Here is a 72,089-nt window from a genome sequence, read left to right as displayed (position 1 = left end):
ATCGGTGAAACCGGGGGAGGGTATGGCAAAATACAGAGCTGGGGAGTCAATAGGTTAATTATTTTTTTTAAAGTAGGAAAGGGAGATATTTGATAGGAGAGGACAGAACGCCTAGGAAGAAATGAAAGGGGAAGGAGCACCAGAGGGAGATAATATTCAGGTAAGGAGGTGAGAAAGGGAATTTGGAATGAATTAGTTAGGACATTACCAAAAGTTCGAGAAATTGATGTTCACTGAATCAGCTTGGAGGCTACCTCGATAGAATATGAGGTGTCACCTGACATAGAAGGACCCTTAGACGCCCTGAATGCTATTGAGGAAGAAAGTTTAAGTACAGGTGTACCACTAGTTATTCTGATCATTAGATTCCGTCGAAAAATTCTTTTAATACTTGAAATATGTCATCTCTAAAATAAGCCAATCTGCTTATTATGTTATTGATGTTTTCAGGATTTTGAACAATGAACATTGTAATGTTACATGGCAGAGCATATATGAAGATTAACTCTTAGTTCTCTATCTACCTAATGAAGGTACCTTATTTAGAGCCCGTGGGACGTGGAAATGTTGTAGTGAACAGTTAGCTTTGGGATGGACTGTCGACCACAGTATCTCTTTGGGGGCTTTGCTGTTGCTTGTACGGTGGATGGTGGGAACACTGATGCTTCATGCTAGAATAATTTGGGGAGTAGGATGGGGGCTGGTTCGTGCTGATTGCTGCTGCTTGTGCAAGGGACGCAGCGGGCCTTTGGGGTTCTTAAGTTATTTTCTGTCATTAATTTTTGGGGAGTTGCTTCTTTTTCAAGGATATCTCCAAAGAGTAATAATTTCAGGTTGTATATTGTGCACACTCTCTGATATTAACTGGAACGATCGAATAATGGCTATTGACCGTGTAGGCAGGACCTTTGCTATAGTCACCAAATTTCAGATTACATCGAGTAGAACATATCTCCTTCAAATAAGTACACAAATGAATTTAGATAATGGATATTTTTAACTTTTATTATATAGATGCCCCATGATGAGTCGCAGAGATATGAAAACTGAATAGTTTCATAGGACCAGCCAGTCTTCAAACCCCACCACCCCTCCAGTTTGCTCCTTCAACAAAATCCTACCTTTTCCTCAGGAGTATTCAGGACAACCTGACTGGCAGACCTTGACTCACAAGATTGCTGGGCCACCATCCAGGTATTTATTTGTAAGGAAAACATATAGCAATTTTGGTTCCATTGAATCCATTGCTTGGGGCATGAAGTTAGATCTGTCATGACAAACAGCTAAATGTCAGAACCAAGTTCTAAATCTCTCCGTCACAGGTATCTATGGTCCAGGAGAAGGCCATACATCACACGATACCAATACTGGAAACCTCTCCTGACATTTGGATGGAAATTAAGTCTGTGAAGTGGTTTGGAATGCTATATGAATCATTTTTATTGTTGTCCCATGCTGTCAAGCCTATTAGTGTGGAACGTTGATACCAGTTGTGCTCCGGAAATGGACCAATGACTTCTAGATACTTCCGGCCATGAAAAATTGGGTAATGCGTCTACGATCATGTGCGTAATAATGCTGTCCATCCACCCCCATTGTGGCCCGACTGCCCTTTCTCCGGGAACTGTCAGCCTGAAGGACATATCCTTAAACTGAACGTGCCTGAACTATATAGTACTGGTCGCTTCTGAGATGCGGAGCTCATTCTGAATTTGACAGACTCTCAAGTAATGAAGTGTTGACAGAAATTGGACCTAAAATTGCAGGACCTGCTGCGGCTGGTTTTTCAATGTATGGGCAGTCGCGTGATTGTAATCCCTGATACAAAGGGCCCGCTGAGTTCCTGTTACACAAGAAGGACACTGACTACATGATGCTTAGAAGGTCTGAACTTCAATGCATACGTCTGTTTTTCCGCTCCCATCGCAATGACATCATAGGGGTAAAACTGGACATTCAGAGTTCATGGTACACATATTCCCACTCTCTAGATTTTATCATTGCCCGAATCAGTATTAGGGAAAGGAGTTGTTCCTTCCTCTGTCCATATGCACCCCAGCCCCCTCCCCTTATGCAGCTGGATTAGCTAATTAAACCTTTCCTACGCCTGCCGGTTTGGACCAGAGAGGAGAAACCGTCATAAAACACCAAATACAAAATAATTTTGTGCCTCGAACCCCAGATAAGTGTTTCGGATCAGTTGTAATTAACTGTTTCTGTCGCCATTCAGATTGCCACCATGATGCATATGTACAGATGATAAATAGTCAGAATAATAATTAAAAGTACCATTGCTCCGCACTGAAATCTCTTTTCGAAGTTCATCCAGTGTGCTGATTATTTTCAAAAAGTTATCTTTAACTGAAAGAAAGGCAACACTTTAAATCTTAATGAAGACAGTCACTCCCTCACCGCGTGTTTACACCGAAACCGCACTGATACACACCATTATCGCATTTCAATGACATCTGGCAAGAACAGGAGAGCCCGTTGGGAAGAGTATGAACGGCTCTTGCTCGAAGCAGTCAACTCTCCATTTGCCACCCAAGTTAAGTTACTGTTGGATGGTAGAGGACTCGAATATCAACGAACGTCGTAAGCACTGGGGGAAATTGGTATTGCTACATTTCATCAAGGCAAGGCAAGTTTGAAAGTGAAATGATGAGAACTCTGGAAAATCCGATTCCGCACTTTGATTATGACATAGCATCTGGATACGTTAGAGTTCAGATGGATGACCAGAAGTGCTTTGCTCCCTGCTTACAGATAGTGACAGGAGCTGTGTACACTGCGGGCACAACACCGGAAGTGGTTGCAACATGTCAGTGCAGAAATACAAGGAAACAATTAAACGCTAATATATTTGTCTTGGTGGTACAATCTGTGCCCTTGGCCATCTTTCCAAACATCCTTTTCCCCGATTCTCACCTCAAATTATTTACCTCCCATCTTCCCTATTTTTCCAACCTGTTCCATAATTATCTCACACGTGTCCGTTGGTTTTCTTCCAGTAACCCATACTGTTCAGCAATGTCACGGAGACATTACTCCTCCATTCCCGCCCCTGATAAGTTGAATTTTAACTTTCCTGACAATTAGTTCTATTTGCTGTCTTTGAAAGCTCTACTTCAAACCGCACGAATCATACTTCAGTTTTCTCTCATCTCACTACAACAAACCCAAGAGCTCAGTTCAATTATAAGTAATTCTGCTTGTTTGTGTCCATATCATACTCCTTTCTGGGGACCATAATTATAAGAAGTCCAAAAGAGACCCCAGTTACAATACTTCTACCATAGGCCCAGATCAGTTGTGAAATCTATTCCCACTAAGTTTCCCCTCGGTCGTACTTCTGGTAAATCATGTAAGTGACATCGACTTCCAGCTTCACAGTGGGCATTGTGAGGTGAAATCCTACAACCGGAAAGGGGCATCACGCCACAGAGGATCATTGTTACATTATAAGTGATACTTGGGGGACACGCATTTACAACAAACCGACTGCCAAAACAAAGGCATAGATCTGAACAAATTATCAGTATTAGAGATGGGATGAGAAATGTTTTTCTTTCAGAAATAACTATGAGAGGTGGATGCAACGAACACATTTCACATACTTAACATATGTAACATAAATATGCAGTCCCCCTAGCGTATTCGAGTTACATATGTTAAATATATTAAACATATTCCCAAGCCGTTCCTCATCTTATCTTCTTATCTCCCTCAACCTGCTTGTGGCAGATAACATCTGTGTCTAAAACTAAATTATTGAGCGTGATCTCGACAAAGTTACCGAGAAAAAGTCATCTCATAAAGAAACTTCTTTTGCCTTCCCTCACGCTGTGATTAGGTGAACTACGATACAATCAGAATAGGACCAGCAGTTTAAAAATGGGACCTCCAGAAGATGCTGCCAATAGTTAATAGTTCGCCCTTAAACAGGTATCCTATTCCTGGAATCTCTGTACTATCAGTACTGCTCCAATCTTAAATGTGCATCCATCTCACTTTCCGTACTAGTGAACTTCAAATGGTATTAGTCTATTATTATCACATGCACCAAGATGCAGTGCAAAACCTGTCTTGCCCACTATTGATACAAATGAAACCATTACATATTTTGTTGAGGTGGAGCACGATAAACAATAATAGAATACTGAAGAGAGTTTAAAAGTACAAAGATTAGGGTACAATTTAAGGTGCTTGGAAGTAGATAAACAGGAGATGTCATGGGTAAGTTATTTTTTTACTCAGAGAGTGGAGAGTGTGTGGAATAGGCTTCTGGCGACAGTGCTGGAGGTGGATACGATAGGGTCATTTAAGAGACTCGTGAAAAGGTACATGGAGCTCAGAAAAATAATGAGCTATGGGTAACCCAGGGCAATTTCTTAAGTTAGGAGTTGTTCTACATACCTTTGTGGGCCGAACGGCCTGTATTGTGCTGTAGCTCTTCTATGTGTCTATGAAGGTAATTAACAAGGAAAATATTATAATAGATTAGATAAAGGGTTTATCGCATGCACGAGAAAACTACTCAATAATATTATCACTGGGGTGCAAGCATTCCCTGAGTCTGGTTGTACTTGCTTTCAGGATTTTAATTCTTCTACCTAATGGAATAAGGAGAAGAGAAAGTTGAGGGTAATGTTAGATCCACTTGCAAGCGAATCATTAATTTCGCTGATGACAAAACAGGTAGGTCTCATCAATTATGAAGACAAGACGGTGGACAGAGAGGAGGTTGGATGTAAGGTAAAATAATGAAAGCACGACGAATTGAGTCTAAACGTGGACACGACCAAAGAGCTAATTGTGGATTTTAGGAAAGTCAGGCTTATCATTCCTCACTGCACATAAGCGGCCAGTAGAAGAAGATGAATAGGAGCATCCAGTTCCAGGGCGCACACATAATGGACGATATCATCTGCACCCTCAACGCTACCTCGTTTCTCAAGAAAGCACAGCAAAGTTTCACTTACTGAGAAGATTAGCGCGCGTAAGGACCCCACCATTCTAAATGAATTGTCTGAAAAACACATGAAAAGCACCACGTTACGATAAACATGAGGGATTTCAATATGCAGGTAGGTTGTGAAAATCGAGTTGTTGCTGCTCCCCAGGAGAGGGAATTTGCGGAATGCCTACAAAATAGCTCTATCGAACAGCTTGTGGCTGTGCCCACCTGTGCAACAGCATTCGCGGATTGGAAGAGTCGTAATTCACAATACTTGATCTGGAAACTTTCAGTAAAGGAACCGTTAGAAAACAGAGATCATAATACGATAAAATTTACCCTGCAGTATGAGAAGGAGGAGCTGAGATGTGCTCTATCAATATTACAGTGAAATAACGTGAATTCCAGAGGCGTGAGAGTGGAGCCGGCCAAAGTTTATTTAAAGGGGACACTAGCAGTGAAGACTGTGGGACAGAAATGGCTGGATTTTCTAGCGGCAACGCGGAAGGTGCAAGGAAGATAAGTATTCTACATTGAGGATGAGGCAATCTAGGTTGACACGGGAAGTCCAAGACAACATAAAACATAAAGAGAAGGCATATAATACAGGAACTATCGTGGGAAGTTAGAGGATTATGAAACTATTAAAACCAACAAATGGCAACTAAAAGCCATAAAGAGAGTAAAGATAAAATATGAAGGTAAGATAGCTAATAATAATAATACCAACGAGGATGATTTTTTTTCAGATATGTAAAGAGCTAAAGAGAGACGAGAGTGGATATTGCTCCGCTGGTAAATGACATTAGAGATGTAGTAACGGGGTCAAAGAAATGGTGGATGAACTGAGTAATAATTTGCGGCAGCTTTCACTGTGGAAGTCACGAGCAAAATGTCAGCCACACGAGAGCGTCAGGGGACAGAAGTAAGTGATGCTGTCACTAAGGAAGCTGAAATATCTGAAGGTAAATACGTCACGTGGATCATATACACTATACCCCAGGGTAGCAAAAGACATTGTGGAGGCATTAGTAATGATCTTTCAAGCGCTACTAGATTCAGCAATTCGGTGTCTGAAAAATTGCAAATCTCACTACACACTTTAAAAGGGGAGGGGGGAAGTAGAAAGAAAGGCAATTACAAGCCTGGAAGTTCCTTCAGGTCCTTACAGCAGGAACTGGTAAAGGAGACACGCTCCCCCTGCCAATTCAATGTTCTCAATGGCGTGCGCCTAAAATAACCTCTGACAACAAAGTACAGCTCCTGGCCTTCATTCGTGTCTTAGGCACTAAACCCGACGGAATCGTTTCTACTGACAGGAGAAGGGTCAATAGCGGATTATTGGTGCCTTAAAGCCAGTGGCGTCGGGTAGATGGGGCTCATCAGCGTTTGTTGCTAGCTTATATAAGAAACGAGAACTCGGATCTCAAACCTCCGCTGCCTTGCAACCATACGCAATCATGGGGAAGACTTCGAGAGTAACCTGGAGAGAAAAATCCACCGCTGGAGATCCTACGCAGTCCTGCATTAAGTTCAATGCCGAATGGGAGCTCCTGCGACGCTTCTGGTATTAAACTGCATCGGTCACTGTCCTTCCTTTGTGTTCATCAGTTATGTGCAGAGAGGGAGTTTGCTATATGAGCAACAGCTTTCTCTCCATCTTGTACTGTCCAGGTTTGATATGATTGAATATCCGTGGAGAACTCTGACTGACGGAGGACTCGGAGAGTCCGACGTCTGAGGTTGGACATCTGTTAGAGACTATGATTCACAAAGATTCCTCGGGTACTTGGAGCCACATGATAAAATGCGCCAACGTTAGCGCAGTTTTCTAAAGGGGAAATCCTGTCGCCGAAGCCGAATATGTCGCCGAAATATCAGGCAGGTTGCACAAAGCAAAGCCAATAGATTGGCTATTTGAATCTTCACTTGGCCTTCGACAAATTACCACACATGAGCTGCTTATCAAAATCATAACTGTGCTATTATAGGAAAGGTATTGGCATGCATAGGAGATTGATGACTGGCAGGAGGCGAAGAATAAAGGGGTCCTTTCTGATTGGCTGCCGGAGCTGGCTATGTGCCATAGGGGTTGGTGTTGGGGCCACTTCTTATCACGTTAAAATGATTATCGACGATACTTAGGTGGAGGAGCAGGTAGTGTTGAGGAATCAGGTACCGACAGTAGGACTCTAGCGGACTGTGGGAACCGGCAAAGAAGTGGCAGATAGAATACGATGTAGGGAAGTGCATGGGAATGCACTTTGTCGGAAGGAACAAAGGCATGAACTATTTTCTCAATGGAGAGAAATTTCAAAATTCTGAGCTGCAGAGGGATTTGGAAGTCCTCATGTTGAGTCGGAGGTAAGGAAAACAATTGCAATGTTAACATTCATTTGAGAGGACTACAATTTTAAGATAAGGATATAATGTTGTAACTTTAAAAGGCATTGTTCAAACCGCAGTTGGAGTATTGTGAAGAGTTTATCTAAGAAAAGGTTTGCTGGAATTGGAGGCTGTCCAGAAGAGGTTAACAAGATCGATCCCAGGGATAACAGGTTTAACATATGCAGAGCGTTTTGATGGTTCTGGAACTGTGTGTCCTGGGTTTCACAAGAATGGCGGGGAGGTAGGGTGCAGTGCTGTGGGTATTCTTATTGAAACCTATTACATATTGAAAGGCCTAAATAGATTCGATGTGGAGAGGATATTTCCTGCAGAAGAGCTGTCTGGGACCAGAGGCCCAGCCTTATAATTGTGGAACGTCCATTTAGAAAAGACATGAGAATTTTTTTTTTTTTTTTTTTTTTTTGCCCGGGGGTGGAATATCTGTGAAATATGCTTGTGCGGGCAAGTCATTTGGTGTATTTAAGACGGAGGTTGACAGGTTCTTAATTAATCAGGAAGTCGTGGTTTACTAAGATAAGGCAGGATAATACGGTTGAGAGATATAATAAACCAGCAATGATAGAACGGTGGGGCAGATTCGATTGGTAGAATCGCTTAATTCTGCACCTATGTCATGTGGTCTAATGGTCTTACGGCACCTCATCGACTTGAAAAGAACTCAATTTGCAGATATCTCGTTTCTTTTTCATTTTAAAATACAGTAGGGTTCGGGTACTAACCCTAACCCTAAAATACAGTACTTTGTTACTTAACAAATTATTTGATGGCTGCGCATCAGTGATCTCTGTCTCGAGATACAGCAAAATGATAGTCTAACTTGCTGCCTGCATTGCGACGGTGCTGCTATGAGCTGCTTTCTCAGTGACTGCAAAAAGAGGAGGTTGGTATAGCTTAGCAGGCTGCAGCAGAATTTTCGTAACTTCTGAGGAATTCTGGTGCAACGCAATGTCTGGGACCACATGGTTTTGAGGAGTGTGGAAGCGGCTCACTGATTCGTTCGTCACGAAACAACCTTCTCCACTCTTATCCTGAAGCTCGATATCTTTCCAATGAAAGAAGTGGGAAAAATCCAGAAAATTCTTCTTTTCTTTTTAAATCTTTTTATTAGTTTTAAACAAACATAAATGAAGCATGAATACAAAATGTTTGAGAGTACATAATTAATAGTTTAAATAGACATTCAGATATGTAATAATAAAAATATATAACCTCTCAAACTCAGAACATTAATGAACAAAGAAGTAAAAAGACAAAAAAAAAAGAAAAACCCCAAAAATGGGAGAAAAAAACAAAAAAAAACACTAACCAACATGGGCCACTGAATAATATTAAGTACATATACAGTAGTGCCAATAACTCCGAACCTCCATCCAATTAATTACGGATAATATAAGTAAGGTTTAGGAAAAGACAATTCAACTCATGTGAAAATGTTGAATAAAAGGTCTCCAAGTTTCTTCAAATTTAACTGAAGAATCAAAAACCACACTTCTAATTTTTTTCTAAACTCAAACAAGAAATAGTTTCAGAAAACCACTGAAATATAGTTGGTGGATTAATTTCTTTCCAATTCAATAAAATAGATCTTCTAGCCATTAATGTAACAAATGCAATCATTCATTGAGATGAAGCGGATAAACGATTATTATCCGTCATTGGTAAACCGAAAATTGCAGTAAGAGGATGCGGTTGAAAATTAATATTTAAAACTCTTGAAATAATACTGAAAGTATCTTTCCAATAATTTTGTAAACAAGGACAAGACCAGAACATATGAGTCAATGAAGCAACATCAGATTGCCATCTATCGCAGGTTGAGTTAAGATGAGAATAAAATCGAGCCAGTTTATCCTCAGACATATGAGCTCTATATACAACCTTAAATTGTATTAGGGCATGTTTAGCACAAATAGAGGACGAATTTACCAATAATATTTTTTCCCATTGCTCAGAAGATATAGGACAATGCAACTCTTCTTGCCATTCCTTCTTTTTTTTCTGATACATCTAACTGTAAATTCATGATCATCTTATAAATGATGGCTACTAACCCCTTTTAATAAGGATTAAGGGCTAAAATTCTATCTGTAATGTCCAATGGACATTCTTTCGAAAAAGACTAACTCATTATACAAAAAATTTCTAACTTGCAAATATCTAAAGAAATGGGTTTTAGGTAAATTATATTTATTAGATAGCTGTTCAAAGGACATAATGTTATCATCCAGAAACAGATCACGAAAACATGTTATACCTTTTGTTTTCCATAAAAGAAAAGCTTGATCCATAGATGAAGGCCGAAAAAAATAATTAGATATTATACGACATGATAAAATAAATTTATTCAAATCAAAAAATTTACGAAACTGAAACCAAATTCGTAATGTATATCTGACTATAGGATTAGTTATCTGTTTATTCAATTTGAATAAAGAAAAAGGAAGTGAGGATCCTAAGATTGAAATCAGTGAAAAATCTTGCACAGATTTACATTCCAAATTTACCCATTGTGGGCAAGTAGCTATAGTCCATTCTTGTGTCCAGAATATTAAATACCGTATATTGACAGCCCAATAGTAAAATCTTAAGTTTGGTAAAGCCAAGCCGCCCTCCTTCTTCGGCTTCTGTAAATATTTTTTACCCAATCTAGGATTGTTGTTCTGCCACAAGTAAGAAGATATTTTATCGTCAATAGTATCAAAAAAAGCTTTAGGAATAAAAATTGGTAATGCTTGAAATAAATATAAGAATTTAGGTAGTATCATCATCTTAATAGCATTAACTCTACCAACCAATGACAAAGATAGTGGAGACCACCTAATAGCAAGTTGCTTAATTTGATCAATTAAAGCTAAAAAGTTAACCTTAAATAAATCTTCATGTTTTTTAGTAATTTTAATACCTAGGTATGTAAAATAATCTGTAACAATTTTACATGGTAAATGTTTATAAATTGGAACTTGCATATTTAATGGAAATAGTTCACTCTTGTTAAAATTCGATTTATAACCAGAAAAATTACTAAATTGAGCAAGCAAAGACGAAATAGCAGGATAGATCTTTCAGGGTGAGATATATATAATAACAAATCATCAGCATATAATGATACTTTATACGTCCTCTCCCCACGGGTAATACCCAGAATATTAGGTGATTCACGAATAGCTATAGCCAACGGTTCTAAAGCAATGTCAAATAGTAAAGGACTTAAAGGGCAACCTTGCCCTGTACCACGAAATAGCTGAAAAAAGGGGATCTTTGATTATTGGTAAAAACCGAAGCTAAAGGTGTCTGGTATATTAATTTAATCCATGATATAAATTTTGAACTAAAATTAAATTGTTGCATTGTAGTAAATAAATATGGCCATTCAACTCTATCAAATGCTTTTTCAGCATCTAAAGAAATAACGCATTCTGGTATTTTAGATGAAGAAGTATAAATAATATTAATTAATTTTCTAATGTTAACAGAAAATTCTTCAATGCTTCTCACCAGGGCTTTAAATGGACAACCCCGTTGATCCCAGAGGGACCAGCACCCAGTATGAGCCACGTTGTCCAGCGAAATTCGGTATTGAATGTCAGATTTAGAATACACTTTCTGAAAAAGTGGACGATGCACTTTACTTGGAGACAGAATGTTGAATGCGCACTTGAGCCACCAGATGGCGTCGGTTGGTTAGGTCTGAAACGGCACCGTCTATAAACACAAAATATATCAACAGCTTAAATAAATCCTCACATTTTAAGATTGCACTTGATGGTCACGTTTCAATGAAATCCTTTACACGTTGATCACGGGAACAACTTCCTTGTTGGTCATCTCGCACTCCAGGTTCAGATTCATCCATCTTACATTCAAATATTCCGGTAGCACTGTCCATGATTTCCTCCGTGAATATCAGGGTGTTTGATTAGCGATAACATTTCTCTATGCACGCCTCGCTGACCTAAGATCGTGGGGTTAAGTTCAACTCTAATAATGGGAAAGGCTTAGCTGCCCAGGGATGTTGTATGAGGAACATGGAGTACAGCAATGAAGGATCTAAAACTGTTTATGTAAAAACGTTGAGAGATAGAGGATAGGTTCAACATACGTCAGTATGATAATATGAATCTGTAGTCTGAAGGGAAAAGGAGCTGCTGGGCGGGGCGGCAGCCAAGGAACAGAAGTGTCTCTAAATGAAATAAATAAATGTAATTTTTCTCTGGCCTTTTAGTTACCGGAGCTCTCCTTTTATTATATAAATCTCTGTGAACCATGCTAACGTTTCCTGATTTCAAAATGGAGTAGAAAACTATAATGACGTAGCAGAGTAAAAAAAGAAACACTGGAAGCTTAGATCCAGCTTCCCGTCGATGTTGTACTGCCCTGTACATAGAACAGTCGAAAGTAATGTCAGCATTATTTATTATCCATCACTAAATTAATGTCTTTCATTTTGTTGATTCATGTTTACTGCGCACCCCTTCAATGGATTTAATCAGTTAGAGAAGATGTTCAAAGTTTAAAGTTTCGTAAAACTTACTCAATGTAATCGCAATACCAAGGGCCATGAGGGGCAGCAGAATGGAGAGCATCCGAAGAGTATAGATAACACAGTGGGGCAGTTTTCCGTCGGTAGACTCCGCTACTCCACCACCTCGACCTGCAATATGGGAAGGAACATCATCAATGAAAGCACAAGACAGAATGTTCTGGTGAAAACCATTCATAAACCTTCCGGGTTTAATCTGAGGGAAGAGACAAATCATTTCAGCGTTACTGTCAGTGCCAGAATATATTAATTATCCAACGCACACACATCTGTTCAACAGATGCATTATCTTCAAAGCTTTGTCATTATCCCATAGTTTCTACTTGACTGAAAACCCATCATTCCATGGATTAGGAAACACTGAGGACCATAAAGAAATATCATTATGGCGACAATTGCAAATGGACATATAACTAGTTCCTGGATAGGACGGCACAGTAGCACAGCTGTTAGCGCATCGCATTATGGTGCCAGTTGAGGTTCAATTCTCGACAAAGCCCGTAAGGATTTTCTACGTTTTCTCTGTGACCGCGTGGGTTGGTTTCTTCCCATATTGCAATGATCTACCGATAGGGTCAGTGAGTTTTAAGCAAGCTGTGTTAGCGCCGGAAGCGTGACAACATTGGCTGCCTAATACAATCCTCACTGATTTAACTGGACGCCATCAAAGTCTTTAGTTGTATATTTCGATGTAGAAGCGAGCCTGCAACTTTAAATAAAATCTCTTATTGTCAAAGATATGGAGAAACCATGGCATGTTGGCAGGGATTAATACGTCTGGATCTTTAACACCGATTCTGCAATTCTTGAAGGCTTTGTTATCTGGGCAAACACGAGAAATTGACACTTTGACACACCTTGACACTGCTGCCTGAGCATATTTCCAAGTAATTTTACACTTAAACAGCATAGCACAAGCTATTTTGAGGCTAAACTATAGGGCATATTTAAACCGGAGGTAGACAGGAAATTTATCAGTGAGTGCATCATAGGTTGTGGAAAAAAGACAGAAGAATAAGGTTCAGAAGCATATAAATCAGCCATGATCGAATGATGGATCAGACTGAATGTTTAAAGGGTATAGTTCTGCACCCATCTCTGCTCCGACGTCTCAAGGTCTTATAGTCTTATGCCAAGAATCATTGGATGTACGAAAGGTGTAGACTGTATTCTATGTGGGGTCTTTAAATATCCACAAGTGAAGTCTGATTCCGTGCGGAAAAACTTACGGTGACTCTACTCAGCTGTGTGTTGAAGGCAAATCCTATTGTCCTTAACAGTATTTGTAGAAATTGTGATTGTTCTTTTGTAAGCTAAGTCCAATTTTACACCGGGGATGCCATTTTCGTACTTCGTGGCATGAGTATTGCACCGAATACAATGAACTGAGAGCAGTTGAGGTAGTTTGAAAAAGGGCAGCCACAAGGTCTTCTCGATAATTAGTAATTGCAAGAACGCACATCTAAAAGATCTGCAAATCGAAGTCTCGGTTATTATATACAGTAATCAAATTTCACCCCAATATAATCAAATTAAAGGTTTAGCCCCTGTTCAATTGGAAACGCAGAAGGTTATACCGGGACCGGCGTACCCGGAAGGTCAAGTGCCATGTTGCTGCAACTTAACGCAGGAATACATAATTATTATTGGCAGTTAGTTCAATGCAGAGATAAATGATCCCTCACTCTAAATGAACCCTGCAACGAGACGAGCGTATTTTTCTCATCTCCGGAAGCTTATGGCATGCTTGTTGTCAGGTAGTTCCCCATGCCCAAACAATTCCTAACACCCGTTTCGCTGCCAGAAGAAAGCTGTGCACAGAGAATAGAGTTTGGAAACTGTGTTTTGGTCCACTGTCCACAACGAACAGAATTCAGTTGAATCTGGATGGGGCCAGTGAATCAAATAACACTATCTGTGCAGAATGATTTAAACTTCATCTGACCCGATGAAGCTCATGAGTGCCGAACATGTGTACCGTTCCGAAGGGCATATTCAAATACGTCCGCTTAGGACGACTGCACCTGAAATCTGCAGTCACAGCCACTGGTACTTCATCGAGCATAAATAGGAACACGTGAATGTTCTTCTAGGTATTATAAAGACATCGATGGCTGCACGTTGGTTATGATCAGGAAGTAAACATTACAGAAAACTTAAAATTTAGAAGCAATGTCCAAAACTGAAAACTAAGATATGGAGTGGTGCAGATGGTTGGGGTTTTCACCGTCTGCCACTACACTTTCTGTTGCATTACTTCATTTCACCATGAGAACTTAGATTCCAATTCAGATCTTTTGATCAAACTTCGGACTGGAATCTGGAAGTACAATCGGCCTCAGGACCTCGATCGTCGTAATCGAACCCAAGACTTGCCGATGACAACGAATGAGACTTTGGAAGAGGAACCGTACTCCAGTCCTCAAGCTCAGTACTCTCCGGTGATAGAACTCCAAACACTCGGCTTTGAACTCCAGACTCACCGTTTGCATGCATTGGCGGGTGGTTAGGGATAACGTAATCGTTACTTGTTGCCTTCTGACATTCGACCACGTTTACGTCGCTGAATATCGAACAGGAAGCAAGGCTTAGATTCCAGACACATCTGTAACTCTTCCACATCCCTGTTCCTGAACCGTATCTTTAGCGCCTAACTCCCCTCACTCTCACTGAGACCATCCCTACGGGACGATAGTTCTCGCCACCGCTTAAAGGGAGGGTCGCAAATATTAAAACAATCCATCACATTGTTTTGCCTCAGATTTCAGGTGTAAATCCAATCTATAGTTCTGACCATTTGGTATTTCGTACCGAAACCTTCTCTCGCCAACAAGGTCATATTTGCCTGTTGCTATTTGCATTAAATAAATTACCAATTGCAATTCCATGTATCAGTGTAAACTGTAGACCAAAAATTAGATACCGGCAGTTGATTTTTTACCTCGCTTGCATTCCACAGGGTTTCTTTTGTCTTAGCTCAATTTTTGAGAATTACGCTGATTTGTATTTTGATAAACAGCATTTAGTTCTATGTTGCTACCCCAAGGACTTGTCTTTCAATAAGGAAGGCGTTGAGCGTCTGCAATAAGTTGTGGCACACAATTCCTTTTATGGTATTTTCAGTATTCTGTGGCAAAACGCAGAAATCTACTGTATTGAATTCCGTGAAGTGTTATTGTTTCTGCTTACCGCTTATGAATTTCGGCGCCACTGCTCTGAACTGAAGCGCTTGATGGTTCAGCCACATGTTCTTGCCCTAAGTATGCTAACAGACTGAGAGTCTGTGTATAGCTCCCCATCAGTGTAGCTACTCTATCAGCAGGGACGCAGAAATAGAAAAGTGACCCCACAGGGGTGCAAGTCCTCAAAACGGGAAATACGAGCAGCTGATAGCCGGACAGTTATCATACATTTTCTTCTTACACGTTGTATACTTAGTTGCAGCATCTTCCTTTACTAAATAAGTATATTCAAATCTTTTTTAACTTTTCCAAAATTATGTCCAGGTCTCTTTGGTCATCCAAAAAGTTTTCATGGCATTTCACTGACTTTAATTCAACCGAATATGCACGTCATTGCATATTGTATATATATGTCATCTGTGTGTATCTGTTCCATTCTACTGCAGTTCACTTCTACAAAGTGTGTTCACCATTCATTTATGTATATACTCGATTTGGTTGTGTTGCAGTGGGACGACTGGAATGGACCCAAGTGCAGGACACAAACATGGAGGTAGCATTAACAGAAGTGCGTTTTTATTAATAGTTGCCAGAGAGCGACGATTAGATGCTTACATGGTCGTGACAGTTGAACAACATCCAGGAGCATCCTAGACGCGGAGTTTGTAATCGGAGCCTGGACATGGACTTGACTTGAACAATGAGCCTGGACTTGGACTTGACTTGAACAATGAGCCTGGACTTGGACTTGACTTGGACACAAAGCCTGGGCTTGGACTCGGACACGGCACCTGGTCTAGGATTTAGACTCGGACACAGAGCAGGGACTCAGACTTGGACTTGGAGCTGGGACTCGTACTTGGACACAGGTACGGGGCTTGGACTTCGACTCGGAGCCAGGACTCGGTCTTGGACTTGGACTCGGACAAGGAGTCAGAACTCGGATTTAAGTAACCGGCCACGAAGCTGGGACTCCAACTTGGACACCAGACGACAAATCAAAACAACTACAGACAATTCGTATCTTGGACCAGAGCAGCGGCAAACGGCATGCAATATTCAGCTGGACATGAGACGACAAAACCAAATAACGACAGACAGTTTGTAGCTTCACTTGGAGTAGCGTCAAGCACCCTGCAATTCTAAGCAACCCACGGAAACCACATCATTCGTATCTTAACTAGAAGTAGCGGCAAACGGCCGGCTTAACTCAACTGGACACGAAGACGGCAGATTTCACAAAGCAACCCCAGGTACCAAAGCAACTTCGAGGCCACTATTCTCGGCTGCCCGGAACGTGCATTACCGAACTGCTCAGGAGATGGACCAGCACCAAGCAGATATAAGCCGGAGATTTATGCTGCCAGTTCGGATGCGAATCCGGTGACTTAATCAAAGAGCCAGGTAATACACGGGGGAAAGGAAATTAACATAAATGAGGAGTCAATGGACCGGACAGTGACAGATTGAGTGTGTGTAATAGTCTAGAGAGTATACACAATTGGATTATACGTCCGTTCCACTGACGGAGTCGTATGTCCCACTCACTATACACTCCATTGCAAATTTCAAAAGCCTGATGGTTGAAGAATAATAACTGTTTCTGAAAACGGTGGTGCTGGAACTAAATCTCCTATACATCATTTCAGAAGGCATCAACGAGATCAGAGCATGGCATGGTTCTTGTTAATGGTTGCTGCTTTCCTGTGGCAGCACTCCTTGTAGATGTGCTCAATAGTAGGAAGGATTATGCCTGCGATGGATAGGGCTGTATTCACAATATTTGGTAGGCTTTTCGGTTCTTAGACATCGGTGTCTCCATACTTGTCCGAGATGCAATCAGGCAGGATACTCACAACTCCTCACTGTGAATCTGTAGAAGTTTGTAAGAGTTTTAGATGAGATGCTGAATCTGCGCAATGTGATAAGAAATTAGAAGGACTGCCATGCCTTCTTTCGAATGGTACTTAAGTATTGCGAACAAGACAGATGCTATGATATGAGTAACATACACAAATTGCTGCAGGAACTCAGCAGGCCAGGCAGCATTTTTGGAAAGAGTACAGTCGGTGTTTGCAGCCGAGACCCTTTTCCAGGATTGGAGATAACTGACATGTTAACGCCAAGAAATTTTAAGTTATTGACCCTCTCGATCCTCTATCCTTTATTAGGGTTTGGCTCATGGATCTCCTCAACTCTTTGGTTTAGCTAATGTTGTGAGTAGGGTTATTATTGTGGTACCATTCAGTGAAATTTTCTATCTCCCTCCTATATGCGGATATGTCAAAATCTTTGATTCAGCTAACAACAGTGGTGCCGTCAGCAAACTTAAGCATGGCATTGGGCCTGTGCATAGCATCATAATCACGTATAAAGCGAGTAGAGAGCGATCTAAGTATGTAGATTACCTAAGTATATTATATAATATATGATATAATTATATAAGTATGAATATTACCTGTGCTAATGATGATTATAGAGAAAATAATTTGCAAATCGTATTGCCTAGCGTCTGCAGGTGAGGGATTCGAGGATGCCATTACACAAGGATGTATTGAGGCCTGGATATTTGAGCTCATTGATTAGTGGACGGGATGACAATGCTGTCTGCTCAGCTATAGTCCTGAAGTTGGACAACTTCTGGTAACTTTTCCTCCTCCCCCTTTCCACTTCTTTAATTCCCTACTCTGGCCTATTACACATTTTCCTTACCTGCCTATCAACTACCTGCTGCATCTTCCCTTTCTCCCATAGTGCACTCTCTTTTTCTTGCAGTGTCTCTCTACTCCAGCGTTTTAACCTTTTCAGCTATCAACTCTCAGCTTATTCCTTCATTCTTCTCCTCCAGTCATCTGGCTTCACCTATCAAATTCTACCTAGTGCTGTTTCCCTTCCTCCCAGCTTCTTATTCTGGCATAACATCCTTGCTTTGCAGTCCTGATGAATGGTCTCGACTATTTTTTTTTCATTTCCATAGATGCTGCCTGATTTGTACAGTTCCTCCAGTATTTTGTGTGTGTTATCAAGCCTTCTTGAGGTAGGTTGGTGCCTCAGACTGCCAAAGAGAAAGCTTAAGAATATCAGTCATCATTGCTCCCGTTGATCAGCAGAGGTCTTCAGTAACTGATTCATATAAGTCCCAAATACTTACCCTGGGTTCACCCTTCTGGGTTGCTCTTGATACGGTTTCAGACAACAAAATCACAGGGTCGTTGGCAGCTGTGCATGTCATGAAGGTGCCCCTGTGTTAGTGTCGGTCAAAGCGAATGTTAATGACACTGAGATGATAACCTGAGAGCGATACCGCACTGTCACATATATTGATTGGTTTTGCTTTGTAGGAGGTGACTGCATTCTGACTCTGCTGTAGCATCGAGCATTTTTCTGTGATACACATGAGAGAGGGTTTTCCAAAGTCATACCAGTAGCTCAGGCACTTTTTGCGTGGGGAATTTCATGCCACTTAGCACTAAACTAATTTACAATCTATGGATTCCATTTCAAGGACTCCACAGCTCATTTTCTCAGTAATACTTGTCTGCTTCTTTATGAAGTTAGTGGTGATAATTATTATTATGATCATTATCTCACTGGTGGAACAGCCATTCGGCATTGAGTGTTGTGCACTGCAACGGAATTCATTACAGAACCTAAGATAAAAGAAATCATAGGGTCAGGTGATCATAATATCTTTGAATTCATTCTGAATTTGATAAGGAGAAACTAAAGTTAGACTTAACAATATGAGTGGAGGAACGGGAAGTAACAGTAGCATGGGAGAGGAATTGACCAGAATTCACTGGAAAAGAACACTAGCAGGGATAACGACATCAATCCCTGGAATTTCTGGAAGCAATTCGGAAGGACAGGATATATGTAACCCAAAGAGTAAAAAGAAAATTCGAAAGGGGAGGTGACAAAACCATGGCAATCAAGACAAGTCAAAGTCAACGGAAAGACCAAAGAAAGGTCTATTAGAGCAATAATAGAGCAAAATTACTGGAAAGCTGGAGCATTGAGAAGCTTTTAAAAGGTATCTCAAAAGGTCAATAAGTACGTAAGGATGCAATACGAAAGTCTGACTCATAATATTAAAGAAGATATCAGAAGTTTCTTAACATAAATAAACTGTAAGAGAGAGGGGAGAGGGGATATCAGACCATTGGAAATCCATGCGGGAGAGGTAGCAATAGAACTAGGAATGGCGGACGAACTGAATATGTATTTTGCATCAGGCTTCACCAAGGAAGACAGCAGCATTATGTTGAAAGTTCCAATGGCACCGGTCATGAAGTGTGTGTGAAATTACCTTCACTAGGGTGAAGTTACTTTGGGCATTGAAAAGACAAACGTTCGATATTTCACTTTGGCCAGATGCTGTACATCACAAAAAAACGATAGCTGAAGAGATTATGGAGGCATCATTAATGACCTTTCGTGGACCACTAGATTCTGGAATAGATCAGAAGCTTGGAAAAATTACGAATGTTTCTCCACTCTACAAGAGGGGAAAGAATTAGAAGAAAGGAAACTATCAATCAGTTAGTTTGACGGCAGTAGTTGGTAATACCTTGGACTAGATTGTTAAGGATGAAGTCTTAGGGCTGATAATATAATAAGCCAAAGTCAGCACAGTTTCGTCAAGGGAAAACGTACTGACAAAGCTGTTGTAATTCATTGAGGAAATAACTAGCATGATAGCCAAAAGAGAATCGGTTGATGTTGTGCACATGGATTTTCGAAAGGCTCCTGACAAGTTTCCCCACATCAGGGTGCTCTACAAACTACGAGTCCATGGTATTGCAGGATAGATTCTCGAGTGGATAAAGCAGCAACTGATAGGCAGGAGATGAAGGGTGGAATTAAAGGGTATATTTTCTGATTGGCTGCCAACGAACGTTGTTGTTCCACAGTGGTTTGTGTTGGTACCAATTCATTTTCCATTATTCATCAATAAATTTGATTTTGCAATTGATGGCGTTGTTGCAATGTTTGAAGGTAGATGGGGAGGCAGGAATTTCTGAGCAAGTAGCAGAAGGACTTAGAGAGATTTGGAGAATGGACCAAGAGGTGACAGATAGAATACAGCGTCGGGAAAATATATCATTATACAATTTTGAAGAAGAAATGAAAGGGATTTCTATGTTGTAAATGGAGAAAAAATACAAAAAGATCTGAGACGCAGGGTATCTTGGGAGTTCTTGTCCAGGATGCTCTGATGGCTATTTGGCAGGTTGAAGCTGTGGTGAGGAAGGCAAATGCGGTGTTAGCTTTCATTTGCAGGGTAATAGAACATAACAGCAAGGATGTAATGTTGAGAGCTTATAAAGCACTCATAAGGCCACATTTGGAGTATTCGGAGCAGATTTCTGACCCTTATCATAGAATGGATGTGCTGAAACTGAAGAAGTTTCAAAGGAGAATTAAGAAAATGATTCCAGGATTGAATAGCTTGCCACATGAAGCGCTTTTCATGGCTTTTAACTAGAATTCAGAAGAATGATGGCTGACCTAATTAGAACCTATCTAATTCTAAATGCCTTGTGGAGTTGATGTGGAGAAAATGTTTCCTCTATTGGGAAAGTCCAAGGCCAGAGGTCACAGATTAAGAATAAAGTGGCGTCCTTTTAGAAAGGAGATGACAAAAAATTTCTTTAACTAGAGAGTGCTGAATTTGTGGAATCATTTGCAACAAGAAACTGAGGAGTCCAGGCCTTTAAGCATATTTATGGCAGAAGTTGATAGATTCTTGATTGGTGAGGCCAAGAAGCGATACGTGGAGAAGGCAGGAGACTGGAACGAAGAGGAAAAATGGCTCATCCATGATGAAGTAACCCAGCAGAACCGATGAGCCAAATGGCATGATTCTGTTTCGAAACCTTATGGTTTTATGGTTCTATTTGCATAGATTCTCATTTTTGTAAATTGGCTTTTTGTCAGTTTTTGTGTGTGAATTTTCATTTAATATAATGTCTTTCTTTCATAGTGATTCCATGAAAAAAAATCTGAGAGTAGTAAATGGTGATGTCTATGTACTTTGAAAATAAAATTACTTTGACATCTGAGTTTCTCTAATATATCGCTGAGTATGCAAAAATAACTGAACAACATAGAAATATTTCAGAAGCAACAGGTAATTTCACAGTCCCTGGCGTGCTCATTTATCCACTGTATATACAGTATGAGTTTGGTCCAAATGAGTTTATAATTAATGATGACACCAAATTATGGGTGCAAATCTGACTGTCATTTATTAGTTCCGATACTACCTTGATGACCTGAAGTTTGATTGTGGCTGATCAGTGAACAGAAATACGAGGAGAAGGAGGAAATTCACACTGATCCACGATTGAATCACTTTATAGTGAGACAGCTGGCATGGACAAGCTGACGATGAGGCAAAATTGAAGTCAGTCGGATGTGTTGCAATGTAACAAGAAGAAAGATCGAAACCTCTGATGATTACAGAACATAATGTGTTACATTTGATTGCATGCAATGTACAGAATAAAGTAGATTAATCTGTAGCGCAGTTAAGGATTGGCAGTTTGGATGCCGTTGGTATCACTGACCGTGGCTGAATGATTATAGCTAGGAACTTAACCTCCAAGAAGATACATTGAATGGAAAGGACAGGCAGTTAGGTAGAAATGGTTGGTTGGATCCAGTGTTTAAAGAAAAGATAAAATCAAATCCTTAGAAAGTAGTGACATAGAATTAGAAGGTGTGGATTCCTTGTGGTTAGAGCTAAGGAACTGCAAGGGTAACGAGAGCCTAAAAGGGGCCAAATTAAGGCTTCCAAACTGTAGACAGGGTGTGGGATACAAGAGATAGAAATGGCATGCAAAAGTGCAAAGTTACGATAGTAATGGGGAATTTCAATATGCAGGTATGGGAAAATGAGGTCGCTGCTGGTCCCAAGAGAAATATTTGTAGATTGCCTCAGAGATAGTTTTGTAGACCAGCACCTAGTTGAGCCCGCTACGGGATATGATCTTCTGGGTTGGGTGTGATGCAATAAACAGGAATTGATTAGAGAACTTAAGGTAAGGACCCCTTAAGGATCAGTGGTCATAATATTATCGAATTCACCCTTCAATTTGGGAGGAAGCATGTAAAATCTGAAGTATCATTATTACTGTAGAGTTAGCGGGATTACCGAGGCATGAGAGAAGAAGTGTTCCAAGTTGATTAGAAGACGAAATTAGCAGGTATGGCGGCAGAGCAGCAATGAATGGATATTCTGGGAGCAATTCGGAAGGTGCAGGATCGAATCATGCTAAAGAAAGTGCGGTATTCTGAACCAAGATTGATGCACCCGTAGTTGACAATTGGTTAAAGCCAACATAAAAGCTAAAGGACTCGGTAGTAGGTCATAGCTGAAGCCAGGTTTGCATGTAAGGTGAGTTTAAGGGCTGCGAAGCGTTTACATGAGAGACATAAAGGTCTGTTGAGGGGGAAACCTGATAGTAGAGGGTAGAAGAGAATGGAAGAGATACAATGGGGGACAAGCAACGCCGAAATGCATCACAGGAGTGTGTTGGGCAGGTAAAGGGTGGATTTAAGAGAGGGAAACGGGAATGGGAATAGAGAGACAGCAGTTATCGGAAATTCAAGAAGTCGATGTACATGCCATCAATTTGAAGGCTACTCAGACGAAATGTAGGTTGTTGTTCCACCAATCTGTGCTGAATAATGGCATCTAATAGAACAAAGATAGTGCAAAGTTGGAAGATTGAGACACATATAAATATCAAGAGAAGTTAACCGAAAACATCATATAGAGAGAAAAGATGGAATGCAAAAGTAAGTTGGCAAATAATATTAAAGAGAAGACCAGGAGTTTCTTCGGGTATATAAAGAGAGGCGAGAGTAGACATCAGACAGCTGGGAGATTATGCTGGAGAGGTATTGGGGTACAAAAAGTAGCTGATGAACTGAATAATCATCATGCTTTGCCGTGGAATCACTAGCAGTATGCCAGAAATTCTTAACTGTCAGGTGGCAGAAGTGAGGGAAATTGCAATAACTAGTGGGAAGGTGCTTCAGGATCTAATAGATCTGTAATTAAACAAATCTCCTGTTCAAGATAAAGATGGACTATACCTCCAGGTTCAAAAATAAGTGGCTGTAGAGATTGTGCAGATATTAGTAATGATCTTTCAAGCATTGCAAGATTCTAGCATGGATCCGAAAAACTGCGGAATTGCAAACGTCACTGCACTCTTCAAGAATGGAGAGAAACAGAAGAAAGGAATTATAGGCCAGTTAGTCTGACCGTAGTGGCTGGGCAGATGTTGGAATCGTTTGCAAAGTAAGTGGTTTTGGGGTACCTCGAGGTACATGATTAAATCGGTCGAAATCATCATGCTCCCCTAAGGGGAAAATCTTGCCTGAGAAATCAGTTGGAATTCTTTGAAGAAATATCAAGTGATAGACAAAGGAGGATTGGTATTTGTTATGGATTTTCAAAGACCTTAACAAGTACGTAATATTACGGAAAATATGCTGGAATGGATATAGCATTGGCTGAATGACAGGAGGCAAAGAATGGGAATAAAAGGACCTTTCTTCTGGTTGGCTGCGGAGACCTGGTGGTGTTCCACGGGAATCGGTGTTGAGGCCGCTGTTTTTACGTTGCATGTCAATAATCTAGATCATGCAATTTCTGCCTTTGTGGCCAATTTTGCGGACGATACGAAGATTGGTGAAGTCACTGCTAGAAATGAGGAAGCGTGGACGCTGCAGATGGACCTTCCTAGACAGATTACAGGAATAGGCAGAGAATTTGCAGATGGGAACAGTTTCCGGAAATTTATGGCCATGCACTTTGATGGAAAAAATAAAATCGTAAATGCTATTTTCTAAATGAAGAGAAAATTCAAAAATCCGAGGTGCAAACGGACTTGGGAGTTCTAGCGCTGAATTCCTTGAAGGTTAATTTGCAGTTTGAGTCGGTGTTGAGCAACGCAAATGCAAATTTAGCAATCATTTCGGAGGACAGAAGTATAAATGTAAGAATGTAATGTTGAGACTTTAAAACGCACTCGTAAGGACGCACTTGGAGCACTGTGAACAAATTTAAGCCCATTATCTGAGAAAGGATGCATCCATATTGGACAGTTTTCAATGGAGGTTCACAAAATTATTCCGGTAATGAAAGTATTACCATATGAGGACAGATGGAATAATATCGGTCTGTATCCACTAGAATTCAGAGGAATGGTGTGGGGTCTCATCGAAACCGATCGATGTTGACAGGCCTGAATAGAGCAGGTGTTTTCCCTCATAGGTGATTCTAAAACCAGAGGACACGGCCCCTGAATAGAGGAATCTTCTTTTAGTTCTAGTCGGTTTATGTGTGTGTGAGTTTGACTGTGCGTTTGCATGCATTGTCAGTTCTAATGTGACTTAATATTTCTTCCCAAAATATCAGCAACTGAAATGCGGAAGAGAAACAATTTTGAACCGGAACAGAGCAAATTTAATGGGAATTGTAATGCGATTCTAATTAGTAGTTTTACTAAAAACAAAATTCTGTTAAGGATATCAGGAAGAGCATATATATTAAATAATTCTGTATTAAATATAATGCAGAACTTAACAAATGTACTGGGAGATAAACCGTGCATATTCATTCCGTCCCAAAAGTATCTGCTTTATAATTCCGAATTTCAAATATGTGGTTCTGTCACATTCTAACTTTTAATGAGGGACTGTGTTTCTGAGAGTGTGAGTCGCCTGTTTGGCAATAACAAGTCGTTTTGTTCGTCATCCTGCACTGGTCAGTGAAAGGCAGTTTACAGACTTCTTTTCCGGCATATTATGAACCCCGCTCTGTCCCTTAAACGATAAAAGCGTTGTGAGATTAGAGACGCTCGATGGATTACCGTCTGCAGAAGTGCTTGCAACAAGGGTCAGCTGGAAATTGTGTCGGTGCATTGTGTTGCTGTCCCCCTATCTGATTATCTCCATTATTGGTTTGCAGAGTAAAAGAATGGGTTAGTCGCACTGGACATATAGAATGATAATAAGTAGATACACAACTGGCATGTGCAAGTCTCTGAGAACCTGGGAACAATGATTCACACATCAATGACCACAGGTATTTAGTTAAATTCAGATCGTGTTTATTTTGGTTCCTGCGATTAAAGTAGCAGTTATAAACCATCGCACTGTCACATCCCACATCTCCTTTCACTTCCACCCTCTGTCATGAGCTCCTCCAAGAGATCAGTTCTTCAGAAAAGCATCTGAACGATTGCATACTCCATGTAATGGTACTAATTCTTGTGAAGGATACTGTGTGGGTAAGTGGGAGATGGCCATAGGTAAGACCAATGCTTGAGAAGCTTCTGTGGCAATTGTGTAGAAAAACCGTCACATTCACTCTCTGCTCTGAAAGAATTCGATGTAACAGAACATCATAATTAGGATGTCTATTGTGGAAACTCAGTAAAACTTTGACACATCATACAGTCTATTTCTGTTGTAAAGGAGTTTCGGGTATTTTTTTTCCAAACCACTCCCACGTCGCTCGTTGTATTAAGTTGATCATATTTTTCAGACGGTAAATGATGGTACCTCCTTGCAAGCAGGCAATGAAAATCCATGGTGTGTGGTCAACGACAGAAGAGCTTCAAAACCTCGCTGTGGATGCTGCAATGCTTCCTTACCCGGTGCTGATAAAAATTATTCTGAATATAGACTGTTACGTACCCCATAACTGGGTGTCTGACCAGCAGAGAAAGAAGAATCCATTGGAGTCTGGTGGTACTATATTTAAAGGTGTTTATTAATAAAAATAAGCAAAACCATATCAATAATGCAAATATACAAATACCACAAGGTAGCAGTAATAAACCTAAAAGTGTAAGAATAATAATAGTAGTAATAATTATAATAAGCAATAATAAACAAGCTCTATCGATGTCTCGGGGTAAATGAATTATCATAGATTATAAATTTCAGTTCAGTTCATGAGTGCTGAGGTAGTTATGCTTGTTGAATTGTAATCGTTGAAGAGAGAGAAAGAGAGAGAGAGAGAGAGAGAGAGAGAGAGAGAGAGACAGAGAGAGAGAGAGAGAGAGAGAGAGAGAGAGAGAGAGAGAGAGAGAGAGAGAGAGAGAGAGAGAGGGAGGGAGATGTAACAGCTGCAGTCAGACAAACCTTGAATTATCTTTTCTTATTCCGTCGTACCTTCGTGGTCATCCAGCTATGACCTCTCCGTCCTTCTGCTAGACCGTTCTTCTGTGGTGGACTTGTCACTCCGGCATAAGTGGACACACACAAAAGTCCCTAGCGGCCCCACTTTTACACTGATAGCCTTACTGACCGACCTCCTGGGTTCAGTCTCCGAATCTCTCACCTTTCCTTGTGGGTTCACAACCCTCAATCAGTGTCCACTGGCGTGTCTGAAGGGTGTCTCTCCAGACCTCTCTTTTTATCCCTATTAACGGGGTCTCAACTATCCTTCAACTCTGAATGACTGTGTCCATCAAATCATGCCACTCCTACAGTCCACTGAGGAATGTTAACGAGCAAACTAATGTCCTTGCAGCGAAACACTAAACAATTCAAAAGGAGTCACAATATAGTTCATCAGCAGTCTCCCTCTCTCTCTTATCTGTCGCAGATGTTCTTTCCTGTTTTTCGTCTCTCTTTCTCATGGTCAGCATAGCAACAGTAATAGTTCGTGGTTCACGGGGATGTGGTTAACTCTGTACCCCATTGTCCATCAGGTCTGTTCATTACTCATAACACCCCTATCCTTCTGGGAATTTTAACCAGGGGGAAAATTAACTATTAAAGCACATGACTGAATTACAGATTTTAACAAAATACAGAAGCTGTCTTTACTGCAAGAATAATACAGATACACGTTCAAATTAACATCTAGATAAACAATCAGCAATAACATTATCAGTCCCCTTTACATGTTGTATTTTAATATCAAATTCCTGTAACAACAGACTCCAATTTAATAACCGCCTATTTTTTAATGTTAGCAAAAAAATACTAAAGGGGTTATTTTCTTACCTTAGGTGTATATTACAAAGTGTGAACCAATACCTGTGTGATTATAATATAGTACATTACCAAAGTTTGTGAAAATACTATTTTACTTTTAAACTTAACATTCAAACAGTCAATCTTTCATGGTGTTTTTTATCTTTCACATGTTTTGTCAAATTCCCTCAGAACCAGATCATGTTATTCAAAGTGGTATTTGGTCAACCTTTGTCCCTTTTCCACTTAACTCTCACATGGTTAGCTTGCTCACCAGTGTTGAATAGGACTTCACAGACTCCTTTCGCAGGAGCTATCTTATCACCAATGTTTTCCAAACTAAGCCCATTTGCTGAACTTCCACACAATTCGTTAATTTTAAGCAAGTCATTAATTTTATCCTCAGGATCTTTCATTCTATTTGTTTTCAGTTTAACAACTGCAAATGATCCCTCTTGGTTAAAACAACATTTCAAGTTCTGCCTCTCCAAATCACATACTTGAATAGCATCAGCGAGTTGTCTATCTTTAAACTTCCACACAAACTATAATTGATTCGCAGGCACCTTGCTAACAAGCCATTGTTCAGTTAACGGTCCCTTCCATTTTTTCAATCCTTCTAAAACCAATTCAGACTTTAAATTTTCTTTATTCAATTCAGGAACAACACCTTTCCCTTCTCCAATAATATTCACATCAACAGCTTTCATCTCATCATTAACTTTTAACACACCTTCTAACACAAACAACTGAGAATTCTCACTTTCCATTGGTACCAAGGTTAACCGTTTCTTCACTGAATCAGGTCCATCTGACCCAAAAGGACTGCATTCCTTTTCAACTAAATCAGATACCTCAGACTTCTCCTCAGTTTCAATATTAGGTTCAGTACCCTGTGCATCCACACCCTTCACACCCTGAACACACGCAAACGGGACATCTACCTCTTCCAGGCTTTCAATACCAGTCCCCTTTTCAAATTCTAAGTTCCCCTGATTCTCCCAGTTACTCTCCGGGCAAATCCCATTCGGAGTAAACTCAACGCTGAGGGTTAAAACAACCTCGTCTGCTAACCCAGCAGACTCCCTCAAGGGAGCGGCATCCTTTTCATCTCGGACAGCCCTCACATCATTATCGGGAACACATTTAAATTCTTCAACTGCAAACTGCTCTGTCAAGCCAGACAGATCATCCGTGTCCAACCCTGGACCTCCTAACTGCCATATCTGCTTCTCATCTTTACTCTGTGCCTACATAACCTCCCTCCTCACTCCTAAATGTCCATCTAGGGGTATCTTATGAGTCAAATTCAAAGTTTCGTTCCGATGGACCTTCGGAACCACCGCCTGGTGTACCACCGCCCAGTCGTCATCGACTGGCACCGTGGTCGGCCTCCACTTCCTCATTAACATTCACTCCTTCAGCTAGTAGCCCTCTGGTTCCCTATTAATTTCTGCCTCAGAAAGAGCTGACTCTCTCAACGCTACAAGCTCCTCATCACATCTCTGTTCCTTTATAAATTCCCTCCTGGCTAAGGGTAGATCCACTTCCTCTCCTTTACTCTCTTTCACCCCACTATACTCCGTTTTACCACCCTCTAACCCCTCTTGGTACTGTGTCGGTAAAAACGTCTCCACCAAATAAACACATTTAAACTGGTTCCTTTCTCAGCCGTCTTTCGAGGCATGCTGCGAGTTATTGCGCATGCGGGATAAATCTTAGACTCTATGTGCGGGTCCTCAGCACTCACAGGCTTGCTTGTCAGCTTCACTGCTGAACACACGTCACCACCTGCCAGATCATTACCAAGCAGGACGTCCACGCCGTCCATCGGTAGTTTCGACCTTTATTTCGACTGGTCCAAATACCACGTCACATTTCAAAAATATCCTGTGCAAAATTACGGACTCGGTCCCTTTTCCGATACCTCTTAACACATCCTCCCCAGTCTGGGTCTCAGAACCAAGATCTAATACCTTCCTTAAAATCAATGACTGACCAGCCCCAGTATCTCTCCAGATCCGCACTGGAACTGGGGTTTCACCCTCCTTTACAGACACCGTCCCTTCCGAGATAAACTTCTCACGCCCCTCTTGTGCTCTATCTACCTTTGCCTTCCTCATCGATCTGCTGACCGACTCAATGCAACCTGTAGGGATTGCTGTTTTCCCTTTTCCTGTCACCTTCTTCGGAGCAAAGCACTTAAATGCTATATGGCCTGCTTTCCCACAATTATAACAGGGAAAGCTAGGATACTTCCTGCCAGCCTACTTTTCCTCCTCCTTACCTTTTCCACTAGCTCCCGGCTTATTCGCTGCCTTAGCCGGTGGGCTTTCCCTGCTGTCCCTACTGCCTCTCTGGTAGCTCTTGTTTGAGGAAATCTTTGACTTGTGGGTTAAAGCATCTTCTAATTTGTCAGACGCAGACAGAATCTCTGTCTCCTTCTCATCTAAGTACATCTTCATACTCTCAAGGATACAACTTTTAAATTGCTCCATCAGTATTAACTGTAACAATTTATCATAATCTTCATCAACCCCTTTTGAGGCGCACCAACGCTCACAATACATTTGCATCTCACGGGCAAACTCTAAATACGTGTGTTTCCACGGCTTTCTGAAGTTCCAGAACTTCTGCCGGTATGCCTCTGGCACCAGCTCGTAACTCCTCAGTACAGCCCTTTTTACTTCCTCATAGTCCTTAGACTCATCTATAGACAATGCCGAATATGCTTGCTCAGCCTTCCCCCTAAGTACGCTCTGTAACAGAATAGCCCATTTTCTCTCAGGCAAGTTCTGATTCACAGCCACTTTCTCAAAATGTAGGAACAACGTATCAACATTCATCTCCTCGAATGGAGGTACTAACTGGATCTCCCGACAAATCTTGAAACCCTCATTTTGGTCTGTCGCCCGGTCTCTTCTCTGCTGTACTTTTAACCTCTCTATTTCCAGCGCATGCTGCCTCTCTTTCTCCTTTTCCTCCTTCTGCCTTTCAGCTTCCCCTCTCCTCCTTTCAGCCTCCCTTTCAGCGTCCTCTCTTCTCATTTCAGCCTCCCTTTCAGCTTCTTCCCTTCGCCTCTCAGCATCCTCCCTTCACCGCTCAGCATCGTTTCTTCGCCCTGCAGCTTCTCTCTCTCTACTTCCAGTTGCCTTATCCGAAGTTCATGCTCCCTCTTCTCCTTCTTCTCAGCCAACCTTAATTTTTCTATCTCTAACTACAACTCACACTCGGCTGGTTTCCTCTCAGGGAACAGGTCCAATACATCTGGTGTGAACACACTCTTGGATACATAATGCATAGCTATTTCTCTCTGTATATCTAATTTTCTTATCGACAATTTTTCCTCTGGGAGATCTAATCGTTTCACAACATTCACCAATTCAGCCTTCCTGGCAACCTCTAATGCCCCCAAAGTCGGATCTTTTAAAATTTTGACAATCTCCACTTTCTGCAGGTCTCCCGTCTGGTTAATCTCACAACCAGATCAGATAAGGGACTTTTATGCTGATTGACTAGCCCCATAGTTTCGATATCAAATCCCGGACGAGCCCCCAATTTATTTACGTACCCCGTAACTGGGTGTCTGACCAGCAGAGAAAGAAGAATCCGTTGGAGTCTGGTGGTACTATATTTAAAGGTGTTTATTAATAAAGATAAGTAAAACCATATCAATAATGCAAATATACATATAACACAAAGTAGCAGTGATAAACCAAAAAGTGAAGGAATAATAATAATAAGCAATAATAAACAAGCTATCGATGTCTAGGGGTAAAGGAATTGTCATAGAATATAAAGTTCAGTTCAGTTCATGAGTGCTGAGGTAGTTATGCTTGTTGAGTTGTAATCGTTACAGAGAGAGAGAGAGAGAGAGAGAGAGAGAGAGAGAGAGAGCAAGATGTAACAGCTGCAGTCAGGCAAACCTTGAATTATTTTTTCTTATTTCGTCGTACCGTGGTGGTTATCCAGCAATGACCTCTCCGTCCTTCTGCTAGACCGCTCTTCTGTGGTGGACTCGTCTCTCTGGCATGAGTGGATACACACACACAAGTCCCCACCGGCCCTGCTTTTACACTGATTGCTTTACCGACCAACCTCCTGGTTCGGTCTTCGAATCCTCCATCTTTCCTTGTGGATTCACAAACCTCAGTCAGGGTCCACTGGTGTGTTTGAAGGGTGTCTCGCCGGACCTGTCTTTTTATCCCTACTAACGAGGTCTCAGCTATCCATCAATTCTGAACACTATGTACATCAAATCATGCCACTCCTACAGTCCACTGAGGAATGTTAACGAGCAAATTAACGTCTTTGCAGCGAAACAGTAAACAATTCAGAAGGAGTCACAATACAGTTGATCAGCAGTCTCCCTCTCTCTCTTATCTGTCGCAGATGTTCTTTCCTGTTTTTCGTCTCTCTTGCTCATAGTCAGCATAGCAACAGTAATAGTTCATGGTTCTCCGGGGGGATGGTTAACTCTGTACCCCATTGTCCATCAGGTCTGTTCATCACTCATAACAAGACAAAGAGACCTGAGAAGCTCCAGAGGAAAGTATGGTGCTTATACCCGAGTAGCAAAAATATATGTGGGGCATGCCTTGATGTAATTGCAAAACAATGAAATAACCACTCCAAGCTATACAACTAGAAGAGAATGCTGCAATTACGACCTGTCTGTTGCCTTTCCCTTTCGTTTAAAAATCAATAATTTTGAGATTACTGCCAGAGTAGCCAATTGTAGTGGACTTTACTATGGTATACAGAAGCAATGTACAGTGTGCAAAGTCGTTGTACGTGCCCGTTATGATTTACGACAGGTGTCTGCACTTAATGCGCATAACGTGGTGGGTGGTTTGCCGTTTAGCAACGAATGTTTGATCTGAAAACAGTTATTTTGTCCTGGATATTGGCGAGATCATTGAATGTTTTGGAGCTGCATTAAGCCAGCCAAGTGCTTAGAGAAGCACACTCTAAGATACACAGGCTTGGTGTTCTATTGTTGCCACATAATCTGCTTGGACGAGTTGTGATTTCAGTCAATGGTGAGCTCTGTGTTTTAGTGGTGCGCGAATTAGGTGATGGAGTAATATGTCCAGAGTTACTTTTCAGACCCTTTCTTATCGAAACAAGTCATTATCTAGCACCTAAGTTACAAAAATGTTGCCAGCCACCCATTGACCAATGTCCTATATGTCTTCCCACATTGTACCATTTTATGTACAAAATTGAACATCGTGCTATCAGCAGTGAATACCCCAAGTTTTTATATCATGAGAAAGGGAATGGAATTGTTGAAACAGCATAAGATATTGGAGAGTAGCTCGTGCATTCAAGTAAATTCTGTGCAATCGCATTACACTGTGCCAAGGTGCTAACCCGTTTACAATTATTCAGCCAGCCAGACATAAATGGAGAAAAAGAGCTAGTATGTGGAATCCAAATAATCATGATAGAGATGAAAGGATAATACACAAGTTTAAAGGAAGTACTGCAGTTGTTATTATATAGGCATGATAGATACAAAATGTACACATTTCCACGAAGTTGCCCTGAGAGTGACTAAATACCCTGAACAAAAAAAGCAAATAGCAGTTAATGTGATATGCCCCAGATTACTTCCAGAAGTGAGAGAAGGATTTGATTGGTCTTTGACGATGATATTTGCATCCTCCCGTCAAAGAAGTGGTACCAGAGGATGGAGCATGTCAGACTGTCCGTTTCTCAAAGAAGGATATAGGATTAATCATAGGAATTATAGACCAGCTAGCTTTACGTCAGTGGTAAGGATACTGTTGGTTACCTATGTAAGCTTCAGGATTGATATGCATTTCAACAACACTCTGTAATTGGCGACATATATCAGAAATTTAAAGGGGCAGTTAAGTGCCTCATGAGTCCATTTGAGTTGTTCAAAGTAGGAACAAAACAAGCTGATGAAGAAGGAACGATGGACATCGTGTATCTGCATAGAATTCTCCATAGTAGTCTCAACAATAGCAACTTCATGCATGGGATCTACGGAAACTGGGCTTCATAGATTCGGAATTGGCTTGTCCTTGAAATACAGAGGGCGGTCATACAAGGGATGTATTCTGTATTTTAGGCGACAGAAAGTGTTTATCGTGTTTGGAGCCTAGTCACTTTGGTAGAATACTAGGCCTCTGACTGCTGCAGCTGGTGTATTCAAGTGGGGTTTCGGATTAATATTTATTTAGTTTAGTTGTATGGCAATACCATTAAATGCATAAACCGACCTGCAAGGAAGGAAGTGGAAAGATAATAAAAAATAAAGAACAAGCAGACAATTGGAGCTTTAACACTGCACTGACTAAGAAGGTAAAAGATAACAATAGTTAAATCAATATAGGCCTTACATCACAGGTAGGTAAACATTTGGAGAAGGTTCTTCTGGATAGGATCTCCTTGCTTCTGGAAAAGTAATGCCTCATTATAGATAGACACACCATTCCCTGTAGCAAGGTTTATGTATGGACTATGATAAAGAGAAAGGGAGGGTGATTGTTAAGGATTGGGCAATGGAAATTGTATAATAAAATGAATGGTTTCCAGTTTTAATAATTCGACTAGATCCCTAATGGTAGGCTAATCTAGAATTTTAGGTCACCTGGGATCCAAGACTGTTTGTACCCGATCAATCAACTTTGTATTGTCCATAGAAGATGAAGTGTGTTTGGTGTGCGCAGATATTTCAAATCAAAATCTATGATAAGTGATATTCTGTATGAATAAGTGCCAGGATATCTAGTTTTATTTAAATATAGAAATTATCTGGACCTAACTATAGGTGGTTTGGTTAGTATGGTGCTAAAGCACCAAATGAATGGTAGAGTTGTGGTCGTTAGGAAGCATGTCAAATAATTTAGTGGGGAATATAACTGTTAGACGCATAGATTGAGAATTCACAGATAGGAATTCATTCAGGCAACTGTAAGATATTGCACTTTGGCAGGCCCAATGTGAGATGAAAAATGCAATAAAGGTGTGCAGGTCTGTCTCTGAAAGGAGCAATACAATTAGAATGGGTGGTATAAAGGCCTGAAATATACGCGCCTTTATTGGTCCGGTAAAATTGGTCCATCACTGAAGATAGGATTTTGTACTTCCTGTCTTGTTAAATGCCTTCCTGTAGAATCATGGAATTTGAGCGTATGGCTTTCATTATGGTATGGAGCCACAAGATATTCAGCTATCTTCTCATGACTCACAATCACTCAGGATAACTCTGTGATAAGGGAGAGCTCTTTCAACTAACAGAGACAACACGATTTTCAGCATCAGCGGATTTTCTTTTCTGCTAGTGAATTATGCTGCTAATTACTTTTAGATGTTTGCACTGCAGAATCTTGATTCACCTCCAAGATCTTGAAAGTCTTACTTTTACCTGTTTCATTAACATCCCTACCCCCAACACACCAGACTGACAGACACACACACACACACACACACACACACACACACACACACACACACACAGACAAGTGCATTCGACTGACGTTTTGGACTCAGAGAATAAAAACAGTGTGACATCGGATATCCATATTCAGGAAGCTCCTTTATTAAGCATCAAGTTCATACAGTAATTAAACAAGAAGTTTCAGTAGAAGATAAATTGCGAGTTCCTGGAAAAATTCCTTCCATCACAGTGACAAACATGAAATAACTTTAGTTCCAAGTCGTTTCCGGAAACCTGCAGGCCTGGGAATGGGAAGGCAATTGTTAAGGCGTATATTGTGGAGATATTTTGAAATATGTTGATCATTTGAGATGTATGATTCTTTTAGGGAAGATGTAACTGCATTGTTATGAACTTCCTCCAGCCTTGAAAGCAAAAAATATAACAGTTTTCCACACAGATGCAAGGTTTATTCTTTGGGTCTGTAGAAAAAAAGATTTTACTTGAGATTCACATAGCCTGAGCTGTGCCATTATTGTTAGGGTTAAAGAAGCATGATATAGGTAGGACGGGAAATAGACAGCTCACCTCCTTGAGGTTATTCTGCATTCGGTATCAGATAGGAGCAAAAACTATACAGAAACTATCTGATTTCATGAAGGGGTTCACCACAAATGGGGAATTATAAACAGCTTAGGGCCTTTGAGACTCCAGGCAGTATGGATTCAAATCCCAGAGTAGGAGAGATGAGAAAGAGCAGGAAGAGATGGTGATCACACACATTATTGGAATTGAAACATGACAAAAATTCTCACGAATGGAGGCTGCTCAGCCTAAATCACTGGAATTTGTTGAAATTGAATGCAGCTAAGCCTATCAACCATTGTGACACTGATTTCCTACTCCGGAAGATCACAGCACCTTGAGCACACATGTGATGCTGTTCGAAATCTCTATGGGTTTCAGCAACTTCCATCTCTCAGACGCCATTTGGAAGAAGAAAAAAAATGCTCTTTCCTTCTCTTCTGCATTAAATCTACCAGGTCTAGCTTTTCATCAATTGTAAGTAATCATAAGGCGTTTCCAATTACGGAATCGAAATTTTTCCAAACAAAAAACACCTCAATTTCATCTGCTCACAGCCTTACTAGTGTTCAAACAAAAGGCTGAACAATGTAGTTTAACATATCTGCACTACATCCTTAAGGTGGCTGGTTAATTGTTCAGGAGAAAGATTTGAAATATTGGAACAAATCTACTTTTGGGCTGGGATAGTAAAGTTTTGAGAAAACATTTCATGATGCTCCTTCTGTTTATGATCGAAATTTCACTGCTGCAGAAGTGGCAGAAACACAATCGTGAAAAAAACATCAATAAAGGAACGATGAAAGTACTGTGCAACTGCACAGAGGGCGAAGTGAAAATAAATGAAATATTTACTCTTCTAAGCATTAACATACATTATATAGGCAAAATAGCCACCTTCTGTGCTATGGCATTACTGTAATATGCGCTGCATTGATTAAATAATTCATATTTCTCTTTTCTCCAGCAGTATCATTAAAGGGGTCAGAACCATACTGGTTTCTCACAGATCCAGTTCTTAAGAGCATCACACTTAAAGTCATTCCACCTTCCATCAGGAAGCATCTCCACGCAGTCTTCCTCAGCTGCATTATTGGGCTCCCCTGCATTCCAAAATCTATAAACAAAACAAGGATAATAAAATTATGAATAAGTATTACCACATGGGTCTCAGATTTATTCTGTATGTATCCTACATGATCATGTGAACTAGGGTCATCCACAACCACTACTGTTCTTTTCCTGAAAGATATCCAACAAAGTTGTTCAGCTGGGAAATTAAAGATGTCGATACAGCGACAATGCAGAACCAGTCCTAAATTTGCAATATATGATGGGGCGTAACTTGGAAGCAAATATTTAGGAACAGGTAATCATCTACACCTACCCCTAATCCCTTCCTATTGGTAGAACTCGGGTTTTGTAGAGATGTGCAGGCAACCTACGCAATATACTGTTGTGTCTTCTGTGGATAGTATATTCTGCTTTGTGGTGTAAATAATAATTAATGTGATTGATGTGCTACTTCTGAGGTGTGTCGCTTGCTTCCTGATGGGCACAATTTCTCCCAGAACTGCCGGAGCTGCATTCAAACGGGGAAGTGGACAAACTTTCCATCAGGTTCCTGACTGCTCTTCATCGATGGAGAGGAAAGCTTTAGGGAAAAAGATGATGAGACAGGATACGGAAAGTGTCCTGATATGGAAGGTGAAAGGCCACATTCACCTTGATAACCATTAGTTATTTCACCAGCAGTGTGATGTACTTTTTACGGACCATGTAAACCCACATTTGAGTCACTGCATTTAACAAGACCCTTCTTCATTTTTACAGGAGCAACGAATGAACACATATTGTCAGCAAATGCCGTTCTTATAACAACATTGAATGAGCAAAACATGAGGAAATACTAGCTTTGTAGAACCTGTCAGACGCACAACACCTGCGATGTTATCTAGTCCTCAAACCTTTCACTTGATTAATGCTTCAATGTCTGTTGTTTGCTTACATCACATGGAAAGAATTAAATTGTCTAAAGACCAGCGACTCTGAAATTGGGAAACTGAGAGGAGAAAGTGAAATGGAACATATAGTTCATGATTCTGAAAGGATTTGATCACAGCTGTGTTAGCCAAGCCTGTTTCAATTAGGTGTGTTTACCGTCACTGTTTAATTATTCAGAACCATTCATCAATGAAATATAGCAGGAATATAGAACCATCAAGCGATCCAGATCATTGAGTCGCTTAATTCTGTGTTTTGCGTGCATTTCTTTACTGAAATTTCACCACCTCGCACTGAGAGCTCTTTCACATTCTTATAAGTGGTAAAAATATCTGCCCAAACCATTTACTCTTCACATTTTCAACAACCCATCATACTTGCCACCATTTTGACTAAGCTGCATTGTTACGGCATTGTCCAAATTTATGATTATTCAGGTTAACTAAATAACAGAAATAATAATGCCATTGCTACTAGTGTTAAAACCACAATGAATTGGAATGAGATATATATCTTTAAGTTTGTACTCAAGACTTCTAATAATGAAAAAATGTATCATTTCCATTACTAACAATGTTGCACCAACATGTTGGCTTTCACTGACCTATGAACAAAGGTAAACTAGCTGCTTCACTCTCATTTTAAAAGATCAGGCCATTACACTACTTCTTGAGCATTAGAGGCTCTGGAGATATTATCACATTCTCTAGGCCTGACGCAGTGTAGCAGAATGTGTGTTGAATGAGCAATGTCGTCTTTAGCTTTTACAATCCATTGTCCTCACTTCTGTTATTTCCTCCTTAACCAGAAACAAATATGGATAGCCCACACCAACCAGCAACTTCCCCGTAATTTTCTTCATCCCATCGTAAGTAAAACCCCTGTCAACCCCTGCTGGATAATCCAAGATTGGAGCATTACAAGCAAGACCACAACACCTCTCTCAGTGTGCTCCTAATCTACAACTTATGAACTGGATATAGCTCATGGTCGTCAATTCCTTTTCCAAATGGTGTGCAATCTACTGCTCTCTTTGAACATCAGTTTCAGTAGATGAAACAATTTTGCTTCAATCTCTTGATTCACATGCCGCACACCACCACGCCCATCTCAGGATGATTTTACTATTTTACTTTCCAGCTTCAGCCCTTAACGGGTTTACGTATTCACTTGCTGTTTCTTCTGGTCGTGGAATACACTGAATCCGCAAGTCTCGAAACTCTGTGAAGCCGCTGAAATCCAACGGCTGAATAACTCTTTGTAGTATTCACGGGCATTCCTATCCTGTTCTGCACGGCCTTTGCTTCTTATTCTCAACTCATTAATTTCAGGAACAAATGCTAACCCCTCACCCATATTTGCAAGCAGCTGCATTTGTCCGAATGTTTCATTCACAGAAGACCATCAATCGATAGACACGGACTCCCAAGGCACTGAATGAAAAAAAAGCACCAAAAGCACAGAAATATGAAAATACCCTGGGTAAATATCCAGTAAATGTAACTTAAGTGACTGAAGATCCTTTTCAACAGCTTTGGTGTGGCTACCATATTTGAAAGTACATTCAGTTTTGCATGCTAATTAAGGTCAGAGTTTGCTGAATTGAACTCCGACTGATAGAACATGAAAGGTAGAACATCGAGGCAGCGTAATTGGTCTTTCAGCCAAGAATGTTGTGCCGAACTAATTAAATTAGATATTGAGTGCCAAACCAATCTAATCCCTTCCGCATACTCAATGCCAAAATCCCTTCATTTTTTTTTCCAAATGTTTGTGCCTATATGGGAGCCTCTTAAACACTTTAACTCATTTACATTCACTACTGACCGTAAATGTAGAGAGTCTTGACCTAGAAGTAGAGCATGAGACGATGTAGCATTAAACCATATCCGAACAATGAACTGCAAAATAAGAGCCACGGCAGGCCACAGAACAAGAGAGACCAAAAGGCAACAGGCAAAAAGGTAACTGAAGGCCAGGAGTAACTTTCATGGCTGGCTAGTTCAATGAGTTAAATGGGACTATGGATGAGAAGTGGACATAAATAGGCTACAGGCAATGACTTGGAAACGAATGGCAGGAAATGACTATTAGCTGGATAAAAACTGGGTGCCTGCTTATTAAGGCCTGACATTACCCCCAGCAGCCGAAGGCCAAGGACAATGTGATGGGTCTGTTGGAACTCCTCATTGCACCATGGATCCGAGATGAATCTGGAGGACATCCAAGACCTTGCCAGTAGACCGTACCCTTCCCAGTCAAGAAGGTACTACACACGCTGCCCATGGTTATGTGAATATATTAACCGATGAACATTTATATAAACAATCTTCTAAATTATTTCGCTGGATCAGTGCAGGTTGAGGTAAATTGACTGGACCATTGACAAAGGACTTGAGGCAGCATACTTCAAAGGTAAGTGTGATCCTCAGCGATGGTGCTGCTAGAGACTATCGTCAATGTAGTGACTGAAATGGGTAATTTCGAAAGACCAATGAACCGGAGCAAGAGCTTGGAAGTTCGCGGGCAGGGGTAGATCTCGGGTGGACAATAAGACACTGAGCTCAGGCCAGGGTAGTGTTGATGGGCACCACCGACAGTAAGCCTGGCAGCAGTAGGCGTGGTCGGTAGCCAGTTTGGCCCTCCGCGCTGTCTTCAAAGCATCCCAGCAGCGGCGAAACAAAGCCCGAGTGGACGTGGTCTTCATTGTTGGCACCTTTGCATGGAAAAAGGGTGAAGAAAGACTTTGGATGAGAACTGTTTTAAATAGGATGCAAGTGATGAGTTGGAATTGAGTGATAGTGACTACTGCCAGCTGCGTAGAGACTGAGAGGTGTCCTCCTGTGCCGAGTTGACTTTCCAGCTCTTGGCTGTGCATTCCAGGCATTCATAACTTGCTGAGAGCAAAATGCCCCACGAATCTCATTTGAATTAACCGGACGCATTTTTAATAAGAGTGACTATTATCAGTATGCCAGCTGTCCTACTGGGGGCAATAGAACACTGGACCTTCTGTATGCAATTGTACAAGGAACATGCAGTGTCCTTTCCCTTCCTTCACTTGGCTGATTGGATCACAACTTGGTCATGCTAACACCTAAGTATGTGCCTCGTGTCTCGTGGCAGCCTTTGTCAACAAGTATTGTAAGCAGGTGGACTCAGGATGTTAATGAGACACTGCAGGAATGCTTTGAGAGGACTGAAAAGTGATATGTCAGACTCACAGGCTGTACATTAACAAATCGACTGATTATATCACAGACTTAATCAAATTCCATGCCAGTACTATACGCTCCATGGCCTACTAAATAAGCAGCAGCTAGTTCAGTTCCGCAGTCACAAGGGTCGTTACAGAAAATATTTCCTACCAAATGCAATAAGCACATACAACAGGAATGTATCCTTGTGCGACAGGAGAACACACATTCTACAATAATAGTCTCTGTTTTATAATTCCCTTTAATTCAGCAACCGTTAATCAGGGCAGCACCATATGCATTTCTAAAACTAAAGGTCGATAAAAGAGGATGGTTCTGTTTAAAGTTCAACGCACAGAGGTAGAATAAAATATGTGATTAGAAACTATCTCACTTTTCAGATGAAGAAAAATCCGTTCCATCCACCCAGCGCCAGTCGCCTTCCTGGACCAAATCATTGAGGCCAATCCAAGATGTCTTTTGAAGTTTTGTCTTTACATACTCCTGTCATAGATTAAAAAATTGTTTCTTAATGGGAGGCACTATAGACAATGACATTGTTTGTGACAAACTATAATTTGTAACCTGCTGAATGAGGCCCAACGATCTACTCACAATCAATTTGAACAAACTGCAAAACTGATTTCAGAGGGACGTGAGAATTGCATGTCACCTCAGTTAACTTCAAGATATGCAGAATTTAAGGAAAATGCAATAACTGAACCACAGACTCTGAGTTAAAATATTCCATCAGTTTTGAGAACATAACCATTTACACTGCAATGCCAATCAGGAATTGGAGAAAAAATATATTTCAGAGCTTGACAGTGTGAGCAATGAGTGAAATTGATGGATCTTGTAATTTCTCCAGTGGCTGTTGCTCTTGGGCTTAAATATTTCCTGGAATATAAAACTGTGAAATGTTCATTTGCTGGCAATGGAGAGAATATTTCCTGCAATTAATGCACAGTTGATCAAATGAACATTTTGGCTTTACTTTTGTTTTGCACCTGCACTAAAAAAAAACATGAGTATTCCATCATGTATCTGCAATTTATCTAGTCCACTGTAAGAACTTTACACAGGAATATTGAGTTCAAACATTTTGTTAGATATGGACCAAACACTACGTAACCCTCTCAGGGTTTAGGTTGATTAAGGACTGATAGTTTTATGGTAATGCCAATGAGAGGCTTGCCAGGGTGTGCAGAATCTCTAGCCATCCAGTCAACCTCGAACCATGGTATTTGCTTCCGCCAAAACAGATCAACGGTGCTTACCATCTTCCTGGACTAACACTCATTTTTGAAGTATCAGATAGTAGAACTATTGCTTACTGACTTCCTAATCGACAAAACTGCAGTCAGTAATGGTAGGCAGCAAGCCGTCCACCATGATTATACTAAATATTGTTGCTCCGCAAGTTTGGGTCCTTGGCCCTAGTTCTGCTCCCTGTATACATATATCTGCGTAACAAGACTGAGCACCAAATTAATCTACAGCCAGCATAACCAAACAACCCATCTACCATTCTTCTAGCACACATTTGCCACTGGAGTTCCACTGAAATTGAAGGGAGGCAAATGTTATTACTTTGTTTAAGAAAGATAATAGGGATATTCCTGGAAATAATAAACAAGTGATCTTTAAATCGGTGTTGGATAAACTATTGGGGATTATTCCTGGAAACTGCATTTACAAGCATTTGGTGAAGTTTAGACTGATTAGAAATAGTTAGCATGGCTTTCTGAGGGGCTGGTCTTGCCTCGTGATCCTGACTGATTTCTTCAAGGAATTAACAAAATAAAATTGATTAATTTAGGATAACGTGTGTGGTTATATTTATTTTATTAGAGCGAACTTGAACTTTCCCCATGGAAGGCTCACTCAGTAAGTCAGAAGGCTTGGCTGCTTTGATTCAGAATTGACTTGCCCACAGAAGGCAGAATGCGGTAGTAATTGAAAATATTCTGCCTGGAAGTCCCTGACTAGTGGTGTTCTGTTGGATCCGTCTTGCGACCCTTGATTTCCATGACTTATATGTGGACGTATAGGGGTGTATTAATGTTTGGAGGTGAAACAAATGTTGGTGATGCTGTGGACAGTGTAAAAAGTTTCCCTAATTTACAACAGGACATTGATAGGATATAGGGTTGAGCTGAGAAATGGCAGATCGAGTTCAATCTGGAAAATGGTTAAGTTATTTACATTTGAAAATCAAACTTGACAGAGGAGTAGAAGGTTAATGACAGGATTATCAGCAGTGTGGAGGAACAGAGAAATATTGGGATCTATGTCCATTAATCCCTCAGAGCTTCTGTGCTTTGATAGGGCTGTGAAGAAAGAAAGTGTGTTAGCCTTCATTAGTCAGAGGATTGAGTTCAACAGCCGCGAGGTAATGTTTCAAGCAACACACTCAGAATGTTAAAGGAACTCAGCAGGCAAGTCAGCACCTTCGGCAGCACATTTGTTTTTAATTGGATGCTGCTTGGTCTGCTGAGATTCTCTAGTATTCTGTGTGTGTGTGGCTCCGATTTCCAGCATCTGCAGATTTTCTGTTGTAGGTAATATTTCAGCTCTATTCAACTCTAGTTAGACCACACTGAGTATTCTGTTCAGATATGGTTGCTTTATTATAGGAAAGATGTGAAAACTTAGACAAGGTGGATAGGATATTTAACAAGATGCTGCTGGATTAGTAACAATGTCTTATGAGGGACGCTGATATGAGAAAGCTAGGCCCTTTCTCTTTTGAGCAAAGGAGGATCAGAGGTGACTTGATGGATGGGTATAAGACATTAAGAGGCATAGAGTGGACGGCCGGGTCCTTTTTCCCAACACGCAATGCCTAATACTACAACGTGAGCATTTAAGGTTATTGAAGAACATTTTCATGGAAAGTTAGAAATAGCCTTTTATTTTTGCTTTACACAGACAGTAATAAATGCGTGAAACGGACAGCTGGGGAGCAGTTATATCAGAGAAACATAGGGACTCTTATCATTCCACATTTATGGTGAGTCTGGGAGGAAAGGTTCAGATGCATTTTGGAGCAGGTTCAAAGGTTGACACAACAGCGTGGACCACAAGGTCCTTCTGTAGTTAACTGTTCTATTTTATATTTTCTGCACCTGTATACACCATGTGATTAGTTAATCTTGCTATAATAATAATAATAACAATAATAATAATAATAATAATAATAATAATAATAATAATAATAATAATAATAATAGTAATAATAATAATCATCATCATCATAACAACAACAACAACAACAACAACAACAACCCCATAAGCTATTAGGCATAACGGATGGATGGATTCTTTTGAATGCTACTTCGATTGATATTCAGGGATTTGGCACTAGAGTGGCCTTCTGATCTGTCTGTGGGGATTGCATTACAACACCTGAAAATGTTCTGCACAGCTGAAAGAGAGCTTCTCATTGCATCACAGCGCCAGAAATTATGCATCGGGTATTAGCCCTGTCCAGCTTCCAATATCCATCTGTAATCGCGTGGGTTTTCCTTGGCTGCTCGGTTTTTTGCCCATCACAATGAACTCCTCTTAGGTTAATTAGGCATTATGAATTGTCCTGTGAATGTTAGTCGATGATCGAGTAGGATTATTATCAGCGGGCCTGTGATAGTCAGCCATCATTTGGTGGACTAAAGGCTCCGATTCTGTCTTATACCTCTTGATGTCTCTGTATCAACATGATAGCTAAGACTAGTCACACACACACACAAAGAATGATTTTATCCTGTGGGCGAATTACTTGATGTCTGTAGATTGCTACAAATTATTCCTGATAAAACCAGACTAACAATAGTGAGACTTAACGGACTACACTCTTGGAAGACATACTAATATTTTCAAAGAGGCAACTGAAAGATTCCTGCCAAGAAGTCCTGCCACATCAAGACTGAGCAACAACGAGCTCTGAGTGGAGTTTAGTACTGTGTGTCTCATCTTTAGCAACGAGGCAGTCAGCAGTCATAGACGCATAGAACCATACAATACTACAGCACAGAAACAGGCCTTTTGACACTTTTTGGCTGTGCCAAAACATTTTTCTCCCTAGTTCCACCAAACTGCACCTGGAACATATCCCTCCATACACCTCTCATCTATGTACCTGTCCAAGTTTTTCTTAAATGTTAAATGTGAGCCTGCATTTACCACTTCATCTGGCAGCTCATTCCACACTCCCACCACTCTCTGCGTGAAGAAGCTCCCCCCCAAATTTCACTTTAAACTTTTCTCCCTTCACCCTTAACCCATGTCCTCTGTTTTACTTTTCTCTGCTAGCCCCAGTGGAAAAAAGCCTGCTTGCATTCACTCTATCTATACCCATCATAATTTTATATACCTCTATCAAATCTCCCCTTGTTCTTTTACGTTCCAAGGAATAAAGTCCTAAACTATTCAACCTTTCTCTGTAACTCAGTTTCTCAAGTCCCGGCAACATCCTTGTAAACCTTCTCTGCACTCTTTCATATTAACCATATTAATATCCTTCCTGCAATTTGGTGATGGAAACTGCACACAATTCTCCAAATTCGGCCTCACCAATGCCTTATACAACCTCACCATAACATTCCAACTCTTATACTCAATAATTTGATTGATAAGGCCAATGTCCCGAAAGCCATTCTACATGTGACACCACTTTTAGGGAATTTTGTATCTGTATTCCCAGATCCCTCTGTTCTACTGCACTCCTCAATGCCCTACCATTTACCTTGTATGTTCTACTTTGTTTTCTCCTTCCAAAGTGCAATACCTTACACTTATCTGTATTAAACTCCATTGGCCATTTTTCAGCCTATTTTTCCAGCTGGTTCAAATCTCTCTGCAAGCTTTGAAAACCTTCCTCACTGTCCGCTACACCAACAAACTTTGTATCATCAGCAAATTTACTGATCCAATTTACCACATTATCATCCAGATCATTGATATAGATGACAAATAACAATGGACCCAGCACTGATCCCTGTGGCACACCACTAGTCACAGGCTTCCACTCAGAGAAGCAATCCTCCACTACCACTCTCTGAAATCTCCCATTGAGCCAATGTCTAATCCAATTTACTACCTCACCATCTATACCTAGCAACTGAATCTTCCTAACTAACCTCCCATGCGGGACCTTGTCAAAGGCCTTACTGAAGTCCATGTATACAATATCAACTGCCTTCCCTTCATCCACTTTCCTGGTAACCTCCTCGAAAAACTCTAATAGATTTGTTAAACATGACCTACCAGGCACAAAAGCCACGTTGACTCTACCTGATAAGTCCCTGTATATCTAAATACTTCTAGATCTTATCTCTTAGTATTTCTTCCAATAATTTACCTACTACTGACATCAAACTTACCGGCCTATGATTTCCGGGATTAGTTTATCGATGGTCCGTGCATCCCTAAGGTAGACGTGAAAGGCTACTTGTTCAATCAATAGGAAATAGGAATGTGTTTGCTCTTAGCTGACTGAGAACGTAAAGACAAACTGCACTGAGAAATGTGACTTTTATGTATGGAATAACAGGAAGGAGCCTTGATTGAAGTATTCCCCAGCGGTTTGCATTTTCAAAGATCATGACATAAGTGGAATATAAATGTTTCCATGAGTGCGCAAAGTCATTTGAAAATGACTTTAATAGAAATTTTATGCGGATGTGTCAAATGAACTGCAAGCTGTGGCCATGAGAGTGGGACAATTGGCTTTGTACTGTTCACTGGTTCACCAGCATCACTAAATAGATAACAAATAGATCAGAAGCGAGTAAGTTTTATCATAATTAATTCATACCTGCTCCGCCACATTGTTAGTAACAAAAAGATGGGCATTCATTGATCCACACGATCTCTGGGCATCTGCCCACCTTGCTGTGCCTGAGGAAATTTGATAACAGCTTTGTTTGAAGCGAGTCCATTGTTTAGGACAAGAACTGAAATCTGTGAAGATATTGAAGAAAATATCAGAGATAACTGGGTGTCTATAGAGAGGACCATTTTGGCTGGAGATAGTCATGACATATGTGGTAGTGCAGGGTATGAGGAAATGCTCTGCTGCATCTAAGCTACTTGTTCCAGTGTTCAGGACAGCTTCTCAGCTAAACTCAATTCACTTCACTGGGTGAGACAATGCACAGCAAGTTACTCGAAGCTGTGGGAATAATTCTGTTGGAGAAACAGAAGTGGGCGGTTAGAAGAAAGTCTGGAAACAAAGTTGGTTAATAAAGGAGTAGCTCCAGGAAGAACTATATGGATGGAGAGTCACTGACAAAAAGAAAGACGACACAGGAAATGAGGAGAATGGTGGAAAAGGGAGCGGAAGAAAAGTGGGAACTCGGTGAAATCATGGTGTATGAGATAGTGAGCGGAGAGCAGGGGTGGGGGCAAAAAAGCAGAGGTAGCTCAGCCTGCTTAGTAATCATCACCAACATTCCACCAGCCGTACAAATTCATCATTCAGTTGATTTCTCAGATGAATAATTGGCAGTATCTGATAAAAATGTACTTACTCCTTTTCAGCCATGAGAACTCAGTCTGAAGTGTGTCAATTAAGCTGTGGGTCCTTTCTGAATCTAGTGTAGCTGAAAAAGGGGAACAATTTAGATCATGGAGCTCTGATTTTCATAGAAACATAGAAAATAGGTGCAGGAGTAAGCCATTCGGCCCTTCGAGCCTGAACTGCCATTCAGTATGATCATGGCTGATCATCCAACTCAGAACCCTGTACCTGTTTTCTCTCCACACCCCCTGATCCCTTTAGCTCACAAGGGCCATATCTAACTTCCTCTTAAATATAGCCAATGAACTGGCCTCAACTGTTTTCTGTGGCAGAGAATTCCACAGATTCACCACTTTATGTGTGAAGAATTTTTTCCTCATCTCGGTCCTAAAAGGCTTCTCCTTTATCCTTAAACTGTGACCTCTCATTCTGGACTTCCCCAACATCGAGAACAATCTTCCTTCATCTAGCCTGTCCAGTCCCTTTAGAATTTTATACGTTTCAATAAGATCCCCCCTCAATCTTTAAATTCCAGCAAGTATAAGCCTAGTTGATCCAGTCTTCCTTCATATGAAAGTCCTGCCATCCCAGGAATCAATCTGGTGAACCTTCTTTGTGCTCCCACTATGGAAAGAATGTCTTTCCTCAGATTAGGGGACCAAGGCTGCACAGGATACTCCAGGTGTGGTCTCACCAAGGCCTCGTACAACTGCAGTAGAACCTCGCCATTCCTGTATTCAAATCCCCTTGCTATGAATGCTAACATACCATTCACCTTTTTCACCGCCTGCTGTACCTGCATATCCTTTTTAAATAACTGGTGTACTGTGACACCGAGGTCTCGCTGCACCTCCCCTTTTCCTAATCAGCCACGATTCAGATAATAATCTGTTTTCCTGTTCTTGCCACCAAAGTGGATAACCTGACATTTATTCACATTGAATTGCATCTGCAATGAATTTGCCCACTCACCTAACCTATGCAAGTCACCCTGCATCCTCTTAGCATCCTTCTCACAGCTAACACTGCTGCCTAGCTTCATGTCATCCACAAACTTGGAGATGTTGCATTTAATTCCCTTATCTAAATCATTAATATATATTATCAACAACTGGAGTCCAAGCACTGAGCCTTGCGCTACCCCACTAGTCACTACCTGCTATTCTGAAAAAGTCCCATTTATTCCCACTCTTTGCTTCCTGTCTGCCAAACAATTCTCTATCCACATCAATACCATACCCCCAATACTGTGTGCTTTAAGTTTGCACACTAATCTCCTGTGTGGGACCTTGTCAAAAGCCTTTTGAAAATCCAAATATACCACATCCACTGGTTCTCCCCTATCCACTCTACTAGTTACATCCTCAAAGAATTCTATAAGATTTGTCAGACATAATTATCCATTTACAAATCCATGCTGACTTTTTCTGATGATTTCACTGCTTTCCAAATCTGCTGTTATCACATTTTGATAACTGACTCTAGCATTTTTCTTAACACTGATGTCAGGCTAACCGGTCTATAGTTCCCTGGTTTCTCCCTCCCTCCTTTTTTTTAAAAAAAGGTTTGGTTACATTAGCTGCCCTCCAATCCTCAGGAACTAATCCAGAATCTAAAGAATTTTGAAAAATGATCACTAATGCATCCACTATTTCTTGGGCTAATTCCTTAAGCACTCTGGGATGCAGACCATCTCGCCCTGGGGATTTATCTGCCTTTACATGTTATTTACCTAACACCACTTCCCTACCAACATGTATTTCCCTCAGTTCTTCCATCTCACTAGACGCTCGGTCCCCTACTAATCCCAAAAGATTATTTATGTCCTCCTTAGTGAAGTCAGAACTAAAGTAGTTATTCAATTGGTCTGTCATGTCCTTGTTACCCATGATCAATTCATCTGTTTCTGACAGTAAGGGACCTACATTTGTCTTAATGGAACTTTTTCTTTTCACATATTCATAAACTCTTTTATAGTCAGTTTTTATGACCCCTGCCAGTTCCCTTCAATTATCTCATTCCACTTACATTTAATGTTCGTCTCCTTACTGTCACTGCATTGTTGACCTTGTAAGGATCCAGTACCGCTACGTCTGACTCTCACTCATCATCTTTATCACATGATTTGTCACCTGTCCCCCTTTAAAATAGGTGTAGAATCTAGAACCTGAGTCTGGCCTAACGTCCACTAATCAAGCTAAAATCCTTTCCCTAACTGGCACGGGAGTTACACCATTTAATATTTGATATCACAAAGTGGGAGAGTGATATCATATACCTGGGGAATGATGTCACACAGCAGGGAGGAAAAAAGTGATGTATGTTGAGCAATTAGCTCTGGTTGGTTTAATGGCGAGAATCTGGAAAATCACTGAAGGGCTAAAGAAGGAGATTTCTCAGAATTCGACGTATAGTTCTAACTGAAAATTTTCTTTGTTCCCAGACTCTATGACCAAGATCAATGGTGAGTTAATGGACTGGTGTGTTCGCAATATGAGTAACATTTGACATTTAAAGATTCTTTCCATTTCAGTGTCTCAGATCATGAAGGAAGTTAGCAGAAGGTATTTTCCTTTGGGAATTCTCTCAATAGGAGAGTAATGGTGAGTGTAAACTCCAGTCTCTGTATGATTTTTATAGTTTTATTAGTGGAATTTGGGTCTCACTTAGATTCTAGATTTGAAAAGAGGACAGGCGATGTTCCATATGAGACAGATGGGCAAAGTGAAGTAGGAGAGACAGAGGTAATGGTATAGGGGCCTCACGGAACGTTCAGGTAGTCATTGCAAAGATTCATGTCATTCCTTGGATAATGCAGGTGGTTGGGAAAACAGCTCCGATCTGGAGAACAATGCCTGAAATGTTTGAAGTCACAGAGATACTGAAAATACTTAACCAATGCTCTGATATGCCTTTCAGGAACAATGGCATGCATCTGTAATTTAGGATTCGAATGGCTGGCGTTTTTCCAAAGAGCATAGACCAAATTGGTCATCTGTTCTCTTCCTGCCTTTGTCCTCTTTCTCAGATATGCAATAAATCACAATGTTTTATGCTCATACCTTTTTTATATTCATAGTCAAATATTGTCTGAAAACTGGAGTGCACTTAATATATAGCAATATCATGCTTAAACAACTTAAGCAGACTCTCACTGGAATAAAAGTGTACCTTTTCTCTTATGAGATTTCTTTTACAGGACACACTGAATGCAATATCAGAGTATGCTCACTATAGAAATGTATTGAAAGGTGAGAAGGTTGTTTTGCAGTTACGTATGGTGTATACTTGACTAATTCTATAAAGGTAATTAATATAAGAAGTAAATTAACTTTAAGCATCTTGCAGTGCAAGCACTTCCATCTGATGAAGCTATACCTAAAATGTCTATATTGAGAAATCAATGCCAAAATAATTTTGTGCCCTTTGCTAACAGTGTTTAGTTCTGTTTTGTTTTCAGTCTATAGTCAACAAGATGAAGTAGATTTTCTTTGTTCCATTGTTTCACACAAGAAAGAAAAGAATTATTTCTAGTTTATAACATACTGTAACTACACAGTAAATGTCTTAATGCCCACCAAATGAAATGTGGTGCACAGTCCTTCTAGCAGAATTCTACATTATGAACAGGTTTTTCTGCCTGTTAGCTCTTTGGACCCACTTTAGGAATGCAATTACTGCCCTGAATCACTGTCATAACTTCCATTCTTCAAATTGATTGTGTCGCCATACTATGTGAAATGTAACCTGTAAACAATCAAGACGCAAAATTGCTTGCCCCTTAACACTGCACAGGGGTCTTTGATCTCTAGGAATTGAAACTTTCAATGTCACAACAAACTTTTTAGTGTGTGCTTCATGCTACAAACAAAAAGTACAATTATAAAGCGCAGAGTATGAGCATATTGAGACTACTATTAGCACTTAGGTACTTCACAAAGCTGGCACGGGATAGTAAACTCACATGATAATGGGCGTAACTTGAAATTGGTGACAACGTTTTGACAGAGCATGCAAGCGATGTTGCGATGTTGGCCAATTAGGTAACAAGCTCGTTATTTAGGGAGTAAATAGAGCATGGTCTACATTTTCTGAGTTGCACCATTTGATATTTGATATCACAAAATGGAAGAGTGATGTGAAATATTTGCTGACTGATATCACAGAGGACGGGATTGTTGAATACTGTGAAATACATCTCTATTGTTTCATGGCGAGCATCTGGATAATCACCAGAGAAGCTGAACAATTAACGAACTTAATATACAGAGTCTGAATTTTACACCTACCATTACTCTTCCACTGAGAAAGTTCTACCTGGATTCCAGCAGCTGCTGAAGCCATATTAGCCATCGTCTGAGTGTCTGAAAATACAAGATAAACAGTTATATATGCTACATTTTCCTTGGACTGCAAACGCATCTGCCGATAAACAGTTCATATTCTCGGCCATAACATCTTAGAGCAAAAATATTCTGATTGTGGTGTATAGAACCATTGTAGGCCATAATATAGGCATTGAGTACAATTGTTATTAAAACCTTAGAGAGTGGTTGTGATTGCACTGGAGACTGTGAAACGAGGATTCAAAATGATGTTCGTAGGACAGTAATATTTTTTTCTCCACAGGTAATGAATAATTTTCAATTGCTATATTTGGAACAGTGGACGATAGTGAAATCTGTCTGAAATAAAATTATAAAAATGTTCAGTTTCCTCACTGAGGTAATGAAAAGCCCATGCCAGGAGGTTACCTGTAATTTGGAGGATGAGGGAGCAATAAGTAAACCTTCTTACCCAGGACACCTTCGGGCCTGAAATATCACGCGCATGTATAGTTGCTGGTAAGACAGATTCGGCTGTCTTGTGTATTTTCTCGAAGAATAGGGACGATGCGTTAAATGGCCTATGACTGCATTGCTAGGACTCGCTAATAATTTAGAATTATGTTGTTAGAAAAAAAATCAAATCTTCATACGGATAGTCCTGCATAGCCTGCTGGTGTTGCTGAGACACGGCGTATACATCCACTGCATGTAAATTTATATAACAATATATCTTCCAGAAACAGTCTAGCAGTTTGTTTCACTCTGTATCACAAGTTATTCAAGGACAGTGGGGTAATTATTTTTCCAAGAGGATACCATAAGCCTATCCTGGATACTCTCCCAGTAATAACTAATGTAAACACCATTTGTTTTGATCACACCCAAACCTCATGGTTTATTATCTGAGTAAAGTATACAAGTGTATGAGGGTTGTCCTAGAATGGAGCATTAAGCTGTCCATTGCTTTGGCTTTTGCTTATATCTCAGATCACAAAGTTTCTTATGCAACATATATAGCTATCAATATAGTTCAGAATGGATTTGCATGAATAATGAAAGATATACAAAATGATCTCTCTGATAATTATATAAGCTGTTTCATTCTAGAATTGTAATTTTTCTCCCCAAATTAATTGCATCAAATTTGGTATTACCATGAACTGTCATAATCCTGACAACCCCAATCAGATGAGCACTCTTAATTTGCGAAATAGTTGACTGCAGGAAATAAAATCAAAATCGTTACATCTGAACAACACATCCACTTTGCTACTCACTGGGATTTCTAACATTTGATGTCAATAGGAAACGTATTCATGAAGGTTTTCAATCTCAAAAGAATAAGAGCACATAGAGGGCAAAATGTGAATGGATTAAAAGTAATATCAGGAGACAAACACCACTAGGTCGTTGCGTGATAGCAAGGTCACAAGGTAAGAATGAACGGCAACAAATAGGTGACGATGTTCTGAAGCAAAATGAAGGTGACATCAATATGGTCACCGCTGTGTGATATCAGATTTGTGATGCAGTGATTAAATAACACACCGGCAGAGATTTATCAAATGATGGGAGATATTTCCACAAAGTGGAGGAGTGAGACTTTGAGCCGATCGCAAAGGGCAGTAAGTGGTAAAATGTGGAGTTTATGATGTAAAGCAATTAAGAGAAACCAAAGGATATGGCAAGAAGACAGGTGTATGGGAATAAGTGGAATCCATGATCCACCATGATGGAATGGCGGAGCAGACTGAATGGGCTGAATGATTTAATTCTGCTACTATTTCTTCTGGTTTTATGATCCTCTCAGTGAAGAAGTTTCCAGTCCTACTCTCTTTAAACTTTTCACCTTTCATGCTTAACCCATTACACCTAGTTGCACCTCCAGCCAACCACAGTGGAAAAAGCCTGCTTATGTTTACCATATCTATGCCTCTCATGATTTTGTGTACTTTTTTGAAATCTTTCCTCAATCTCCTACGTTACAAGAAATAGGGTTCCTAACTTATTCAATTTTTCCTTACAACTCGGGCCCTGTAGAAACCGTTTTTTTTATTATTTCTCTCTTTACTCTAAGATAAAATTTATTTATATCTTTTCTGCAGGTAAGTGACCAAAACTGCACACAAAGCTCCAACTTAGGCCTCAGTCATGTTTTATAGACGATCCATCTTCTGTACTCATTACATTTCTTTAAGAAGACTAATCTACCAAAACTGTAGCCATAATGGGTCTGGATTGCAAAGACTGTCTGAGGAGTTAGAATTATGCTGTTAGGAACAAAAGAATTCATACGCATACTCTTACATAGCTTTGTTGAAGCTGCTAAGGTATTTGCATATTAGTAATTTGTATATAACTTTGGATAATAAACATCTTCCAGAAGAACACAACGTTGACCAGATTTTTTTTATTGTGCATCAAAGGCTATTCAAGGACAATAAGCTTTTTTGTTCCTCCGATAGTATTATAAACACTTCTTGATGACACTCACAATATCGCCAAATACAACTGACATTTGTTTTGATCACGTCCAAAACTTTGGCCTTATTAGGCGGGTAAAAGATGTTACAGTATGAATATTTTCATAGATTGAGGGCTTTAAGCTTCCATTGTTTTGAATTTGCGTATATCTTAGATAACTAATTTAGAATGCAATGTAGGTAGAAATGAAAGTTCAGAGTGGATTCACTTGACCTTTGCCTGTCCTGCAAAATGAACTCTCTGAAGATTAGATAGGCTGTTGTGTGGAGCAGGGAAAAAGGAGCTGTAAGTTGCCCATGAGCAGTCTCAGAAGAGCAAACCTGACCTATTTTAACAAACCAAGTGGGTGAGTTTAATGTAGTTGGGGGGGGGTGTTAAAATGGGAGATTAAGATAACATTGTGATGCTGACATTTGACCTGGAACTCACAATCTGAAACTTTTGGTGGCAGCGGCATTTAATCCAGTTATCCAATACTCTGATATGTTTTTGCAATTGGTACAGCGTATATCTTGTAATTAGGACTCCATTGGTTTGTGGATTTCTGATGGGAGTTGCCTGGTTTGGCCTACTGACCTTCTCCTGCATTATTCTTCATACTCAGACATACAAAAAATCAACATGTTCATGCTTATTCACTTTTATATTTGAAGTCTGTTAAAGCTTTGAATCTGCAGCACACAAAATAATAAAAACAATTCCCTGCATTTTGAAACAAATTAAAGTGATTTGTTACTGCACTCCATACACCATGAGGGCATACTCAATGTACTCACAGTACACAACATTGAATAGAGTAAGAGCTCAGCTGCTTTTGGAGTATTTCACATTGTGAGAAGGCCATATTTTCATACAGAATAGTGGACGCTGGATCCATTCTAGGAGGGGAAATTGTGTCATGTGGAGTGCACAACAAATTAACTTTGGTCAGCACGTAGGCATGTACATTGTTCCAAGAAACGAGAAATTACATTTTTTCTCGGACTTATTCTCACTATCTGAGGTTAATTTTCTTTCATAGCAGGCTGTGAGTAAGAGGAAGTAGATTTTACTTCTCTTATTCTGTTTCGCTCAGTTTAAAGACAAGCAATATTTCAAATTTCTGTCATGAAATTGGTTGGACCCTCAACTAGGAAGGGGAGGAAGAGAGCGGTAGTGATAGGGGATTCTATAGTCAGGGGGGCAGATAGGAGATTTTGAGGGGAAGATCGGGGGTCTCGGATGGTATGTTGCCTCCCTGGTGCCGGGGTCTAGGACATCTCAGATCGGGTGCAGGTTATTCTCAAGAGGGAGGGCAAAAACCCAGATGTTGTGGTCCATGCAGGGACCAACGACGTGGGTACGATGAGTGAGGGGGTGCTGCGTAGTGAGTTCAGGGAGTTAGGTATGAAGCTGAAGGGCAGGACCTCCAGGGTAACAATCTCAGGATTGCTACCTGTACCATGTGCGGGTGAGGCAAGGAACAGAAAGATTGTACAGATTAATGTGGCTGAGAGAAAGGTGCAGGAGGGAGGGCTTCAGGTTTTTAGATAATTGGGCTTTGTTCCAGGGAAGGTGGGATCTGTTCCAACGGGACGGTTTACACCTGAACTGGAGCAGTACCTACATTCTTGCAGGAAAGTTTGCTAGTGATTCTCGGCGGGGGGGGGGGAGTTTAAACTAAATTTGCAGGGAGCAGGGATCCAGAATCTGAGAGAGGATAGCGAGATGAAGAATAAAGGACAAGTGGGGATGACACGGTTCTGGAATATTAAGTGTGTAGTAGAGAAAGGTGAGGCGGAACAAGTGATAAGGATGATACATGTATGGAGGAATGGCCTGATGGAACATGGAGTTAAATATGCAGAAAGAATAAGTAAATTTAGGAAGGACAACAAAATTCCAGGGCCGTATAGCCTGATGGGAATTCGGGGAGCTGGGTTAAGCACAATAGGCAGCGATTTAAGTAGGGAGAGGAGAAATGGGCTAAAAATTCTATATCTGAATGCACGAAGTGTCAGAAATAAGGCGGATGAGCTTGAAGCTCAGGTGCAAATGGGTAGCTATGATGTTGTTGGGATTACGGAGACATTGCTGCAGGGAGATCAGACCTGGGAAATGAATGTACAAGGGTATCCGTGCTATCGTAGGGACAGAAATGTGGGCAGAGGGGGTGGGGTGGCCCTGTTGGTGAGGAATGAGATTCAGTCCTTTGCAAGGGGGGACATAGGATCAGAAGAAGTAGAGTCTGTATGGATAGAACTGAGGAACAGTAAGGGCAAAAATACCCTAATGGGTGTTGTTGACAGGCCACCAAACAGTAGCATGGATATTGGGTGCAAGTTGAATAGTGAGTTAACATTGGCATGTGGCAAAGGTAATGTTGCAGTAGTTATGGGGGATTTCGACATGCAGGTGAACTGGGAGAATCAGGTTGGTGCTGGACCCCAGGATAGGGAGTTTGTAGAGTGCCTACAGGATGCATTCTTGGAACAGCTTGTACGACAGCCGACCAGGGACAAGGCTATTCTGGATTTAGTCTCATGTAATGTACAGGATTTGATAAGCGATCTTGAAGTAAAGGAGCCATTAGGAGGTAGTGACCATAATATGATAAGATTTTATCTGCAATTTGAGAAGGATAAGGGCAGATCGGAGGTGTCAGTGTTGCAGTTGAATAGAGGAGACTATGGAGCTATGAGGGAGGAGCTGGCCAAAGTTAACTGGACGGATATCCTAGCAGAAAAGACAGTGGAACAGCAATGGCAGGTATTCTTGGGAATAGTGCACAAGGTGCAAAATCAGTTCATACCCCAGAGAAAGAAGGATTCAAATGGGGGAAAGGGGCCACAGTGGTTGACAAAGGAAGTCAGAGATTGCATAGCATAAAAAAAAGTAAGTATGACAGAGCCAAGGTGAGTGGGAGGACAGATGATAGGGAAATTTTTAAGGAGCAACAGAACTTAACAAAAAAGGCAATATGGGGAGAAAAAATGAGGTACAAACACAAGCTAGCCAGGAATATAAAGGAGGATAGCAAAAGCTTTTTTAGGTATGTGAAGAGAAAGAAGATAGTTAAGAACAATGTTGGGCCCTTGAAGAATGAATTGGGTGAAATTGTTATGGGAAACAGAGAAATAGCTGAAGAATTTAATAAGTACTTTAGATCTGTCTTCACTAGGGAAGACACAAGCAATCTCCCAGATGTGTGGATGGGCCAAGGACATAGGGTAACAGAGGAAATGAAACAGATTGACACTAGGAAGGAAACGGTGATGAGTAGACTGATGGGACTGAAGGCTGACAAATCCCCAGGTCCAGATGGTCTGCATCCTAGGGTGCTAAATGAGGTGGCCCTGGAAATTGTGAATGCATTGGTAATCATTTTCCAATGTTCCTTAGATTCAGGATCAGTTCCTGAGGATTAGAGAGTGGCTAATGTTATCCCACTTTTTAAGAAAGTAGGGAGGGAGAAAACAGAGAACTATCATTCTGTCAGCCTAACATCAGTAGTGGGGAAGATGGCAGAGACCATTATTAAAGATGAAATAGTGGCATATCTAGATAGCAGTGATAGGATTGGGCCGAGGAAGCATGGATGTACCAAGGGCAAATCATACTTGACTAATCCATTGGAGTTTTGAGGATGTAACCAGGAGGTTAGACAAGGGAGATCCAGTGGATGTCATGTACCTCGATTTTCAGAAGGCATTTAATAAGGTCCCACATAGGAGATTGGTGGGTAAAATCGGAGCTTACGGCATTGGGGGGAAGATATTAACATGAACAGAAAACTGGTTGGTAGATAGAAAGCAAAGGGTAATGGTGAATGGTTGTTTCTCAGAATTGCAGGTGGTGACTAGTGGGGTGCCACGGGGCTTGGTATTGGGACCACAGCTGTTTACGATTTACATCAACGATTTAGATGAAGGCATTGAGAATAACATCAGCAAGTTTGTTGATAATACTAAGCTGGGTGGCAGTGTGACGTGATGAGGATGTTAGGAGAATTCAGGGTGACTTGGATAGGCTGAGTGAGTGGGCAGATACTTGGCAGATGACGTTTAATGTGAATAAGTGTGACGTGATCCACTTTGGGAGTAAGAACACAAAGGCAGATTATTATCTGAACAGTGCAGTGTTAGGCAAGGGAAAAATACAAAGAGATCTAGGAGTCCTTGTTCATCAGTCACTGAAGGTGAATGAGCAAGTGCAGCAGGCAGTGAAGAAGGCTAAGGGAATGTTGGCCTTTATTACAAAGGGAATTGAGTACAAGAGCAAGGAAATCCTTTTGCATTTGTACAGGGCCCTGGTGAGACCACACCTGGAGTACTTTGTACAGTTTTGGTCTCCAGGGTTAAGGAAGGACATCCTGGCTGTAGAGGCAGTGAAGCATAGATTCACAAGGTTAATTCCTGGGATGTCCGGACTGTGATATGCGGAGAGGTGAGAGAGACTGGGCTTGTACATGCTGGAATTAGGGAAATTGAGAGGAGACCTGATTGCAACATATAAGATTATTAAGGGATTGGACAAGATAGAGGCAGGAAATATGTTCCAGATGCTGAGAGAGTCCAGTACCAGAGGGCATGGTTTGAGATTAAGGGGTAGGTCATTTAGGACAGAGTTATGGATAAACTTCTTCTCCCAGAGAGTTGTGGGGTCTGGAATGCACTGCCTCGGAAGGCAGTGGAGGCCAATTTTCTGGATGCTTTCAAGAAGGAGCTAGATAGGTATCTTATGGATAGGGGAATCAAGGGATATGGGGTCAAGGCAGGAACCGGGTATTGATAGTAGATGATCAGCCATAATCTCAGAATGGTGGTGCAGGCTCGAAGGGCTGAATGGACTACTTCTGCACCTATTGTCTATAAATGCAATATCAGTGCCCACTAACTGAAAGTGGGCGCGCAGTCCGTAAAGACGTTTTCTGTATCATGAAGAAGATCTGTCCAATATAGGACGAAGGCTTTGGCGCCCATTCTAAATATGGAAGCATTAATCACACCAAATTCTGTTATACCATGAATTATCATTGCTCCGACAACCCCAATCATATGAGTTATCTCAATTTGCAAATTCATCAACTGCAGGAAAGAAAATTAAAATCTAAACAGCACATCCACTTGCTATTCCCTGGGAATTGCAATATTGGATGGTAATCGACAATGATGCCAAAGGCTTCACGGGCATTCAGACATTCCTGAGGACCTGTCAGTGGCAGGACAGGAGCACCGCAAAGTAAATAAAAGCACAGAAGAGACAAGTGAGGCAGTTATTTTTGGGAGTAGGCCAATGGTGAGAGGAGGAGCGTCAGGCTTTGACTCGAGAGGGTTTGACGAGTAGAGACTGCGGCCAAAGAAACATGATAGAAAATTTGGTCTTAGTTACCCCTTGTACAGTGCAGACAGGATAGCAGATATGGCAGCAGAATGCTCTGCCTGTAGGATATGGGAATTCATAGAACCTAGTAGTCTCCCAGATGACCACACCTGAGGGATGTGCAGCCAACTCCAGCTCATGAAGTGCTATATTAAGGTGCAGCAGCTGAAGATGGATGAGCATAAGATCATCAGGAAGGCAGACAATTGATAGATACGACTGTTGACAGGTGGTTATATCTGGAGTGCAGAATTTCATGAGTAGATGAGTGAACACCGAATGAAGTACAGGGAGAAAGAAGTCAGTGCAGGGTCCTGCTGTGGCCATTCCCATTAGCAACAGGTATACCCGTCCAGATAGTACTGGGCGAGATGCCTATCTGGGCAAGGCAGCTGCAGCAAGACTAATAGAACTGTGGTCGGCTCTGAGCCTCAGAAGGGGAGCGTGAAGTCAGGTGGAGAAACAGTCACAGGGAACACGATAATTACGGGGACAGATAGAAGGTTATGAGTCTGCAAAAGAGATGCCAGGATAAAGTGTTGCCTCCCGTGTGCTGGGCTTCAGGATGCCTCTGAGCCATTTGAGAATATTGTTGTAGGGGTGGTGAGCAGCCAAAGGTATTGGTGCATATCAATACCGAGAGAGGCAAACGATGTGGGGGAGTGGCATTTCTAATCAGGGATAGCATCACTGCTGCAATAAAGGAGGAAGATATGGAGGGATTGTCTACCGAGTCCTCATGAGTGGAAGTCAGAAACAGGAATAGGGCAATAATAGGGTGTTTTTATAGTCTTCCATTAGGAGCAGAGACATAAAAGAGCAGATAGGGAGGCAGGTACCAGAATGGTGCAATCCTAATAGGTTTGTTATGCAAGGGAACTTTAACTTTCCAGATATATTGTCTGGCATCACCTCAGAGCTAGGGTTTCAGGTGAGATCTAGTTTCTTAGGTGTGTTCAGGAAGGTTTCCTGACACAATATGTAAAAAAAAAACAACTGGAGGAGAATACTTGATCTGTTATTGGGAAAGGAACCTGGTCAGATGGCATTACTCTCGACAGGAGAGCATTTTTGAGGTAGTCATCACAACTCCATTTCCTTTAGCATAGTGTGGGAAAGGGAAGGAGCAGACAACGTGGAGCATTTCATTGTATTAAGGGCATATATGATGCTATTAGGCAGGAACTTAAGAACATAAATTAGGAGAAGATGTTTTCAGTGAGCTGCACAGCAGAAGTGTGGAAAATGTTCAAGAAACTAGGTACTGTTAGAACTTCATTAAATTTCAAGGTGGCAAGGAAGGAGCTCAGGAATGGAGTTAGGAGAGCCTGAAGGGTCTATGAGAGGGCTTGGTGAGCAGGATTTTAAGGAAAACCCTAAGATGTTCTAAAGTATGCAAAGAGTTGGAGGGAGAGCTGGGTGGGATTAGTACTAAACAGAATTAAATTTGTGAAAACATGAACAGGGAGGTGGACGAAGTAGCGGTGCTACTTATTTAATATTTTGCTTCAGTATTTACCAATGAAAAAGACTTTGGCAATTGAGTGGATGACTTACAGAGGACTGAAGCACTTGAGTGTATAGACATTATGAAAGAGGATGTGCTGGGGGTTTTGACAGCTATGAAGTTAATTAAGTCACTAGGACTGGAGGAGTCATAACCATACTACTGTGGGAGCGGGGGAAGTGATTACTGAGCCTCTGGGGATGATCTTTGCATCATCAATCGGGATCAGAGAAGTACCGGAAGACTGGAAGTTTGTAAATGTTGTTCCTGTTCAAGATAGGGTGCAGAAATAATCCAGGAAATTATAGACCGGTGATTCTTACTTCAGTGGTGTGTAAGTTTTTGGAGAAGATCCTGACAGGCATTATTTATGAGTATTTGGAGAGTGATAATCTGATTAGGGATAATCAGCATGATTTATCAAGGGCAGGTCATGCCTTATGAACCCGATTGAATTATTTGAGGATATATCAAAACACATTGATGCAGGTAGAGCAGTTGATGTAGTACATATGGATTTCAGTAAGGCATTTGATATGGTTGCCCATGCAAGGGTCACGAAGAAAGTAATGAGACATGGGATACAAGGGGACCTTGCTTTGTGGAGCCAGAATTCATTTCCACAATTGGTAAAGAATGGCTGCTAGTGGTTCATAGGTGGTGATCAGTGGTATTGTGCACAAGCCTGTTCTGGGGCCTTTTCCTCTTCGCGAGATTCATAAATTGCCTCGATGAGGAGTTAGAGGGGTACGTTAGTAAGTTTGCTGGTGACACAGAAGTTGGATGTTGTTGATAGTCTAGAGGGTTGTCAGGGTTACGGTGGGCATCGTTGGGATGCATAACTGGACTGAGAAGTGACAGAAGGAGTTCAACACAGTTTATTCTAAAGTGGTTCTTTTTGATTTGAAGAGTGAAATATGATTAATGGTAAGACTCTAGGTACTGCTGATGATCAGTGATATCTTGGTCTCCGTGCCCATAGGGCACTCAAAGCTGCGCAGTTGACCGTATTGTTAAGAAGGCTTATGGTATGATGATGCCTTTCATCACAGAGGGATTGAGTTCAAGAGCCGTGAGGTAGTGTTCAAGACATTAGTTAGACTCCACTTGGGGTATTGTGTCCATTGCTGGTCACCTCACTACAGGAAGGATGTGAATAATATAATGTTTGCAGAGGAGATTTACAAGTATCTTACCTGGAGCAGGGGCAGGGGTAAAGAATTTCTGGATCATTGGGGCCTCTTTAGGGGCAGGCGTGACCTTCACGAAAAGGTCGCCCAATGGTATCAGGGATATCAACGAGCAGATAGGGAGACAGATCCTGGAAAGTGTAATAATAAAATAATTGTCGTGACGGAAGATTTTAATTTCCCAAATGTCGATTGGCATCTCTGTACAGTAAGAGGTTTAGATGGGGTGGAGTTTGTTAAGTGTGTTCAGGAAGTTTTCTTGACACTATATATATACCTACAAGAGGAGAGACTGTACTTGATTTGGTATTGGGCAATAAACCTGGTCAGGTGCCAGATCTCACAGTGGGAGAGCGTTTTGGAGATAGTGATCATAAGATAGAGAGATAGGTCCTGAAAGAAGACTACCGGGAGTTAGGAAGGAAGTTGAAAAGCAGGACCTCAAAGGTAGTAATCTCGGGATTACTGCCTGTGCCACATGACAGTGAGAATAAGAATAGAATGAGGTGGAGGATAAATGCATGGCTGCGGGAATGGAGCAGGGGGCAGGGATTCAGATTTCTGGATCATTGGACGGGTGTGATCTGTACAAAAAGGATGGGTTGCACTTGAATCCCAGGGGTCCAATAACCGGGCGGGCAGGTTTAATAGAGCTCTTGGGGAGGGTTTAAACTAGTTTGGCAGGGGGGTGGGAATAAGAATGTGAGTGCAGGGATTAAGGTAGAAGGACAAGGGCATGATGCTAAGAGTTCTGAGTTGATGAGGAAGGACAGGCAGCGAACAGAACATAATCGTAGCCAGTTAAAGGGGTTGAAATGTGTCTTTTTCAATGCTAGGATTATTATGAACAAGGAGGATGAACTTGGAGCATGGATTAGAACGTGGAAGTACGATGTTGTGACCGTTACTGAAACTTGGTTGGAGGAAGAGCAGGATTGGAAGATGCAGGTCCCGGGCTTGGGGTGTTTTAAAAGGAATAGGATGGGAGGTAGAAAAGGGGTGGGCGTGGCATTGCTGGTCAGGGATAGTATCACAGCTGTAAAAAAAGGGAGGACGCTGCAGAGGGAGTGTTCACGGAGTCGGTCTGGGTGGAAGTCAGAAATAGGAAGGGACCAATTACTGTGCTGGGAGTAGTTTATAGGCCCCCAAATAGCCCTCGGGACACCGAGGAGCAGATAAGCAGGCAAATTTTAGAATGGTGCAGGAAATACAGGGTAGTAGTTATAGGTGATTTCAAATTCCCTCATATTGACTGGCACCCCCCGACTGCAAGGGGCGTACATGGGGCTGAATTTGTCAGGTGTGTCCAACAAGAATTCCTGATACAGTATGTGGACTGGCCGACGAGATGAGAGGCTGTACTGGATCTAGTTCTGGGTAATGAACATGGTCAGGTGACAGACCTCTTGATGGGGGAGCATTTTGGTGAGAGTGACCACAACTCCCTTAGCTTCAGCATAGCTTTGAAAAGGGATAAAATCAGACGAAATGGAAAGTGCTTAACTGGCGAAGGGCTAACTTTGAAGGGATGAGACAGGAACTAGCGAGAGTAAATAGGAAACAGATGTTCAAAAGGGAAAGGACAGAAGTAACGTGGCAGAATTTTACGGACCACTTGAGCTGGGTTCAGGATAGGTTTGTCCCCCTGAGGCAAAGAAAAAATGGTAGGAATAGGGAACCGTGGCTGACGAAACGCAACTCGTCAAAGGGAAAAAGGATGCATATGTTAGATATAAGAAGCGGGAAGTAGGAGGGGCATGAGAAATATCGGATAGCAAGGAAGGAGCTAAAGAAAGGACTTAGGAGAGCTCGAAGGGGGCATGAGAAGGCCTTGGCATGTAGGATTAAGGAGAACCCCAAGGCATTCTATGCGTATGTGAAGAGTAGGAGGATGACGAGTATGAAGGTCAAGGATAAAGAGGTAAACAAAAGTGAACGCTAAAGGATAAAGTTGGCAATATGTGCCTGGAGGCAGAGGAGGTTGGGAAGGTCCTAAATGAATACTTTGCTTCAGTATTCACAAGTGAAAAGGATCTTGATCAAGATGAGGTCGAAGTTGAACGGGCTTGTATGCTGGACAATATGGAGATTAAGGAAGAAGAAGTGCTGGATCTTCTTAAAAACATTAAGATAAATAAATCCCCAGGGCCGGATATGATACACCCCAGGTTGTTGTGGGAATTGAGAGAAGAGGTAGTAGGAGCATTAGCTATGATCTTTGAATCCTCTTAGGCTACAGGGAAAGTGCCAGAGGACTGGAGAATGGCAAATGTAGTTCCCTTGTTTAAAAAAGTAATAGGGAGAAACCTGGGAACTATAGACCAGTGAGTCTTACATCGGTGGTCTGCAAATTATTGGAAAGGATTCTTAAGGATAGGGTCTACAAGCATTTGGAGAAATGCAGTCTACTCATGGATAGTTCACATGGCTTTGTGACAAAAAGATTGTGCCTCACGAGCCTGATTGAGATTTTGAAGAGGTAACAAAAGAAATTGATGAGGGTAGGGCAGTGGATGTGGTCTACATGGACTTTAGCAAAGCATTTGACAAGGTCCCTCACAAGAGACTAATCTAGAAAGTGATGAGGCATGGGATAAGTGGAACCTTGGCTGTTTGGATTAAAAAATGGCTTAAAGGAAGAAAGCAGTGGGTAGTTGCGGAAGGAAAGTATTCTACCTGGAGGTATTCTGACTAGTGGAGTGTCCTGGGACCCCTGCTATTTGTGATTTTTATAAATGACCTGAATGTAGAGGTGGAAGAATGGGTGAGTAAGTTTGCAGATGACACAAAGATTTGAGGAGTTGTAGATGGAGCTGCAGGTTGTCAAATGTTACAAGACGATATAGACAGGCTGCAGAGTTGGGCAGGAAAATGGCAGATGGAGTTCAATCCGGATAAGTGTGAGGTGATGCATTTTGGAAGGACAAACCAGAAGACAGAGTACAGGAATAATGGTCAGTTACTTTAGATTGTGGATGAACAAAGAGACCTTGGGGGTCAAATCCATACATCCATCAATGTCGCTGCACAGGTTTATAGGCTAGATAAGAAGGCCTATGGGATGCTAGGCTTCATTAATAGGGGGATTGAGTTAAAGAGTAGAGAGGTCATGTTGCAACTCTACAAATCTCTGGTGAGATTGCAATTCAGTGTTGTCTTCAGTTCTGGTCACCTCATTATAGGAAGGATGTGGAAGCTATGGAGATGAGATTTACCAGAATGTTGCCTGGTTTGGAGAAGTCGTATGAAACAAGGTTAGCAGAGCTGGGACTTTTCTCTTTGGAGCGTAGAAGAATGAGAGGGCACTTGATAAAGGTCCACAAGATCATGAGAGGCTGGATAGTCAGTACTTGTTTCCCAGGGCACCAATAGCAAACACCAGAGGGCATATGTACAAAATTAAGGGAGGGAAGTTTAGGGGAGACATCAGGGGTAAGTTTTTTTTACACAAAGAGTTGTGAGTGCCTGGAATGTCTTGCCAAGGATGGTAGTGGAGGCTAAAACATTAGGGATATATAAGAACCTCTTGGACAGGCACATGGATGAAAAGAAAATGGAGGGTTATGGGGTAGTGTGGGTTTAGTACGTTTTTTAAGGATTATATGAGTCGGCACAACATAGAGAGCTGAAGGACCTGTACTGTGTTATAGTGTTCTATGGTTCTATGGATATATAATTGTATCTCCTTTACTATAACATTGGAGAGAGATAGAAACATAGAAGTTAGAAAAGGTTTTAATAGGAATATGGGGAATTATGAGGCTATCAGTCAGGAAATTGGAAGCTTAAATTGGGAACAGATGTTCTCAAGGAAAAGTACGAAAGAAATGTGGCAAACGTACAGCGGATATTTGTGCAGAGTTCTGCATAGGTAAGTTCCAGTGAGACAGGGTAGTTATGGTAGGGTACAGGAACCGTGGTGTACAAAGGATGTAATAACCCTAGTCAGGAAGAAAAGAAAAGCTTACAAGAGGTTCAGAGAGTTAGATAATGTTAGGTATCTGGAAGATAAGGCTAACAGGAAGGAGATTAAAAAGGAAATTATGAGAGCCAGAAGGGGCCATCAGAAGTCCTTGTGATAGAAAACCTGAACATTATTTATTTATTCATTCATTCATTCATTCATTTATTTATTTATCTATTTATTTATTTGTTTATTTATCTGCCATCCATCTATCTATCTATCTATCTATCCATCTATTTATTTATTTATTTCCACGTCTATCCTTTCAAATAGTTTTCTTTTGCAAGAGTAGTTCTTCCAGCACCAGAGTCATTAGATTTAACAGATCAGCCATTGTAATATGTGCCACTTTGAACAAGACTCCTGCAGTTATATATTCTCCCCGAATGGCCTTTAGATACTTTGATGTGAGGGTTAATTTCGTCTCTGCCTAGACATTCTTATTGCTCCATAAATCACTCCAGTTTTCCAGCACCATTTTAAAAACACAACCACGGAAGTTCCAACGCATACGTTCTCACCTATTCCCTTCGCACCCTTCAGCGATCCGGGCAGTCCTATTACAATCATCACAGATTCAATCTGACGTCCTCAAACATAGCTTACTGCATTTTGAGTTCAGAGAGTGGTCTCCCTTCTACAGGAAATCCGCATGTTAAATGTATATTGCACAGAAACAACAGGGACTTTTCCTATGCTTTCCTGCCATTTTCACTCTGTCGCTGGCCTACTTTAATGTTCTAACAAGGCCTCAAGCAAACAACAGTAACAGAACGTCCTATTCCTCGTCTACTGGCAACTGTAGCCTTTCAGATTCAATGCCGAATTCTCGAATTCCTGACAGCCTACTTCCTCAATCTTTATTACAATTGCGCGTAAACCATTCATTTGCGAGTTCGAGTTACCCCTCTATCCATCACTACAGGATACGTCAGCTAGTTCTGAAGTTCGGGGGATGTTTACTCTTTTAGCTCTATTAGTAGTATCTACTGAAAGTCATTGATAAACGTGATAGCATTCATTCCTCCGCCAGCAAGCCTGTCTAATCCAGAACTCATGCTGTTGAACATACCTGTCTCTTTACAAACTTCTGTGTTGTTGCAAAGCTCACTCTTGCCATGCTGTAACAATTGATTATTTGAAGTTAAGCTTTCATATCTGCCACGCCCTTTGCTTTTAGTTTGGTTCACCTTCTCCCTGTTCGATTCCTTCTACACAAGTTTTTGTTTCAGTTAATCAGTTTATATCATGCAGCGCATCATGTCATTGACCATTAGCGCATGTTTGATCTCTTTGTTCTGTCCTGAACTGTACTAGATACCGATAAAATAATGTTTTTATTTGAAAACTGGATCCTTAAGCATTATGGTATCTACTTTAAAGAAATACCAAAAAAGAGTCTTTGTAGCATTTTCTTTTGGACAATGGATGTTTGAAGATTTAAAAATTGCCTATTTCTACTGACACAACACAGAATTAAAGAAAAGTCTAAAACAAAATGTAGATTTTAAAAAATCTAGGGTGCTTTGGGCTTTTGCACCTAAGATAGATAGACAGACTGGCAGTCATAGTTGAGAGAGGAGAGATGGAGAGATGTATGAGGTGGGGGTGGGGGGGCTATGTATCACCTATCCTGAATTCACGATGCTATTGAACTTTTTCTATATTGCCCGTGTGGGGCGTCCAGCGCGTCAGACCACTTCCTTGCTTTGATGCAATATTTCTTCTCCTGATTATTGGGAACTTCTTTAAGTACTTACTCTGACAGCACACTACAGAAAGCTGCTTGAAGGGGAAGGATGGGAGCGGAGAGGATGAACTTGCAAGTTAGGAATGATTTCGCAATTTTCTGCCTGAGCATTATTTTCCCACACTATTTCTTCCAGTTCTTCCACATTATATCGATGGATTGGCCCGTTAAGTTCTGGAACTGCAATGACATTACATCAGTCCTCTTCCACTAATCTGCTGAAAACCCGCAAATAAAATAGTAAAAAGATGTTCAAATAAATGATAGTTGAAAGAAAAAGTATCTGATTTAGGTACTTAACTTAATTCGTGATTTCCCTTTACACAACAACCTGGATTTATAACAACCTCGCTACGTCTTACTAACTACTGAAGTAACATTTTGTTAATATGCCCTAGATACTGTGTGCCGTTAAATAATTTTGATAATTCATATTGTGGAGATAATGTCAGTTTCCTGCATCGTTCCGCAACTTACTCAGCACAACTGTGGTGACGATAGACACAATGGAGAGCAAGATGCAGAAACCCAGGAGTGTATAGATCACTCTGACAGAGAAATTTCTTCGGGCAGGCTCCATTCGCCAGACAACGCACTCTGCAAAATTTAAGTGAAAATCATCACCGAGAATAACATGTACAATCCAAATCTTTCCTGATTTAGATAAGGGAAGAGCCCAAATCTGAAGGCCCAACGATTAACTCCACAGGGAACATGTTCTGCAAATTTACGGAAGAGCGTGTTTTCGACAGTGGGAAATTCTAAGGCCAGAAGACACAACCATAAAATCTAAGGATCCCTTTACAACAGAGAGGAGGAGAAATTTATTTAGCCAGAGAGGGTATACACATGGAAGTAATTGCTACAGACTGCTGTGGAGGCCAATCCTTGGGTATATATAAAACAGAAATAGGCTCTTGAACAGAAAGGGAGTCTAAGGTTACGGGAGATAGCAGGAGAATGGCATTGAGAGGGAAATAAATTAACCATGATCGAATACTGATGCAGATTCGATGGACAGATTGGCCTAATTCTTCTTAAGTTCTGTTCCTGAAACATCTCAATGTTTCTATAATCTTCTTATGAATAAGGCTTTCAGCCCGGTAATCCTTGGACTCACTGTTTCACTTTGCCCATATTTTATTCAAAAGAGTATCATTTGCTACTCTCCAATTCATCTTCTGATTCAGAGTGTTGCAGCGGATGACAAACCTCCCCGGACAGAGAATACAAGTGCTGGAAGCTATGTGTAGTAACTGCATTCTCTCACACTTGCCTGATACAAATATAGATGGCATTCTGCCGTCTGGTATCATTCTCCCTTCAATGTGTCATTTCTCTCAATTTCGCATTCAACATTTTTACGTCAAGCTCTCCACATGTCGTTGGTCTTAAGAGAAAAAAGCTGGTTTTCTCACGGATATCAATCCCCATTTCAGATTATTTTGCGACTGAAATACAAACATGTTTCAGTTCTCTTTTACCATTAAAATGAGCTCAGCCTTCTGAGGAGTTCCATTAAGAAAATATACTCTCGAATGCCCTTTTACTTCCCTGATTCGATCTGAAATATTTGCCGAATTCTTGCTCAGTAACTTAGAAGTAACACGCGAGATAAGCAACAATGGCATTTACCTGGCTTCAAAGATTCTCCAGCTCTTCTAGTTTGGATTTCAACACGCTCTTTGACATTTTCATAAGGATTTTCATGCTCCATGTTTTCCGGTGTCTTGGTTTCCTGTCTTTGAAAAACTTGTGAGACAAAGTGGAAGCGAATTTCTTTACAGCACTTCCTCTCAGTGAGTTGACAACGCTACATTTTCAAGACGGAAGCCTGGAGTGTGCAAAGCGAATGGAGACAGCACTTTAAGCACTGGTATTCGAAGAGTTTGTACAACGAGCTGACAAAAGTAAATCTGCTTTTCTCTCCTTATAAAATCAGTAGATTAAATAAATAATGAACAACAGAGCTGCCTACCCAGACTATAAGGAAAGTTGACATGCCAGAGGCTTCCAGTAGGGGGAATTGACCTTCAGCCATTATTGCCTGCTTCCAAACGCTGTGGCAATAGAACCCTTTGCCGAAGTAATCAGGAGGGATGGGGGCATAAGAGGGGTGACGCTGCCCGGCAGTGGAGGGACCCAAGTCAAAAGATCCCTGTACATAGACGACATCACCATCTTCTGCTCTGATCCAAGGTCGATTCGCAGGCTGATCATCATCTGCGAACAGTTCGAGCAGGCGTCAGGGGCCAGGGTCAACTGCACAAAGAGCGAAGCCAAGCTCTTCAGCAACTGGCCCGACCGATCCAGCGTCCTATTCGCCATCAGGTCTGATCACGTGAAGGTGTTGGGGATCTGGTTCGGAGGGGCCGAGACGTGCAACAAGAACTGGCAGAAGCGGACTGCCAAGGTCACACAGAAACTGGGGCTGTGGGAAGGGCGCTCCCTATCGATAGCGAGAAAGAACCTGGTCATCAGGTGTGAGGTGCTTTCGGGGCTGCAGGTGTGGCCAGTCCCCCGCTCCTTCTGCTCGGAAATCACCGGAGCCGTCTTCAGATTCGTCTGGGGATCCAAGATGGAGCGGGTCAGACGGACCACCGTGCACATGTCCCTGGACAACGGGGACAAAACCGTCCCCAATGTCGCCCTCACCCTGACGGCCAGCTTCCTGTGTGGCTGCGTCAGGTTGTGTGTGGATCCCAGGTACGTCGATACCAAGTACCACTATGTGCCCAGGTTCTACCTGTCGCCCTGGCTACAAAGGATGGGTCTGGCTCCTTTCCCGCGCAACAACCCCTGTCAGCTGGTCGTTGCCGTCATACCTTTCCTTCGTAGAGAAGTTCTTTCAGGTCAACGCCTTTGACCACAGGGCCATTAGGCAGTGGTCAGCTCGTAAGGTCCTGCAGGCACTGCAGGAGAAGGACGTGATCGACACGGTGGGGTGGTTCCCAGAGCAGACCGTCCAGTTAATCTCTCAAAATGCCTCATCGCTAGACCTCACCAACAGGCACCAAGACCTCGCCTGGCTGGCGGTGAGAGGGGCCCTCCCAGTCCGATCCCTGCTGTACGCCCGGAACGTCGTCTCCACACCCCTCTGCCCACAGGAGGACTGCAGAGAGGAGGAGTCGGTGACCCACCTTTTAGCACTCTGTGGGTTCGCGGAGAAGGTGTGGAAGAGGATGGAAGGGGCAGCGTCGAGGTTTATCCCCAGCAGCGGCGTAACAGAGGACTCTCTGATCTACGGGCTGCTCCCGGGGACGCACACCGAGACCAACATCCGGTGCTGCTGGCAAATCAGCAACTCTGTCAAAGACGCTCTTTGGTCACCCCGAAACTTGATTGTCTGCCAGCACACGGAGATGTCCGTGGGGGAATGCTGCCGACTGGCACATTCTCGGCTGCAGGAGTACGTGCTGAGGGACGCACTCAAACTCGGTGCAGACACCGCAAGGGCCCGGTGTGGAAGGACCACAGTCCAGGGTTCTTTTCCCGTGGGATTTGAGGGGAAGGGGGTTGAGGGTATACCCCCTGAAGGTAAATATGAAAGAACAGTGTACCATGTGGGTGGCAAAAATGTTTAATTTTGAAAATGTGAAGGCAGTAATGGAAACAACTGTAAAGAATTGAAAGTCATTGAATGGTTATTGCATATAATTTTATTTTTGAATACAGTATATTTTGTTTAATAAAAAAACTGTTAGCTACACCTCTCTCGCTGTACCTGAATCTCATGAGATTTGTTTTAGGAGGGCTTTAAACTCTGTGTTCTGTAGAATGAAACCGCCAAATTATATGACATGTCGCATTGATTAGCAGGGCGAGATTGAGAAACAAATCCCACCTTCCGACCAGAAAGTCAAGTCGGCTTGATGTCAAACTACAAATTACCGTAATTAGTTTCTTTTTCCATCAAAGGGGCTTTTCCCACCGTTTCTCACAAATGCGTGAAATTGTCTCGATGATTTTATTGTCTCAATAATCGAACATTCTCTCCGGATTATAGAAGTGAATTTCACGAGATTGATAGCTCTTTTACTGTATTATCATTCTCCAAATGCCCATTAGCACTGATCGACATAACAAACGTGGCCTCACTCTTTCACAGACATTTAAATTCACAGTACACTATTCCCATCTCTCCACCGCCTACAATTTGTAGCTTTTAAACAGGCCATCATGACGTCATGCATCTCTCAACTCTTTCCGTTCAGATCCTCACATCTACACAACACTCCCGCAAAAACTTCAGCTACACCGGAGCCTTCTAAAGGCTATTCAGCTCGGCCCCGAATAGCTGAAGTATCGTTTCTTTTCAGCAGCCATAATATGTTTTTCAGTAATAATATGTTGCTCTCCGCCTGGCAATCCCCTGACAAAGAAAGTGGGCCCACTGAAATTCATTTATTGAGCAAAGCTCATATATCTGAAAAGTTAATTTTGTTCCTCTCTCCGCAGTTGCTAATTGATCTGTCCAGGAATTCCAGCAAATTAATTATCTAACTCAGCTCATGATATTATACTTTTCCTTCCTATTTGCCACCATTCTCGATTTTATTGTTCGTTCTATTTCTAATGGTAAGGAAGACACTGTACAGAAAACAACGGCTGATATAGTGATGCATCACAAAACAAGAAGCAATGTATTGTGGCCCCATGCACAAGATCGGAAGAGGCTGAGAGCA

General features: G+C 41.3%; 1 protein-coding gene across 1 annotated transcript; it reads right to left on the bottom strand.

The window, feature by feature from the left end:
• Window positions 1–34,657: 34,657 nt before the first annotated feature.
• On the bottom strand, window positions 34,658–69,128 carry LOC132405866 (CD209 antigen-like protein E). Its single transcript, XM_059990857.1, has 7 exons — window positions 69,040–69,128; window positions 67,882–68,001; window positions 51,110–51,184; window positions 46,831–46,902; window positions 46,116–46,261; window positions 40,692–40,801; window positions 34,658–36,213 (listed from the first exon to the last, which is right to left on the bottom strand). Exons 1-7 carry the CDS (start codon window positions 69,119–69,121, stop codon window positions 36,081–36,083), a joined length of 738 nt encoding a protein of 245 aa, XP_059846840.1. The 5' UTR covers window positions 69,122–69,128; the 3' UTR covers window positions 34,658–36,080.
• Between the last annotated feature and the right edge of the window lie 2,961 nt (window positions 69,129–72,089).

The sequence above is a fragment of the Hypanus sabinus genome, chromosome 16 (assembly GCF_030144855.1).
Source record: "Hypanus sabinus isolate sHypSab1 chromosome 16, sHypSab1.hap1, whole genome shotgun sequence".
In the NCBI taxonomy this organism is placed as follows: domain Eukaryota; kingdom Metazoa; phylum Chordata; class Chondrichthyes; order Myliobatiformes; family Dasyatidae; genus Hypanus; species Hypanus sabinus.
This window is presented reverse-complemented; position numbering and strand designations above follow the sequence as displayed.

Coding starts and splice junctions, on each gene's coding strand:
- LOC132405866 (XM_059990857.1), bottom strand. CDS start 69,121: ATGGAGCATGAAAATCCTTATGAAAATGTCAAAGAGCGTGTTGAAATC. Junction 68,002..69,039: donor TGGAGAATCTTTGAAGCCAG/GTAAATGCCATT, acceptor TAAATTTTGCAG/AGTGCGTTGTCTGGCGAATG. Junction 46,262..46,830: donor GTTCTCATGGCTGAAAAGGA/GTAAGTACATTT, acceptor ATATCTTCACAG/ATTTCAGTTCTTGTCCTAAA.